This window comes from Fistularia commersonii, chromosome 5 (genome assembly GCF_037954325.1).
Source record: "Fistularia commersonii isolate RoL2024-O1a breed Wild chromosome 5, RoL_Fcom_v1.0, whole genome shotgun sequence".
NCBI lineage: Eukaryota > Metazoa > Chordata > Actinopteri > Syngnathiformes > Fistulariidae > Fistularia > Fistularia commersonii.
Genome location: NC_141288.1, coordinates 13,635,796 through 13,707,884, shown reverse-complemented (window position 1 = coordinate 13,707,884; position 72,089 = coordinate 13,635,796). Strand labels below are relative to the sequence as shown.

The 72,089-nt window shown below is 39.6% G+C and overlaps 1 protein-coding gene across 1 annotated transcript; it reads left to right on the top strand.

The window, feature by feature from the left end:
• The first annotated feature begins 16,445 nt into the window (after positions 1–16,445).
• On the top strand, positions 16,446–49,831 carry ntf3 (neurotrophin 3). Its single transcript, XM_086146914.1, has 2 exons — positions 16,446–16,616; positions 47,690–49,831. Exons 1-2 carry the CDS (start codon positions 16,599–16,601, stop codon positions 48,557–48,559), a joined length of 888 nt encoding a protein of 295 aa, XP_086003040.1. The 5' UTR covers positions 16,446–16,598; the 3' UTR covers positions 48,560–49,831.
• The last annotated feature ends 22,258 nt before the right edge of the window (positions 49,832–72,089 follow it).

Here is a 72,089-nt window from a genome sequence, read left to right as displayed (position 1 = left end):
TTTGGAACCAAACATTCCTGGTTCAATTCATGGCTCCTAGTGTGTCGAAGTGTTCTTGAGCAAGACACTGAACCCCTAACTGCACCGCTAGTCATGGTTCATCCATGATGGGTTAATAGCAGAGAACAAATTTCCCCATGGGGATTAATAAAGCATAAAATATTATTATATATTGTTTAAAACTGAGATTTAATAACATATTAGACGCTCCTTTACTTGGATCGCTTGGCCTCGCACGCCAAGCTTCACTCTAGAGATCTATTGGGCTCCTCTCCCATTCAATGTAATTTTCTCCACTTTGTCAAATGCCTGGTCTCTCACAGCCATTTATCTCGTGAGGGGGAAGGGTTGATACAAGGGCTGGCGGAGCGAAGCAGACACCCAATACCAGCTGATATCACACTATTACAGGATGACTTGGATATTACATTGACTTTAAAATCCACAACACAAAGTATGGAAATCAATGAAAGCCAGATGAACAACACATTTAGTCTCGTTTTAGATGAACAAAGAAGCACTGTTCTACAGAATTCTCTTTTTGGAAAGAATGCGTGGGTACAGTTGTCATTTGGGCTTTTTTGTTAAATAAACATATATGTCAATTAATCAAGTTTACGTGGTTCTACTGGGAAAATTCTTGATTCCTTACCAATGGCCTCCACAGTGCATCACCTCAACTTTGCAAATATTTCAATTGCGTTCCCTTTTCATTGAAAAAAAAAAAGCCTTTACTTATTCCAGGAGGACCACTTATTCTAGTGTTACTTTCACTTTCCCATATGGGAACTGCAGACCTATCAAACCAGGCAATCTAACCCAACAACTCTGTTGTCCGCTTGTACGCTCTCTCAGACAGACTCTGTCTCAAAAACACACACCAGGAACACACTCTCTTTTTTTTCTTGCTTCTCCCTCTGGCCCTATCTGGCAGAACGATCTAATGCAGCAACTCTCCTACCGTCTAGCTGCCATGAAAGGTAAACTAAACCTGCGGCCCTGAATTAACCTCCCCCTATTCTGTTCCTCCCCTCTTTCCCTGCTTTGCCACCATCTCTCTCCTCCCCTTACATCCTTGCATTCCCCACTTTATATCCTCTCATCTTCCTGACTTTCATGATACATGACCTTATGTTTAAATTAGTGACGCATTATATTGAACTTTTGTTGTAAAAAGCATCCAAAGTGTGTGTATGGGAATGACAGAGGGAGTAAGGGTAGAAGGTAATGGAAATCTTTCACAAAGGAATCTAGTTCCGTAAAACTCAATTTATCAACACATCTGTTGCAGTTGATACACCCATGACTGCTGCACTTACTATGAGGAGTGTGGCAAGGAATACCAGGAGGAGCCACAGTGGATGCCATGAACACACCCTTGGGTCCAACAAAGGAGGAAGTGGAGCAATCCCTGTTTGCTACTGTGACTTTTACGTTTGGCATTCTGGTCGGTACTTTTTCTTTTAACATTCTCACGATCTTAAGGAACTCATTTAAAAAGATATCCCTGAAGCTAAATGGGCATTCGCTACATTTATTATAGCCCGAGTGATACATACGTCGATTTTACAGATACTGACTGATACTGGATACTTGGATTAGTGCATATGATTATCTATTTACCATATACACACTTGTATATAATTCATAGATCTAAATCAGATATCTCATTACATCTCATCATTGGTATTTGCTTCAATTTAACTCTTGACATCAACATCGGGAAATCTAATGGCAACCCTTTGTTTCAGATTTGATGAACAAACTGCAGTAGTTTCAAAGAATGTTGTTTTTGAGACGTGTTTTAAAGTGCGGCAGCAGCCGAAGCGATCGAGGCAGGAGAAAACACGGCGACATGCAGACCGGGAAACCCTTCCAAGGCCTAAAGGCATGGAAAATCCCACCGAGATCATATGAGTTGGTATGGATGACTGTGTTCATGGGCAATTTTTTTTTACAAGATAAATACACATTATTTATCTGTCTGGGTGTCAACACGTTGTCCTGTCCAGGACAGTTTTTTTGTAAGGGTGTATGTATGTTTGTGTTTGTGTGTGTGTGTGTTTGTGCATGTGCAAGCTTGTTTTTGTGTAATTGCTAATTTTTGTTACCGCTTAAAGAATTGTTTCTGGAATATCACTGACCTTTTATCACTGACCAAGACCGCCTCATGTGGAGGTTCATGCCAAACTATCCCGGTGAATGGATTGTACAAGTTAAGTTGTTGACAATGAATGGAAGTTTACACCATGCTCCGAAACTTTACACACCTCTAAATGTCTTCTTGTTCATTTCAGTGTCACATATATAAACAAAGCAGTTCAACATTATTTCAGTGTAAAAATGGCCTCAATCACTTGCATATTTTTACATTCTATGAGTGAGAACATATGTGCATTAGCAAGGGAAACAGAAATAGGTAAACATACACATGTGCTCATAAGTGCCAGACAAGTCTGAATATGAGACAAAGCCAACAACTGGGCCAAGGCAGAGGAGCTCAGGGGGAAAAGCCACAAACTTATCACTGGGAAAAGTGCGATTTAGTGGAAGTGTCTATGTTTTTTTTTTTTTCTTTTTTAAAGCTTTATTTTTCTTTTAATTCATTATTAGTAGGATTTATTTGTTGCTCTTGCTTGTGTGTGAATTCAGTTTTATCTTCACGTTAGACTGCCCTTTAGATGAGCGAGCATGAACGTGTGTCTTTGTGTGTTGTGAGTGTGTGTGCGTGCATGTGTTACAAGGGGAAAGCTAAGCGATGACCCATGAAACTGGGTAGAAATCCAATCCAAGTAAATGTTGGTTCTCATCCTTCTGCCTAATCTCAGTTTTCCTTCTTTCATGTCTATTGTATACCTTATTTTATTTTTCTACGTATCTCTTAATCTCTTCTCTTCCCTGTAATTCCTTTTTCCCACACAAACACCCTTCTTCATTTATCCTGTCATGTTCTGCTCAAGGCGGATGATCATATACAGCTACAGTCGTTTTGGCTGTGTAAATAAAAAGCATGCTCTGTAAAGTCACCCTCCAGGAAAAAAATTCTGTCTTGCGCCTATACTTGAATAGCTGAGCTTTACTTTGAAGATGTGCCGAGTTTGCCCTATGGAGGTACTTTCTTCCTTATATCAATAAAAGTGTATATCTACATTTTGCTCATCAAAAATCTTTTGTTAATAGGTCGGTCTTCGTGAGACAATTTACCACAAATAATTCAAAGCAAATCTCTTAGCCAGTAGTGAGTGACGACATCCTCACCATCAGGATGACACGGCTGGAGGGCATGAAAGAGAACAAGATTGGGAAATGAAGGTGAAAAAGTCTTGATGCAAGCAAGTAGCTTTGGGTGTCAACAGAGCCCCATGTTGTCCTCTTAGCCATGGAGACTTGGATGAGGACCAATCCTGTGACGCTTGAAAACACTCAACCATGGCGACCAAGGAAAAAAGCCCCAAGGACACTGACTGAAATACTTTGACTCGGAGGACACACTGAGATGGAGACCTTGCGCTAAGAGACCAAAAGATTATCTGATAAAGATTGTCTGATATTGAACAGATTATTCTAGAAAACACTATCGGGGTGGAACAATGCTCTGAAGCCTGATGACATTTTTTTAAAGTCTGGCTGCCTAGTATACTTTAAGCAAAATGCCTGATCAGCAACAAACGAGGGGTCAGACTTATTCATAGATTTATGTGTCATCTGATGATTTTTCACTTCATATATTCTGTGGATAGAAAGTACTGATGCTCACATAACACCAGCGTCATGTAATGTTCTACCTTTAGTTCAAAGACTATCTATATTCTGAGCTATTTGAAATACATTAGTGAAGAATATTAAGTGACCACATAGAGAAAAATCCAGATTCTTATGTGATGGCCTTTTTTTGGAAAAAGCCATTATTATTTTATCTTATTTTATTATATTTTTAATTATTATTAAATGTTGATTGTATAACTGATGCCAGGGTTCAGCTGGGCCAATGACCAACAATTAAACATTGTTCAAATTTAAATTGTGTGACATCCGGTTTATTATAACTGCTAAACTCGCACTCAGATTGACAGTTAGTAACTATTCATCAGCCTTGTTAGGCACAGGTAAAGTAATCAATTTCAGAGAGGAAATGTGCATTGTATAGGATTTGAACCAAGGCTGACAATTAGATAGAGACAGATGTCTGATGTGCACCTCATTTTCGATCACAAAAAAAAAGTGAATTATATTATCAGTAAAAACACATGTTGTTTAAGCAGTTTTGTGAGCTCTGTTTCGATGAGAATCCATTCCCTGAAGTCTGATTGTAATGGATCAAAACATTATTCTTCACCACGGGAGTACAAAGTTGCAAAGGCACAAGTGTTTTCAATAGTGTAGGGGAGAAAACAGAGATTGGAGTCTGGTCTGGTCTTATTTAGTGACCCTGGATCCAGGTGTGGTTTCCCTGAGAAAAGGTTTAACCACAGCAGCCTTGTCGCAAAGGAAACAATGCAAGTCATAAGAGATAAGCTTACAACAGTCAACATTGTGAGTGAAAGAAGGAGACCCTTACTAAGTTTCACTGGCTGGAGATCCAAGAGGCAGGTGGTTGGCTTCGAGGCAGACACCAGGTCTGAGCATGTCACCAGCAATACTCAAAATTTCTGAGAATTTAAAATGGTCAAAAGCATTAAAAAGAATATCATTACCTAAATTATGGCCAGTTTCCTGAGCTTTGGAGTTTTGCATTTAAGACGACCAGATTCATTAATAAGTCAATCCCAACATCAAAATCATGGATACGGCCATCATCAATACTTTCACCATTTGCTATTTGGAGAATTGTGAAGGAGTCTAGTCCTTGGTAGCGTCTGCTCTGGCAACCCTGTAAGAAAATCACCCCATATCCATCATCACACACACCCTGCACGCAGGCACACACTCGCATACAAAGTGTTGGACTTTTTTATATTCTTCCTGGTTTTCTTCTTGTGTCATGCGTGCCAGATTTTATATGAGGAATGTCTTTCCTGTGATTATGTCCTGTTTTATTTTGGTAATCCTGCTCTTCAAGAGTGCCGGCTTCTTTCACTTCCCATTTGTTCGCTATCTCCATCTGCCAACTAATTAGTTCTCATCGTTACTACATGATCTTTATGTTTTTAATCCACTTAGATCTCTTTGATGGCGTAATCACATCAGCCTATACTTTATGTTCTGTCTTTGTCAGGGGGCCTCTCGGTTTCATTCCACCTAGGGTTTTGGTCCCTGCTCACCCTATTGCATTAGGGTTTTCATCCCATTTGCAAACCGCTTACTTCTGTTGAAATAGAAATTAGAAACTGCAGTAGTTTGTTTATTATACAGTCAGATCACCTTAAAAAGTATGATAATTTAAAGTGTTTTCAAGAGGTTACAACATGATTAAAGGACGGCTATACTCAATGGGAAAGTAGTTATAAGTAGATAATCTAAAGCATAAACAAACACAACACCTCAGCTGAAAAAAGTAAGGTACTAAAAGTGAGGCAATGTCTTACTTTCTTTTTCCTCTTTGGAGTTCAAACTCCCAGAAACCCACTGATTGATGGTTCTTGATCAATGCAATAGAGGCTGGTGAATTTATCTTCGTATCGAGAAAGACTTCTTCTATACCCCAACGAAAACACCCACACAAACTGGAATGGTGTTTGCCAGCAAAACGTCTGTTTTATGGCTTGTTAAAAATTCCATAAACATGCACAAGGATGCTCACTCACACATAACAAAACACAGACTGCTCAGTACATTATTAAACCCTGTATTCATGTTTGACAAGGTCTCATCTGGGAGACATTTGAAAACTGTTCTATTATATTACTCCACTGAGTACATTATTCTGATTGACAGTTACGGTAATCTCCTTAATTTCATTGCACATTTAAAACTTATTGAATGAAAATATAGCAAAGATCCTGAAATGATACTTCATGATAGATATTTAAAGGTATGACCATTCCAAGTTTTGGGGGATACTGGGGAAGACCTGGTGCAGACTGGCAGGGTCCCCCTTTTTATCTTTCAGATGGCAGCTGTAGCTGAGTACAAGTGTACATTCAAATAACACTGAACTAACAAACATGCTCATTCCTAGGGCTTTGGGATTAGAGGAATACCAGGAAACAGAAAGGCGGGAGTTTAATATTAAGCAAAGCCATAACATATGTCGCCTGATAAACCTGATAACCTGATAAAAAGCAGCGGCTCTCAAATCATTTAAGTTCTAACATATAACAAAAAGGTATAACATCTATTTTCTGTTCTTGATTTTTGGATGAATTTTGAGGAGCTATCCTGCAGCTTATTTGTTGTAAAGGTTTTTTTCTCACTGATCTGTGAATTATCGCTATATTTTTGCAAGTTCTGGGTCATTTATTTCTAATTTTCAGTGATATAATTATCCCATAATACTTGATGAGCATGATAATTTCATCTTATGTAAGTCAGATCATGTAAGAGATTACTTTTTTCTCATCTGTAAGGTTCTCTCCAATCGCACACCTAAGCAGTCAACCAGGATTTAACATGCCCAAACATAAGCATTGATTGGAAAAGTACATAAACAGATGGTGAGACGTCTAAGATACGTATTTAACATGAATATTAAAAGCTCTTTGGTTGTCATCTGAGGAAACAAGCAGTACACAAATATGCATTATTATAGATGGGAATTTTCCCTCAAGGCACTGTAAATTAACTAAACTATCAAAAAAACAGGATCATACTGCTTTCCCACTCCTAACAAATTACCACATGACTGCAATATGACAGTTACTCACATCAGATACAGGACTGAATTGAAATTTGCGTGCGAAAACTGAGAAGGGAGGTTGCTGTATGGCATAAACAAAAAAATCAATCTAAAATTACACTTCCTTTTGACAGTTTATTTATAAAATCTGCAATCGACTTTATTTCTGCATTTGTGCGACAGCATTGAAGAAATCAGGTTATGAAAGAATATTCAATTTTATTCCAGGATTGCTTCCCCAATCACATTTGTGCCAAGGGTACTGTAACACACCTTGTTCCATGCTTCTAAATGCACATTTGAACGGTTGAACAGCAGGAGATGTGCTGAAAAACATTTCTCGATGATGTAATAGTTGATATTCAATCAATTCCAACTCTCTATCCTCACTTGAATCCAGCCCAATATAAACACGCTTAAAAACAAATACCTGCATGAGGATCTAATCTACTGTCTGCAGCGCATTTGCAATGTGTATCATAAGAATGATCCACATGAAACACACATAATCCACAACATGCAAGTTTGCACTTGTAGGACACACTGCTTTCCACATTGTGGTTAGGAAGCAAACCGATCTTGCTTTTTAGCCAACATCCCTCTTTTGATCTTTCAGTTAGCCTTTATTTAGTCAGGAAAAGCTTGCTCAACACAAATACACCAAAAGCCTTCATGTTCGCACTCTCTCTCTCTCTCTCTCACACACACTCACACACACAAACATGTCTGTGACACAACTGGTTACTTCACAGCAGCTGGCGGTGCGGTTTTGCTCATTCACTTTCACAAATGTGATTATTAGTAATCTATAACAGTGGATGAAGCATTTATTTTTGTACTAGTCTGATAGTTAGAACAAAATCTTAAAATGAAATAATGCTAAAAGGTTTGACCAACAACCCTAGATATAGACAGAAAGGGGGAAAAATGAGACAGACATAAAGACTATAAAATATACCTGTTGATCAGTGCTTCATGATTTTGAACATGGAAATGCTACCAAAACTGATACAGCAGTGATGCATTTTAGTGAATCACCACTGTGATTCACAAATGCATCTGTGAATGCCTTGGAAATCTGGTTGATACTTGTAAGAAACAATACGCTGTATAACTATTATGTTGGCTTGAAAAGGTCTGTGAGCTGACAAGCAGTTATTTTCCATTCAAGCCTGACAAGGTGAGACAGTAAAATACAAAGTTCTTCATTTTCAATAGTGCAAAATAATTTCTCTCCATTCTGGAAATACTGGGAGAAATGAGTGGAACTTAAGTTCATGTATCCAACATCAATGGTATACTAAAATAACTTAATTATCCACCCATCCATCCATCTTCCCCGCTTACAGGGAGTCAGGTTGCAGGGGCAGCAGCTGGAGCAGTAAGGCCTAGACCTCCCTCTCCCCATCACATTGTCCAGCTCTTCTGGGGGGATCCCAAGGCGTTCCCAGGCCAGCCTAGAGACATAGTTTCTCTTGCGTGTCCTTGGTCTTCCCCGCGGCCTCCTTTCAGATGGACATGCCCGGAATACCTCCCCCCGGGGGGCGTCTTTGAGGCATCCTGACCAGATGCCTGACCCACCTCATCTGACCCCTCTATGCGGAGGAGCAGAGACTCTACTCCGACCTTCTCCTGGATGACCGAACTTCTCACCCTATCCCCAAAGGCGAGTCTGGCCACCCTGCGGAGAAAACTAATTTCGGCCTCTTGTATTTGCGATCTCATTCTTTTGACCCACGGCTTGTGATCATAGGTGAGGGTGAGGGTGGGAATGTAGATTGACCGGTAAATTGAGAGCTTCAACTTCTGGCTCTGCTCTCTCTTTACCACAACAGACCAGTACAGAGTCCGCATCACTGCAGACGCTGCACCGATCACCCAGTTGATCACCCCTTCCATCGTTCCCTCACTCGTGACCAATATTCTGAGATACTTTGACTCCTCTACTTGGGGCAGAACCTCTTCCCTGACCTGGAGTGGGCACTCTACCTGTTTCTGGTTGCGCATCATAGTCTCGGATTTGGAGTTGCTGATCCTCATCCCGGCTACTTCCCACTCGGGTGTGAACCGCTTCAGTGAGAGCTGGAGATGGCCTGATGAAGCCAACAGAACTACATCATCTGCAAAAAGCAGAGACTCGATCTTGTGGCCACCAAACCGGATCCCTTCGATGCCCTTGCTGCGCTTAGAAATTCTGTCCATAGAAGTTATGAACAGAATCAGTGACAAAGACCAGCCCTGGCGGAGTCCAACTCTCACCGGAAATGGATCTGACTAACAACTGGCAATGTGGACAAAGCTCCGACAACAATCAACCAGGGACCAAACAGCCTGTATAACAGTGTTCGGTACCCCATACTCCCAGAGCACCCCCCCCATAGGATTGCCTGCGGGACATGGTCAAAAAACTTCTCCAGGGCCACAAAACACATCTAGACTGGTTGGGCAAACTCCTATGCCCCCTCGAGGACCCTGCTGGTCCACTGTTCCCAGACCAGGATGAAAACCACAGTGTTCCTGGAGCCGACGTTCAATGACCTGGCGGAATCTCGGACTCTCCTCCCTAGCAACGCTGAATAGACCTTACCAGGGAGGCTGAAGAGTGTGATCCCCCTGTAGTTGGTGCAAACCCTACAATCTCCCTTTTAATAAAAGGGCGACTACTACCATGGTCTGCCAGTCAAGTGACACTTTCCCCGACATCTATGCAATGTGGCCCTACAGCATCCAAAGCCTTGAGGAAATCAGGGAGGACCTCATCCAAGAATAGAATAGAGGATGTTTACTTTTCTTTTAAATTGCTTTCTATAAAGACTTTTATATAAAACAAAGAAATTCACAGCAGAAGGAGAGATAGAATGTGACTTCAAATAAATATTTCACAAATGAATGGACAACTCAGTCTTCCATGGTTTATTACTTTAGTAGTTTTCCTCTGTCATCCTGCAAGCTCCGCCGTCAACTCCGGGTTCTCCCCTGCCTTTCAGTTAAACTCTCTTTTCAAGTGTTCCCTCCCTCTTTTATTTGCATGCTTTACCTTGTCTTCGTGCGCTTTGCTTGTTTCTTCTCATCTTCCCTCACCTACTTTTTTTTCACCTTTCCTTACTCCATCACTCCTCGTGCTTCTGTCTTTCTCCCCAGAGAACAGGAGATGAATAATGCAATGTTCTGCTCTGATAATCATCATCGTTGCTCTTCCCTTTCATTTCTTCTTTTTCATTGCCAGAATTTTTTCCTTTCTTGATTTCATTCTTTCAGAAACACACACACGCACACACACGCACACACACGCACACTGTGCGCAGTACCTGGCTGAAAAACTTTTATTCATTGTCTCATCACAGTCGTACACATCATACAATCACAGATATTCACCTATATTTACAGAAAAATGTTTTTTGCTTATGTGCAGCTGGCACACAGTCATGCACTATTTCCGCTCACGACACCTTTTTGATTGTTCCTATTTTTTTGTTGATATTTTTTCTATTTTACTTATGATGGTTGGAACTGTTTACTGGGTGGCAGGCTGGTGATTGGTGTATGTTGATAGTTCAACCAAAAGGATGTTTCGGCTTGAACAAATTTTGATGACTTAAGAAATTTTGAAAACTGAGGTCATGGGAATATATTCCAACAGAAAAAAAAGCCTCATTACCCTGTTTAAGGTTATCTGAGGTAGTTGTGTGGAATCATGTTACATGGTAGAAATCTGGAATCCAGATAGGCTGTGATTATTTTATTAATGATAATGTTTTAACAACCATATGAATAGATAAAACAAATATTAAAAGAGACAAGACTAAACAAAAGCAGAGAGGGCACATAAATCCCACAGAACTGTCTCTTTCTTGCCACACAGACACCAGCTTAAGTTCCAACAATTCAATTCAATTAGACTTACAATTAGGCGTGAAAGTTATTTAAACTGCTTATACCAACTTATCTTCATGCACACCACCTTGCATCCAACATGCAACACAATTACTCTTTCAAATATAGTTTCTGACTTCATCAAGCTCTTCCATTGATGTTGTCCAAAACATGATCTCACTGGGGAAAATAGATGCTATTAGTTGAATGGTAGATATGGCACTCAAATCATTTAAATGACTGGAGGGTATCTAGACTGCAACGCCTTGCAGCACAACCTGCCAATTTGCTTCTCATAGAAGAGTCACTGAGGATTACATGAAATTAAATGCAATCCAGCCTTACTGCTTATGTTGCTACATGCACATGTAAAGTATTTTACATAAAAACTACAGGTTTGATTGGGTTTGTCAATAGAAATTACCATCAAACTTTCACTAGTAACAGATGACAACATTCTTTCATCTGTTCGTTATTGTTGACTTGTATGGTCACGAAAAGGGCGCTGAGGTAATTCTCCATAGAAATATGGTGGAAAGGATCATAAAATTGCAACTGAACATCAGCGGAGCAAATTCAGCTGGTACGCAGCCTTCCATGTTTCAGTCATAAATCACTCAGGCCTTTAATCAAGTACTGTGACCCAATTTGAACTGCACCATTGTAGCAGACATGTAATGGCCTGGTTCAAAAATCAGACAGGGAATTCTGAAGCTTGTATAAACTCATGTTAAAGGTCAAGGATTGTTGAATGTTGGTGTAAAGCCCTCCACTGAAGCAGTAATTATTATTTTGGAGGCTTCAATTACATCTGTAAGTTCTATGAGCAGAGGGAATATGTTCCTTCAAATATGCTTTGACAGTGTGCAATATGTCTGAAAAATTTTCTAAAATTTCTATCAGAAAAGTTCTGCTTGAGAATTTTTACACCTTCAGGAGAACTAAAAGTATGCATTCAGCAGTAAGATATTTCTCACATGATCCCCTGAAACGTGTTTATTACCTCCTTACAACACATAGTTAAAGGATAGTTTAAGTGCTTTTGCTTGGGCCTTTACTCCATTAGTTAGTTAGTTAGTTCTCACTAACCCAAGCTTACTGTTCTGCATATTTCCTGTGTATCTTGTATTTGCAAGTGTTATTTGCAGTCCCTATGTCCTCTATTGTAAGTCGCTTTGGATAAAAGCGTCTGCCAAATGTAATGTAATGTAATAATGTAATGTAGTTCAACCAGAAGACAGATATTGGTTTTGTGAACTCTCTAGACATTTCAAATAATCACCATTTAGGGTATCTATCTTTCTCCTAAAATCGTCCGATCTCATCTTCTCTCTGCCGGGTCTTTGTCAACTTCTTCTTGATCAACTCTGTTTGTTTTCCCCTCCATCATTTTGGAGTCTCTCATTGTCTTCATCCCTGTTTTTTTTTTTTTTTTTTTTTTTGCTCTTTGCTTCTTCACATTCCCCCTCTCCCTCATGCTTTACATATTTGATGATTTCGCAGTGGTCCAAGAAAATAATTACTAAGTTTCACGTCATGTGGGGAGCCCGAGGGACCTGCCAGAGATGTGCGTTGCCATTGTGCGCATTAAATATGTACCAAATCCTTTACAGTGATGATGGTGAATGAAAGGCTGGTGTTGAGGGACATCTTGTGATGTCCCTTTATGACTAAGCATTAGTCATAAAGGGGAAAGCAATAGGAAGTAAGGTCTTCCTTTTGTAATATTAAGTGAAACGAGATAAGAAACATGCAGCAAAGGTATTTTATTGATTACAATTTTGTTTTGGAAATTCACATTCATTTTAGCAGCACATTCACTGTATTAATTGAGTTAATCTCCAAGACACTGTTTAAAATGACTGGAGAGATTAAAAAGCAAAGACTGTCCACTACATGAGGACAGAGTCTGTGGGCACATCAGAACAAAATCAGAAAAAAACAAAGCATATTTAATACTTGTAGAATTATTCTTTATGTTAAAAAAGGGAAGCCCATCTGTTGGAAATGAAAATGCTTGTAGGTTTATTTTTGGCAAGCACCTGTTCGTGGGCTGTGAATTGTAAAAACATGATCCGGCATATATTTCTAAAATGATCTCTCACCTAAACACACAACTATACCACACTTGTGGATATTCTACAGTCTTTAGAAACTTGTGGATTTCCCATCAACCTGAAATTGCCCACAATGATCCTTTGGTTTTTCCTCTTGTGTGGTCGCCATGATGACCAAGTTAGGCCCAATGAGCGAGTATGTATGTTAAAAGGTAGAGAAGAAATAATGTCTTGTTTTGCTGTACAGTACTGGTATGATGATAAATAACAATAGATTAAACAACCTAAGCAGAATTTTAAAGGGCCTGATTTTCCTTGTGACACAGCCTGGGATCATAAGACCAACTTACCATCATTTCACTTCTGATTTCCAAGAAGTTTTCAACAGCGGTTTTAAGCCAAAAACTCAATGCAAATAGCTTTTCCAATCACAAACAGAGAACACAACATGACGACAGAAAAATGTGATGGATAGCTTCACACTTCTTACACATAGCACTACAGCAGAGTGCAAAAGGATCAGCAGAGTGCAACATGAGAAGGTTGCAGATTTTTGTGGCTGCCGGTTAAATTTTCCGACACAATCCAACAACTTGGATTACGCAGACTAAGTGACAGACATTGAACTATTCAAGAAGACCACAGCCATCTGATGCTCAAATACAAAAAATGTAGGAGAAAAGGAGAGATGTAAGGGGGAAAGCAATGCTATTCTTCTCTGTTCCCAGTTTCTTCCAGAGGGTTGATGCTGAACTTCTGTATTTTTGCCACTGCCACTTATCATAGCTGCTACTGGCTGAAGCCAAGTATGGTACTTCTTGTCTTTTGAAGAAACAGTGATGATTCTTGGTCCATATGCTTTCTGTTAGTAATTTCTCTTCTGTAATTCTTGACTGAGGGAACCTGTCCCTTTCCCTCTAGGACTTTTTATTTTCAGACTAGATTGAAGCCAGCTTGCTTTATATGTTTCTCATGGGGCAATGTTGTATATCATTGTATACGTTGATAATTGCGTGACCATTTAAAGAAGTCCTGAGATTCAAGGCTGTGATTGGTAGGTCCATGAGTGCTATGGTTATATCGTTTCCATGTTTTTTTTTGTCACTTTATCGCTATGTCATTCTGATTTCCGAAGTACCGCCCTTAACTAGGCTTGGAGTTGTTTGTTCTGTTGTCAATATTTCTGTTACGTAGGGTTTTAATCAAACTGAGATGTGTGTTGTGGACCAGATATTCCATTGTTTCTCGCTTATTCTATGTTTCAAAGTGTATTTTTCTAATGTTCTATTTTCTTCCCGGTAATGGATCACAAAATCATACCAATACAGTTGGAATACAATCCAGCCAAAATGGCCCAAATACAATGTTGATTTCTTATATTTAAGCCAAGCTGAGGCATTTTGAACATCTGTAAGGCATCAGAGCAAAAAAACTAAAGCAGCTTACGCAGTTTTAAAATGTAAAGCGCATACACACACACACCCAAACACACACACACACACACATATATGTATGTATGTAGATATATATATGTATATAAATTGTCTTTTTTTGTCTTCCCTATGACAAAAGGGATCAAACCAGAGTATCAATGCTGATTCACCCAAAGAACTTCTGCTTTTCTTTTCCTTTTGGCTTTCCCCTTCGGGGGTCACCACAGTGATCAAGCTTCTCCATCTAACCCTATTCTCTGTATCCTCCCGTCTCACACCAACTACCTTCATATCCTCTCTCACTACGTCCATGAATCTCCTCTTTGGTCTTCCTCTAGACCTCCCGCCTGGCAGCTCCAATTCCAGCATCCGTCTACCAATATATTCGCTATCCCTCCTCTGTACATGACCAAACCATCTCAGTTGGCTTTTCTGACCCTCCCTCCAAAACATCTAACATGTGCTGTTCTTCCGATAGACTCATTCCTGATCCTATCCACCCTCGTTACTCTCAAAGAGAACCTCAACATCTTCATCTCTGTGACCTCCAGCTCTGCCTCCTGTCTTATCATCATTGTCACTGTTTCTGGACCATACAGCATCGCTGGTCTCACCACTGTCTTGTACACTTTTCCGTTTATTCTGGGAGATAGTCTTCCATCGCAAAGTAACCTTGACACTTTTTTCCAAAACCGGAAAAAAAAAGAAGAAATAAAAAAGCTTCCTAGTATTGTAATAAGAGCATGGCTGCACCAAACACAGACTGCTACTGATTGCCAGCATAAGACAGACTTTGAAACACTGACTTCATTATGAATTTTCTTTTTTTGGCATGAATTAAAAATGAATAGCTTTTAATTTCATAATCAAATAATCAAACGTGAGATCATGTCCCAGTCAGAAACAGGATATTGTTTAGTATTTGTTACAAATCATCCGGCTGTTAGAGGGTTATGTTGATCCTCCTGAAAAGCCTGAAGACAATCGCCACTTAACACATAGATGCAGTAAGAGCCGCATTAAAAGAGCCCCGTGTTTTCGTGAGGACTTATTCGGGGTTAAATGATGAAGGGCTGTGTGTGGTGAGATAGCAAGCTGGCTTCAGAACCGTCTTTACTTATTTATGCATTTCATGGCTGACAACTTCGTACCCTGTTCTCTGAGGCACTTTGTTTAAAAACATGCTATATAAGTAAAATGTGGCGATAAAGGGCAACTTGGGAGAGAGATATGAGGAGGTTGTGTGATTCTGAGCCTGCTGGGTAAAAGCACCGGTTGTGAGGTTAGTGTAAAACATTGAAATCCACCTGATAATTGTATTTATTTGACTTATATCAGAATCTCATCAGGAATGTTTTGATTCTGTTTATGTGGCATTGTGTATCTGTTGGTACAGGGAGAGATATCCCGCCTTGGATTTTCCTCAGGGTTGTCCCTGCCTCTTAAAGACTGTGCTTTCCTTAGGGGGTGCATTTGCAATTTTGGCTATATAAATAATTTGCATTGACTTGCATCAGGCTTGTATTGGTGTAAGAAAAAAGTGCCTTCTCACTGAAACTCAGCACGACTGCTGCCACCTCAGCTCTCACTATAATCCATCAGCGGACACTGGTTTCTGTTAAAATGTGAATAAAGAAAAATATAGATATAAATATATGGACTCTGCTCTGAAAAATGGAACTGAGATTAATAAACATCTTGCAATTTTGACCCTTAATTTCATAACATATTACAATTAGTTGTGTATGCATATGTAATTCTTTATATTGTAGGCTACCAGTAAATTTGAGTGCACTACTTTGGGGATCTGACAAATATGATTGCATGTTTGAGATTAATTTTTTTTTCACGTTAACCTGGTTTTAAAGTTGACTGTCCCTATGTTGAGCTTTTTATGTTGTTTTTTTTTTTTTTATTGATTTGCATCCTAGCCACTCACTAATTTTGACTTTGCGAACGTGACAACTCGATGACAAGGTAACGCAAAAGTTTGTGTTCGTCAACACACCCACAGAAAATAAAAAAACAACTAACAAAGCACACACCCTTCCGCAGAGGCAGGCACACACACGCACTTAATTCATCGTCCTAATTCATGTCAGGAGGAACCGCCGCGCTGCCAGTGTCTCTGCAGCGCGCAAGTCTGCAACAACGCGCGCCAAGTGCCATCTGTCTTGCAGCAGAGCTGCAATGCTGTGCATTAAGTTGGTGAGAGGGAGTGAGAGAAGGAGAGAGAAAGAGAGAAAGAGAGTGAGCGAGATAGAGAGAGAGAGAGAGGGAGGGAGAGAGAAGGGGTGAGGGAGGGAGGGAGAGAGAGAGAGAGAGTATTACGCACACTCTGATCCTCTTCACACAGACAGGCGGCAGCCCTCAGTAAGAAGAGAAGTTTTCGCCAAAGGATTCTGTCTAAGAATTAGTCACCTTCATGTCGACTCTGTTGGATACTAACCGGCCAATGCTATGGTTACCTTTATTACGGTAGGAAAAACTTTATCTGGACCTTTTGGGGGTGGGGGGGGAGGGTCGGGTGGGGGTTAAGATGAAGCACCAATGAGCGAGCGTTTTTTATATCTGAAAAACAAAAACAAGAAGGGAGGATAAATCTTCGGAGAATTATTTAAATGACACTCAGGGCGTTCAAATTGGTAATAAAGTGTTCTTCTGAGCGGCCGGGTGGTGAACTTGAAGGTTTTGTTTTTTGATTATGTGAATTTAGCAGGGAGGTCGTTGTTCCGAAGTGTTTCAGATTAAAAAAATTACTTTTTTGTCGGACGTTTGTATGTGTGTGTGGGATGGGGGTGGGGGGTGTTCTGGAACGGCAGCGTGCGGGGACGCGCGGCGCTCAGCCCGAAAGGCAGAGCCTTTGCTACACAGCCTGTGCGTCTCATCGCACAGGTAGATTGAATGCCCTGGCGTCTTCCACGCTTAAAAAAAACAAACAAACAGAAAACCCCCTGCTGCCTCACTGAAGTTCTCTAGACGCCATCCTTACGTGCGTGTGGGCGAGCGCGAAGGAGCGAAGTTGGTTCTTTGCGCGCCGAACGGTGTCATACGCGGTCTAGTTTGTCTCCCAACACAGTGATGGTGAAGAGAGTCCGCGAATAACCCCCCCCCCACTCACTCATAGACCCCTAACCCCTCATCACGACCGTGCGCGTAATTATCTGTGTGCGCGCTTGACGTGTAGGTAAGGTAAAAAGTTACATTGAACAAGGAGACTTAAATAAAAAATTAGACTATAATAACGAGGGATATAAAAAGTAATCCTGTCTTCAACTTCATCCGGTGTATTTTAATATACGAAAAGTTAAACAAGTAAGCGTATTATTTATTTGATATTTATTTAATATTTCTATTTTATTTGCGGGCATCAATATCGGTACTCATTTTCGGACCTGAAGTTTTCTCCGGGTAACGCGCATAAACTCGGCCTCAAGTGCACCTACATGTTGATGGATACAAGCCCCTGAAAATGTCCCTTGGTGACGGGGGTCCTTCCTTACTCGCCTCGGAGATTAGTTAGTAAGGAAGTTGTGATGGGATTCGGGATGAAACAGTGTAGTGGTCAAAAATGTTTTGTGTTTTCGGCGTGCAATGCCTTTTCTGAATGCCGTAGTGGCGCACTGGGATGATCTTTGTGGAACATGCGGTTTGGGCAGCTTTGCGTAATGGCGCGTATCGGCAGGCATCTTGTGTCGTTGCTCCTCTGCATCCCTGGGAGTCTACTTCTTCTGTGTACGTGTGCGTGTGTGTGTGTGCGCGTGCGCACAGAGGTCGCCGGAACAGCTGTTGCAGCGGCGGATTTGAAGCGGAACCCCTCCTGAGATACAGGCAGAGAGCAGCGCAAGGATTTAGGATGTGAAGGAAGCGAGCGAGAACGCATTCTGTGTCTGTTTTATTACCATGCAAGCTAAAAATCAAACAAAACAAAACAAAACAAAAAACAGTTAAGGGGCCTGGAGATAAAATTGCTTCAACAACTCAGGCCTTTTGCAGTGGGGTTGGGTGGATGGGGTGGCAGTACAGCTGCAATTCACTTTTACTGCGTTCATTTAATGTTTCATTGCAGAAGAAGAGAAAAACGAGAAGCAAGGGGTGTGAACCGAACATAAAGGAGCCAGGGTTGAGAAAGGGATAAAAAGACTCCTAAACATCACTTTAGTAGTAAATTACTCGGCAGCCTGCAGCAGTGTCACAATGGACAGTTCCTGTGTTTTTTGAAACTGCATTCCAGCCATTTTGTGCTTTTGTGTGCGTCCAACTCTCCAGACTCCTGGGCCAATTTTATAAATGTTTCCTAATTTCTAATCTCTGCGTGCATGTTGCTTGACATGTGCAGAGATCCGAAAACCATGTGAGGACTCATCAAAGTGTTAAGTTTACAGTCCCTTTACTTAATGACAAAAATGTGTCAGGAAATACAAATAAGTAACTTGAACATGAGTGATGATGTCAGTAGCAATGGAATCGCCTTATGACTGAGGATTAAAGGATCTTTTTGGGTGGAAAGCATTTTTGTTTATATTAAGCGCGGGTGGCGTTCACTCCTTTAATGCCCCTGGGCACTTGACAATATGCGCATATGATTGTTTTCCTGGAGGTCGCCATTAGTAAGTGTGGACTTGTTAAAAGGAGGAGGAGGCTTAGAGTGGGAGTGGTGTAACAAATGTCATTTCTCATCTGCAGGAAGATTTGGTATGGTGATGCAGCTGTTTAGAATACATTTTATATTCTTTATTATGAATGTATGAATGAGGTCATTCCAAAATCTTACGTCAGCCCTGAGGCCCAGCTTCATCGTGATGTCTGACTGACTGCAAGTTTCCTGAACAAGCCTTTTCTGCGCTCGATATAGCCTTTCTGAATATGTATTAACTGCAGATAATCCAGCGTGATCCTGGCGTAATATGGGATAATATTAAGGTTGAACCACTGGCTTGAAAATAACGCATTGTTGGTACTGAAGAATCTGATTTTTTTAAATTGGTTTTAGATTGATAAGCTGAAAGGTGCACTCAAAGACAACAGCATTATTGTCATTGTCATAGACTTATCAAGTCAGACAGCCAGTCCCAACCTCCTTTTAGGATTTAAGGGACATATTCAAGGCAGTGGCAGTTAAATAAGGGGTTCAACATGAACCCTGATCTGTATTTGATGCAGGGTGTGTGGGGATTCAAAGTCTTTGCTGTGTATTGTGTGTTTCAGGGGACAATGACAGCAGTAGCATAATAACTGCTTTCCCAGAAATTCATACTGTTTCAATGACATACTTCAAAAATTTCTATAAGGTTGTCAAACATTAAGCGGCATTTTGTTTTGGAGCCTAAGCAACTTCTTCTTCTTCTTCTTTCGGCTTTTCCCGTCAGGGGTCGCCACAGCAAGTCAACTTTCTCCATCTAACTTTGGAGCCTAAGCAACTACATTTCGGAAATTACACTGATTTGAAATCACTGAGATTCTCCTCTTGTGTGGCCTCTGACGGGATCTGATTATCTGATCAAGCAGAGATGTTCAATTTTGCATAATTCATTGACAGATTTGATATACTTTGAGATTTAAAAAAATAAAATAAAACTCTAGCTCACGTGTTTGCAGTAAAGAATTTTCTCGGATATATTTTGTATTTTTTGACAGATGGTCATTTTTAGACAATACTGTGTTTCTGTGCATGTGTACAGTGATGTGTTTATGTAGGAAATAAGGGCAACATGCGTTTAACAGCTTAAATAAACAAACTAAAAGGCCCATGGAGCACAATCACACATGCAAACTATTAGACAATCAAATGGAAAGACATGCAGTATGAAGATGAAAGCAGACCAGCCTGTTTTGAAGATAAAACAAATAAAAAAAGTTGCCGTAAAATACTACATCCTTTGTTTCTGGATGTTACACTCGATCAAGAATGTTTTATTGCTTTCAAACCATCCTCACAAACCTTCTATTCCAGGTTTTGTGATGTTTCCTATCACGCAGATCCAAATGTTGGTGAGTTGAGGTGCTGTTTCAATTTGTAGCCCCCCCCTCCCCTTCTGCCTCTGATCAAGCTCCTTCTCTCATCCTATATGGTTGCACTTTCACAGCCTCGTTGGCTCCACAACGGTTTACACATTTAGCGGTGTGTTTATATACTGCACATTCTTACAGCTTGTTAGAGAGAAACACAGAGTAAGACATCGGCAGATATAGCTTTCAGTCCTCTGTTCCACAGAGGAGTTCACCGCGGGCGCGCATGCACTCATTCGAGCCCAGATGTTAATGTAGGAAGTTCATTCTTTAACCTGTGACCTGACTCTTCAGTCTGTACAACAACGATGTAACCGAAATCCAGCTAAAATAATCTCTGGCTCTGTTCATCGGTTGTAACGCCTTTCCTCAGAGTGTGTGGTTCTCAAGGTGGGGCCCTGCCTTCCCAGCATTTCAGTCATATGACAGTTCAGCCTTTTTATCTCTGTCCGTTCTGACCTGCTAATCTGCATCTCTGCCTCAACGATTTCCATGATCTCCATCACACTCACCTTCAGGATCCTTATGGTTCCCCCCCCCCTTCAATTTCTTTACTTACACACTCTTTTTATCTTTGACTTTCCCTCCTATCTTGTCTTTTATTCCCGCTCTCTTGCTTTCAACGTTAAAAGCATACTCACTGCCCCCTGATAACAGTGCGTCATTTCAAACAGGATACCGATACGTCTTCATGCCATTTATCTGTCATTTACTTATTTATATGATGCATATCACAGCCCAGGTACTTGTATGTGTGTGGATGCTTATGCTCATCTGTGGGCTTCCTCTCAGACAAATCTGTGACTCAGATGTTGTCTAGATCCAATCTTTTCTGTAGTATCTTTGAATCTTCCATTAAAATGGAGACTGTGCCCGAAAAAAAATCAGATCGTTTCTAGTCTGACCTTTCTTCATAGCTATAATCTTATTCGACTGATGGTAAATGTCTAGCGTCACGTCATCTCTGTTAACCAGCTGACTGTAAACCCTTAGGTTTCTTGGCCTACTTGAACTGTAAGCTCTTAGCAAATGTATTTGTTTGTCTCTCTGTCTTTCCCATTTACAGTCTAGAAAAAAAAAAAAACACTTCAATGAGAATGTATAAATGTCGATTGCATTTACATTCACTTCCACACCAGTTACTTTATAGATATATCAGTATTGGGGGCTGAAAAATAAAAATTCAATCCAATATTAAATTGCAACATTGTAATAAAAAAAAACGTCCCTTGCAAACAGAATGAAAAGTATTATCTACTTTAGGCACAAAAAAGGAAACTTCAGTCAAAATGATATGGAACCCAAAGGAAGCCAGCTGTCTCTAAATATGACCAATATAACAATGATTTTAAACACATGACTTGATTCAGTGTGTCAAATACACGTTCAGTCACATTTTTGACAAATGGACTACAAAGTCCCCCTTTGACGGTTTCCAAGGTGCACCTTTAAACAAAACCTGGAATCTCTCCTGGATTGTTTGTTATTCTGTTGTATGTTTCTGAAATACCACTCACTCAGTCCTTGTTCAGCTTACTGGGCATTTGAGACTGTGTCTAATGTGATGTTGGCCAGTCTGGAGGACCGGCCTCCCTGAGAAAACTTGAGTGAAGTTAACAAGATGATTCTGTGTTTAACCACAAGTTTGGCGATACTGACTGCTATACTCCAAGTGTTTATCGCCACACAACTCCTTCAGTGTCACAACCCCGTGTAGATACTTCAGAGTAACTCTGCGAGGCCAGTTGTAATTATTTCCACCAAGAAAAGCTTAGAGAAAATGATCCATCCCTAAGGAGTAAAACATGTAGAGATAGATTTATGAGCCTTGTTGCTTTTTAATGTTCACAAGTACTATTAAAGAATAGCTTCAAAGACAAGTGTTTTTCTAATCATGACAAATGTGTATGGCTTGTTTTGCAAGAAAAACAGCAACTTGCAGTTAAATACCAAGACCATGTTCACTTGAAATGTTTCTGATTGTGTCATTGCAGCCAGACAAGCACAAACCAAAGACAACAATGCTGACTTTTGAGATCGACAGTCTCTCAACAAAGACATTTGGTGTGACTAGATTATGAACAAGCCCTCTTAAAAACTCTGCCTTTGGCTGCTTTATGATGTTTGAACGTGAGAAACGGTGAAGTAGATCACAAGTGTCATGAACTTCAGATACATGACACACAGGTATTCTCTTCTCATAGTAGTACTTAAACTACTCCGCTATTGAACTCTTACTTGTCTAATATCAGGTTGGAGTGAAAGCTCAGTGTCCAAAAAAAAGGTCCTGAAGATTTAATTATGTAGAAAATTCATCCTTATTACATTTGTAACTTGATAACATTATATCTAACTAGGACTTTGGACTTAGGCCATTTAAATGATTATGTTAAGTACAGTATGAAACTAAAGCCAAAATCAGAAAAATTAGTGATCAGTGCATATTAGAGGGGGTTTAAACTCTCTTTCAGGCTCTCTGACTGTCCATGTATTTCTCATCTGTCTTCATGTCCTGATGGATCATGATTGAAATGATTAATAATTAAAAATACTAGTGAATTATTTGTTCAAACACCACATTGAGTACTGTCCGCTAAGAAACACCTGCTTTTTTGATGACCGACTGACGCGTGTTCTGCATTATCATATTGTTACCCACGTCCATTATTCCTTTATTTCGAAACAGATGAGTTGTATTTCGATCACCTTGTAGTTCGACGGTGCACGCATCTATCTTTTTTATGAGATTGGGCAAACACAGACCGCCATTCATGGTGTCAAGCTAACCTGCCGGGGGCGCGTCTCTTACACTCGTACAGCCGCAAGGGTGGACCCTTGCCACAAAATCGGTTAAAAAGAAGGTATTTTTATCCAGCTTTGTTTAAATCTTTTCTTATAAAAATAGCAAGACCACAAATTCTTCTGTGAGAATACTTTAGACTGGTTCTGAAGAAAAGTTTTTTTTTCTCGGTAACTCCGATATTGTCTGCGCTTACTCAAGTAACTTAATCTGCAGGTAATATATGCCATCTCTGGTTGAGTGAAACAACTAAACATGTATTTCAAGACAGGAAAAGTGGCAAATGAGCTTCAAAGTGATGGTAGTCTGTCAAGTGTGATGCTGGTGAAGCAGTTGAGTGGACCAAACACATTGTAATGAAACACAAGTATTTTTACAGCATTGGATCTGATTTTATAAGCGAAGCTCTGCTGTGACTTTGTCCTGTCAGATAGCTTGACTGAAAATTCTCTTTTTATGATCACAGCTCAAATAGTTGGGAGTGGTCATCTTCATTTTCCCTCAAAGAATGAGATTCCCCCATAGGTGATGTGTGTAGCCACTTTGATATTTGAGCTGACAGAAGTACGAACGGCTGGAGGGTAAAACCTGCCGCCGACTATCTTGAAAACGTACACGAACACACACAAAACAGGTGTGACTCGATATTTTGGGCCACATCAAATTAAATCTCAACAAATACTAAAATCGTGTTTTAGTATGTTTTGAAGGTTCAGTCAGTTAGGCCAGTTACAGCTGGTTTCCCGATTTCTCCCCCTTGTTGGCATTCATAGTCACCCAACCACCCATACACACACACAGACAAACACACCAAATCCTTAACACTAACGCTAACATAAAACTGATCCTCACCATAATCTTTCCCCAGGGCAAAATTTCAAAATGTAAATGGAAAAATAAAAAAAGTTTGAGCCTTCATTTCCTTCCTCATTTCCAGGTCCTTAGACAGCTGATATTAGTTCAAATCTCATTACCAGCAATTAAAATACTTTTGACAGCTTCTTGAAACAAATTTAGCTTAGAATAACATGTGGTTTTACTCTCCTTATCATAAACTCAATGTACTGTATCTCTCTACAAAACATTCATGTGACACAAAAAACCAAAACCCCCTTTGTTTCTTAAAACTACTGGAGCCATCATGGATTACAAAATCAGAGGCGGTGTGTGTGAGGAAAGTCTCACAACAGCACGGTAATGTTGGCTTTTTTCATGATAATGATTCAGGCTAAAACTTCTTTAGTTGTGTGAAGCTATCGTTTTCTAGCACAGCGTTGCTGGAAATAACATTCATATTGGATCACTCTTAATGTAATCTTCAAATACCAGCATGTCAGTGGGTAGTGTCACATTTAGGTGATTGGACAAAATACAGCTGTGCAGGTCAGTGGGGAAGGGAATGTGTGTGTGTGTGTGTAGCCTTGGATTTTCGTCCTGAAGAATGTAAGTTTAGTCCCAGTAATTTGAATTGTGTGGGAGACAAAAAGGAAAGTGTTGAAATACAGCACATGTTAATAAACTATTGTGAACTGCGGCATGGGGTGAGGGGCTCTGAAAGATCTCATATCACCACATCAGACACATCAATAAGTACATAACTAAAAAGAAAATATCCCCTGGACTCCATATTATTGTTCTGCATTCATTTATATCCACTGTGCACTGCATCAGTTTCAATTGGGTTAGTCTTGCTTGTCTCTAACTTTTATTCTGATTTTGGCCACTGGATGGGCTTATGTTTTAATTCTATTTGCAACTACAGTTTTTATATTACAATTCAATTGATTTTATTAATGGCTTAAGAGTGCTTAATATTTTCCAAAACTCATGTATTCTCTTCTCAAAATAGATAGGATATAGACAAAAAGAAAGTAAAGCAGAAAGAAATACTTCAAAATATTGATAGAAAAAAAAACAAATATATATATCTGTATTTTTTTTTAATTTAATTTTTTTTAATTGTAATTTTTAATTTTTTTTTTTTTTTTTTTTTTTTTTAGAAGATGGCTTTCATTTTAGAGACAGCGAAAAGTGGAAACCCAGGGGGTCTCTCTCTCTCTCTCACCACCAACAGTTAGCCTGAGGGTGCACTCCCCCGTTATGGTAACTAACAGTGCAGGTTAGTGTCACACATTGAACAAAACATTTTACAATCATTCAACCATGGAGCTCTTTAACATAGAGCCAAGAGAAGCTCCCCACAGTCATCATCATTATCATTCGCAAAAGGATTCTGGGGTTCTGTTTTTTTTTTTTTTTTTTTTTCAGAAATTCTTCCTCTCTTTTTCGAATGTATTCCAGTTGGAGAGCTTTATTCAAAGTAATAGTTTTCCAGTAATTACTCAACAAAACATGACCATGACCTAAAGGTGAGAGATAAAGACAATTTACTTCACCCTACTACTAATTCTACCTCTGTTAAGCACTTCAGTATCTAACAGCTGTACAGCTGTCAACTCCTTTGTTGACGGTGGAAGAAAAAAAGAGGAAATCTAAAGGCAGTTAATACCTTTATTTAAAAAGGTGCAGTTAAACAAACGCACAAACATGGAGAATAATGTTGCATTGTTAATGATGATGGTTCTGGGCTGTGACACACCTTGACTTAAACTGGACGGACCCCTTATAATGAAAAGTATCAACTGTGACGGAGTGTTTGGTAGACATGGACTGGTGTCAGTGACTATGGACGTACATGGCTTGACAACGGATTATGCCGGGGAGCCCGATTTTTAGCCATGAACAGGTATGTTGTTGGGGAATAAAACATAAATTCATCTCTAAGTACTTCACTTATTCTGAAAATCTGTGGTTAGACAAGCAAAGAGATGCTTTCCCACCCAAAGGAAATGAAACATTTCAGGCTTCTTTTAGAGACTTTACACTTCAAACAAAAAGCTAGTGTCAATATTTAGATGCCCACTGGCCATTTCCGTGGCTAAAGATCAGAGAAAACAAAGAGGTTTTTGGCAAAATCCAATCGATAGACCACCGCCAAAATGAGAATTAAGTGGAGAGACGTGGTTGTCAGGACCAATATGTAGATGGATTGGATCTAGATAGATGCCAGTTAAGGTCTGATTTATACTTGACATGGTAAGTTAGTTAATGGATCTAACAGAAAAGTGAAAACTCAATACTATTTTGCAATTTTTATAAGGGTCAGATGAGGTCAACGTGCCGCTCTCTTGTTTAGCTAGCTATTTATGGTCACTGTGGAATACAAAGACATCCATCATCATAAATAACACTAAACTCTGACTTGTTTCTTACCATGGAATATGCATTGTGTTGGCTGAAAAAAGAGTCACATGCAAAACCATTGAATCTGAATTTACGTTTCATTGTGCTGAATTTCATTATAGGTTCATGACAACAGCAACAAAAAAAGAATTAAATTGTAACCGACTTCAAGACCTGCTGCATGTTTTGCTAATATTTTCTCAACATTTGTTTCTTGGTGTATGAATTACTTCTAAGAAAGATGCCAACATGTGCGTTAAATTTGAAAGAAAAATAGCTGTGGCTTCCTTTTGTTTTCACAGTCGATCCTTTCTAATCCCCATATACTGCAATTAATCATTGAAGAGTGAGTGGAGGCATAAAACGAGCTGGCATGGAGGGTGAAAGTCAAAACCATGTGTTTGTTTTTCAGGTCTTAAGTGCTGGTTTGGATGTTTCACACTATTTCATGCATAAAAAATAGTATAGTGCCATTTGAATGGAGGCCATATCCTCTTGGAAAGCCATCACTGCTTGGAGAATCAGATACAGTTGTATACATTTTTTCAATACAACAGACTTATCAGTATGCATATATAAATTTGTGAAGCTAAGGTGTGCAGCGAAGCCAGGAATCACTAATTAAGTCCAATGGCTTTAAAACGAAAAGTATTTCACTTTGAGAAATTTCCATGCATTAGTAATTTACCCTCTATGTCTTTGTACCCTTAAGTAACCTGTGTAACCCTAAATGTCTTTTAAACATGTCACAATGACACCTGGAATTCTTGAGGCCCAATGAAGAATTTTGTTCCCAATCCTCTAAACAGACTGCCAAGTCTCAGGATGAGATCACATTTAAAGCCAAGTATCTGACAGGTAACAATTAATCGTTATAGATATATAATGGGGTATAGATGTGGGATAGATATAGATAGGGTATAGATATAGATGGGGTAGGTAATTAACAAAGAAAATGAAACAAAACAATAGATCACCTTGAAAAGTTTGATGTAAAAGGCTTGCCACCAAATGGCGGATACTGTTGGCAGGCAATGCAAATGTGTGAAAAGTGAGTGTTCAGGCAAGGACACGTCTCTAAAAATTGAATGGTTACAGGTCAAAATTTTTTTGGCTGCTGCATGACGACTTTATGTTTCAATTTTAGATAGAAGCCAAAAAACAATATGAAAAGAGGTGGGGTTAGGTTTTATCGCAGCAGGTGAACTGATCCTTGATATTTTACACAGCAGGTGCTACTTTTTAAGGATGCTGGGTTTGAAAGATCCACACCCAAAACAATTGTTGTTTTGGAATCTTTGATATGATTTGTATCAGGAATTTTGAAGCAAAACTGCCTTTAGGCACACCCTGACATGAATACATCCCAGATGAGAGCACTTTAGAGTTTATAAAAAGGAAAAATGTTCAAAAGTGATTTCTGCTGGAAACACACAACACAATGACGTCTGTAAGCACAGAATCTACAGGGAATTAAACAAACACGAAGGTGAAATGATCAAATCCTTCTTCAGCCTTGTTGAGATGAAGGATCACTCCTGTAACAGTGAACTTTTATATAAATACACACTAATAAGACCTGTTATATGATAGTTCACGATGTTCCATTTGTTCGGTTCCATTGAAAAAAATCACAAGCAGCAACTTTAAAGGGTCATACATATTTGAAGTGATAACATCTATGATGAATGGGGATTTCGTATGGATCCTAATTGACAGTGCTGGTGCCCCTGGAGATATGTTTCCTCTACAGCAGCCTTCTCTTTACAGGAAAGCTACAACTTCAATCAGCAGTCAGGCGATTTTAGAGGATACCTTATCACATAGAGTAGGTTAGTTGCAAATATAGACGAGGAAAAATGCAAGTTGAATAACTAGAATTAAAAAAAAATGACAAACAACAAACAAGAATTATGAAAAATACCAAGTATAACGTAGTAACAGATAGATAACTTGTAATTAATCAAAGTACAAAGAGAATTGATTGTTGAGAAGTGAGTTCATACTTAAGTCCATTTAAAGTTTTATTTTACTTTTCCTGTGTCAGGACAGTGGTTAGCGCTACCTGCCTCACAGCAAGAGGGTCCCCGGTTTGATTCCAACCCCTCTATATGAAGTTTGCATTCTCTCTCTGTCTGCATGGGTTTCTCAGGTTTCCAACCATAGTCCAAAAACATGCTATAGGTTCTTTCGAGTCCCTAAATTACTAAGACAAGTGAATGAGATATTGAATGTCTCCATATGTGGCCCTGTGATTGACTGGTGAACAGGGGAAACCCCTGCTCTCACTCAATGGCAGCTGGGATAGACTCCAGGATAAGCAGTATAGATGATAAATGAATGGATGAATGCATTTACAACCAATGTTTTCATACCATTACCACATCATATAAAACAAATTGTAAATGGTTAAAAACATTATTGCCCCCAAAATTTTTCTAGGATGCTCAATGAAGGTAATCAGATCAAAGTATGACTAGACATTCATCCATTTTCTTTAAGTGGCATGTCAGTGGTATTGGCAGACCTGTGAGAATGGAGGGCTGTTCACCTCGAGGTCCATAGTTTCTCTCGATGAGTTATACTTTCAGGAAACCAGGAAAAGCATGAAGAGGATTCCATGATTCTAAACACCCCTTTAGATTTCAGCCTTTCTTTGGAATGGCAAATTGGACCCAATCGAAGGATCTGAGGCTACAAAGAGCTTCATATGGGATTACATTTCTGCTGTGTGAGCCACACATTAGAGGCAGACAGGCTTTGCAGCTCAATTACATGAAGTTCCTTGTCATGAATCCTTATGTGCAAATAAAATTTCACGGGGCCTCTAAAGTTCAGGGAACCCTTTTCAAACAAGAGCTGAGAATTAGTCTTAGCCTGTGAACTGTAAGCACAGGAAATACTATCATGATACAGAGACATAAGTAGTGAGGAAGGTCAAAGCCATCATTGAGCCTCCCAGTTCTATTCTTGTGTCGGTGATTCTATTAGGCTTGACACTGGATTAGCTCTCCTGATCTCTGTGGCTGATTTGCCTTGGTTATTATAACCTATTCTCTCACCTCCTTTATCCCCCCCTTCTTTCTCTATCTCTCTCCTGCCTCTCTCTCCCTTGCACACACACAAGGGTCATCCCTGGTGGCAGTTCATCAATCACAAATGGCGTTGAGTGTGCGGATCACAAGGTTCTCAGTGCCTAAGCTGGGACATCATGCTTGGAGGTGGTGGCATGGAGTCAAATGATGGTGTGATAAGCCAAAGAAAAGAGCTTTCAACAACTGGATGTGTCACAGAATACTCGAGACAAATGCAAATATGCAAAATATGGATTGGAAAGCAATGGGAAGAGGGCTTGAACTTATGCACAGCATGAGCCCGTTTCTGTGTTGTCTCAGCCAGGCTGACTGGTTTCAGATGTGGGGCACAATAACAATCACATCAGCGTAATAAGATTCCTGCAGCTTCTCAGTATACATTGGGAAAAGACTATACAACGTCCATTCCAATCCAGTTGTTGCTCTCCTAGTCTAGCCTCTCGTAGTAGAAGAAAAACTCAGATAATGACTCCCCTGTTCTCTCTCTCTATTTTGCAAACAGCCTTGAGATGCATGTGTACCCAGTGCAGCGCGTAATAGACCTGTGTTTACCAAACATGCACATTAGTCAACTCCGCACACTTTCCCTAAACACTGATCAAAACCGAGCTACCACTGAACATATTGGTCAGTCAATTTTTACTGGTTATGTCATCTTGGTGAGAGAGGAAAAAAAACACACTTGAGTCATTGTGTCTTCGGCCATCTTTTTGTGAATGGAAGTTCTTAAGACAATAGCTAACTTGTTATTGCAGGTACAATTTCACAAGAAGTGGAAGCTATCATAGGCTTTGATTTTGACAGAAATTGTAAAATTGATCTTTGTTCACAAGGGGAAAAAATCCAAATAAAATGTATTACTTGATGAAACATCTTTCAACTTCAAGCACACTTTGAGTGGCAACAAAGTTCTATGCTACTGTTATACTTTGCTGTAAACTCTTGGGTGTGGTTTATGTCCGTAGGGAGGTCTGTATTTACCAAGCTATCCAGCTTAGGTTTCTTTGCTCTTTTTGCCTGTGACAATTCATATTTAGAAAGTTGTTAAATGGAAAATAGGCACAAAAACAAATTTTTCTAAATGGCCCTGAGAAACATGAATAATAGCACCTTATGTGACACCTTATCATTGCATCTCTCTGCTCTTGGAGATAAAAAAATATCTATAAAAAGCTTTAAAGCTGGCTTTTTTGGTTTTACTGATGGTTAACTCATAATCACTACTTTATTGGGGAGTAAGGGGCAGGGTTTAGTTTCTCAAGTGATATTCAAACTATTTAAACTAATTTCACTGACCTATCTACCACCCGCGATTAGCTGGGTAATTTGAGACATCTTTGGGAAGAAACTTAATATGTCATCCAATAAATCCTGCAGGAAATTTTGCAGGAAGAAGAGTTTGTTTGTGCTTGTCTGTAGAATATGTTTGGTTGTTATACTTTATGGTGCTCAAGTTAATGGGTGGATTTTACTGTGGAGCTTTCTGGGGTGTTTTCATTTTTTGGATCACTGAACCACATGAAATTCCCCATATGGGATAATAAAGTTGATTTGAATCTGAATCTGGACACACTGACAGACAATAATAAACCATGAGAGCAGTGTCTGGCAAACACCTCCAGTCTGCTCACAGACTGTAAAGATCTGCATTATGGCTTTGCTTACTCATAAATTACTTGAGGGATGAAACACAAGTTGTCCTTCTTTTACTGCATCCACACAGAGGACCTAAAAAGTCCAAAATCTAATAACTACAAAGTATTTTGCTAAGCCAAAGTTAAGAAAACACATGATAGAGTTGTACAATAATTGATCATTTACTATAATTGGGTACTTTGGCCATCCAGCGCGAATAAGCTTTTTTTTCTTCTTCGTTTTAGGTCTTCAAGATTATTGGGCCTGGGCTTATAAGTGAATATGATTTGTATTTATAAACACATGCAAATGAACTGAATTGTTAATGAACAGTTATGAACTGAATTTCGAAATGTGACAGCCTTCTCTGGTCCTTGGAGGTTACATCCAATAGCCCCATTCACACTCGGCTGTGTAATAAATCCATTTCATTAACAAATTATAAGGTATGTTGAAAATTAGTATTCAGTTTAACCTTAACTAACATCACTTTCCCCTGGGCTGAGTGGGATCATGTGATTCATCATAATGCCTTTCCAGTCAAGCATAGACTCACCACTCAAAAATGATGACTAATGACCAATTCGGTCACCTGTTTTGATTTACAAAGTCAGTAATTAACCAAACACCCTTTTGGAGGTAAAGTTTGGATTTGGCCACAGAACAGAATGAATGTGCAAGTTCTAATTCAGCATAAAGGGATGTAAAATGAAGAGGCTTTTTCTTTGTGGTTCAGAGTCCTAGTCCTAAAATTTGAGGATCTATAAAATTTTATTTCGTAGTAATGACTGCCAGAATTGCGTATTAACAATCCTTCAGTTCGCTGGCAAAATGAACAGACATGAGAATCATCTGTTGGAGGGAGTGTAGCTTCTGCTTTGCAGCTCCACAATTACCACAAAAACTGCACCACTGTGGTCAGCATGGTCCCCCCAATGTACACTGCTGACACCACACACACATAAAAAAAGAAATCACAACCCTGAGTTATGACTTGGCAGGGAGACTTTATAAAGATTTTTTGTCCTTTCATTGAGTGAGTAGAGATTTTCAGCAGCAAGGCCTGAAAATAATTGCGTCTGGTAGCTCATGGTGGATCTGCTGCTTAACGCAAGTCGCCAATAAAGTCAGCTTTTTCCGTTCTAATTCCACTCCAATACATTCAGAGCAACTGTAAGTGTTTTTTTCTCCCCAAATTCCAATTCCACCTTGTAAAGTTCTCTTGAAATGTCCAAATTGGTTGTATACTTGCATTGCAGTACTTTGCTGGTGTGTATTTGCTCAGCCTCCAGCATTTTGAACTTCAACGTTGTTGTTGTTGTGGTGACACTCCTCCCTACTGCATGGCATCCACTTGTATAACATGAGGTAGATAATGCAACACCGTGGAGATACCAAATCGAATAATTTTAAACCAACAAATCTCTGGCCCAACCCACACTATTTCCAGATTACTTAAATTTCATCTGTTTTATTGTGCTCATGATTGTGCTACAGTACAATTTGTGAATATCCATATTGACATGACCTTGCCGTACTGTATGTCGCTTTCTATGCATGTGATGAAAAGTAATTCCAGAGAAAGTAGTCTCAGTTATATCTATGATGAAAGTGGATACAGAAGAAAAACAGCTTGAAACCCACTAAATACTCCAGACTGACCACCAATTTTGTAATTTATTGGCTCAATACTCAAACAGGATCATGTTTTCACAGACCTAACAAGGGCTCTCTAAATAATCTTTTCAAGGTGTGTGTTCCCATTACTTTTTTAGTATCCGGTGTAGTAATGTAACTGTATGTACACATGTCTCTTTATATTCTTACCACAAACTCACCGCATTCTTCTAAACACTTGCATTCTATACACCTTACCTGATCGTGTGATCCTAATCCACACTTAAACATAATCTTGGCCTGTTGATGTACACAAGACACTAAGGGAGCCTAGGTTTACTGCCAAACTCAGGCACAAACTCGTCTTAAGGATAATTGCTGTGAATGCAAACGACTCACCTGGCCTCGGGCAGAGATACATTCAATTGAAATCCCTACTATGCGTGGAATTTGGCCCTTCCCTTAACTCTGTCTGACACCCGGATGTGACATGAGATGTTGTCCGAGCAGGAATCAAATTGTGGGGCCTATATGGAGAAAATATAAAAAGCGTTAGAAATTTTACACACTCAAATCTGTCTTTAGGCTAAAATTTAGCTTGGAAATATATTCTGTGTAACAAGTTTGAACGTTGCTATTTTTTTTTTAACTTTTCTATAGTATAAAATTATATATTTGAAGTAATCTGTAGGAATCCCGCAAAACCTCAGTGCTTATTTTTCCACCCCCTCTGAAGAAAACAGATGTTAGAAAGACAGATAGATTGAAATGGGGAGCAAGTAGTTATTCTACCTGTCTCGTTTTCTCTTTGCCTTTGACATATTTCTCTCCCCTTTAATCTGTGAGTGGTGACAAGTGAATTTCATGCCAGCTCTGCAAACATATATCAAGGATCCTTACATTTCCATCACTTCAGACCACCAAAGAATAAGGATTTGACCTGTGAGGTATTTTCAGGCTTCTATAAATCTACTAGCTTTATAAGTTTTGATGAATTGTTATTTAAAAATCAGATATTTCACAGGAAACAGCCACAAATGGTATTGCGCGCTTTGTCATTTTATCCCCGCATGCTGTAACATCTGGAGTCAATTGGACAGTATTAGGGCTCAGACATTGCTGAGTGAAAATCCCTCTGGGGGATTTGCTGGTTTGGCACACTGTCCTCTAAGCTCCATCCCTAAGCACCCAGACCGCATCATCATGGGGGTCTCCAGGCTGCATGTACTGCAAAGGATGTAATCCTGATACGGCTGTGGCTCCACAAGTCAGGTTTCTTCCTCTCTGCCTGGAGCGCATGCAGAGTTCTCAAGGTGTTCTTAAAGTCTTTTTATGTTTGCTCTGGCAGACATGTCATTGTGTATGCCGTTACTTGAAAACCCGTTTTATTGAAAAGCCGCACATGTCAAGTAACTCATCCTGATTTTCTTATAGCAACTCACCCACTGAGTTAAGAGGGCAGTACTTGACCAGAGTCTATATTCCTCCGTAGTCAATTCCAAACTTAAAATCGTGTGGCTTTTCTCGTTTCATCTAGCTGAAGCACAATTTCTCCATCAAGGCAGGTCTGAGCCTCTCCTGCTGCTGCCTGCAAAGGTGGATCGCTAATTAGTTTACAGCATGTGGCCTCACCTTTTTAGCCTGGCAGCAAGAACAGAAGTTTAATCACTTGCTCTAACAGTCGGCGTCAATTCAGCCTAGACCTTATCTGTCCTTTCTACTGCAGATGGAGCACAATTAGCCCAATGGCCCAGTTGTTGCAGAGTCAACATGAAGCAAGACACGCAGAGCCACAATTGAATGATATACAGTATGTATTTACTACATACATGACTGCAAGGATTGGACTATGTGTGGGGATGTAGTGCGTGGGGATGGAGAAGCACACTTTTCTGGGATGCGGTCCCAGTATAGAAAAATTGAAAAAAAAAAAAAAAATCCCTCAAAGAAATCACTGTTTTTTTCCATGCTGACAATAAGAGCTTGGCATCTTTTAGAATAACAGACCGGGTCAAATATGCCATTGTTTATGTCTCCTTTTGTCTAACTGTACTTGTCTTGCCATGTTTAACATTCTGCTAGTAGATTACCGGGCGGGTGTTCCAGTTACGATCAGTTCAGAGGTTAAACAGTGATTTGCTAGTCACTCAATCGTCCCCTGGTTGTAGGTTCTTTTTTTGCTCTCCACCATCTCACTTTTACCAATTCTCCTCTCTACACAATACTAATGACTTTCTGTAAACTTAGAAGGACTTCCAAATGCTGCCACTTTATTACGAGCGACGTTATCTTCTTTTTCCTTATTGTATTGATTTCCTTTCATCAATATCCTTTCATTGGATGTCTCACAAAATCTTGCACATTATTACTGTATTAAAGCACATTTTTTTACGAGGTACCATATAGTAAATATATTTACTAGTAAAAGACAAAACTTGTGGTGCAATCAGCATTTTCAGCCAACCCCTCTGCGTGGATGTGCTGTATGCACTGGTGTTTACTGTGACTCACACCTTAATCTGAGGTTCTATTACATGAGAGAGTATATAATTACATGCAAGAGAAGAGAGAATGAAGAGGCAGATGTTGAATAGTGACAGCTGTTTTGGCACCAGAGATGATTATAAACAGTGTGAAAGTACTCGTGGGATTTTCTGAGAATTAAAAGTTCCCCTCAACTGACTTCAGAGGTTGCAGAACTATGTGCCAGGCAGTGAAAAAACAAAACAAAACAAACAAAAAAACATACTTCCACCTTGATTTATTCCTCCTCAAACCTCCTCTAAATATTTCAGTAATGTGTTTATACCCACATTCTACTGCAATGGAGAATTACGTTTATTTTTTAAATGATTAATTTTAATCAATTACTCTGATCAAGTAAGACACAAAACCCTTATCTCTGCTTCTTGTCCAGAAACAGTCACTTGCTGTTTCTGCTGCTACTGATACTGCTAGTACTGCCTTATGTTGATAAGAGTAGTGATTGTTGACTGAAAAAAAGGGGGGACGATTCAAATGTTTCCATTTTGTCTCTTTTCTCTGCCTTTGTCTCTCACTATCCATTGTGACATTTTTGGCAAAATGTTGTGATAATATCTCAATTATGCCATATGCATACATAGGAATAATGTTTGTTTAATCACCTTTTTTGAATAATCCAGGGGAAGAGAAACATAACAGAAGAAATTATATCAGATTATCCAGAGTCAGGTCGCAGTGGCAGCAGACGGAGCAGTGAGGCCCACACCTCCCTCTCCCATGCCACGTGGGCCAGCTCCTCTGGGGAGACCCCAAGACGTTCCCAGGCCAGCCTGGAGACAGTCTCTTCAGGGCGTCCTGGGTCTTCCCTGCGGTGTCCAGCAGGCATCCTGACCAGATGCCCAAGCCACCTCATCTGACTCCTCTCCATGCAGAGGAGCAGCGGCTCTACTCCGAGCTCTTCCTGGATGACCGAACTTCTCAACCTGTCTCTCAGGGAGAGTCTGGCCACCCTGTAGAGGAAACTTATTTTGGCCGCTTGTATCCGCAATCTTGTTCTTTCGGTCACAACCCACAGCTTGTGTCCATAGATGAGGGTGGGACCACGACAGACGGTAGAGGGTCCGCATCTTTGCAGACACCACGCCAATTCACCTGTCAATCTCCTGCTCCATCCTTCCCTCACTTGTAAACAAGTTACTTGAACTTCTCCACATGCCTCATTCAGACTCAATGTCCCCCGCCTCCCTCGGGACGTAGTTGTAGTTCTGCCAGAGGTGGGAGTTGAAACTCCTTCTGACAGGGGACTCTGCGAGATGTTCCAAGCAGGGTCTGCCAGGTCTGACTGGCATCCTCCCCCACCATCGGAGCCAGTTCACCACTAGTTGGGGATCAGTCGACAGCTCGGCCCATCTTTTCACCTGAGTGTCCGACGATACGACCACAAGGATGATCAAAGAAGTGTGGCCTTAGGTGTGTTGGTGCCAAGTGCACATACGGACACCTTTATGCCTGAACATGGTGTTTGTAATGGCCAATCTATGACAAGCACAGAATTCTGATAAAAAAGCACCGATTGGGTTCAGATTGGGGAGGGAGTTCCTCCAAGTCAGGCCCTTCCAAGTTCCACTGTCATTGCCCACTTGAGTGTTGAAGTCTCCCAGTAGAACAAGGGAGTCCCTGGTAGTAGTGCTCTCTAGGCGCCCCACTAGGGACCCCAAGAAGGGTGGGTAAACTGAGCTGTTGTTGAATTCATTTACACAAACAAAAGTCAGAACCCGTTCCCCCCAGCTGAGGCCGAAGGGAGGCTACCCTCTCGTCCACAGGCTTCAACCCCAACCTGCAGGCGCCAAGATGGGGGGTAATCAATATGCCTACACTGCCCGATCCTTCTCACTTGGGACAACTCCAGAATTAGAAAAAAAGAGTCCAGCCCCTCTCGGTGGGCCTGGTTCCAGACCCCACGCTGTGCGTCCAGGCGAGTACGACTATATCTGGTCGGACTCTCTTAGCCTCGCGCACCAGCTCAGGCTCCTTCCCCACCAGAGAGGTGATATTCAATGTTCCAAGAGCTAGCTTCTGCGGCCAAGGACTGGACTGCTAACGTCCCCTACTCCGGGCAGCTCATACTGGACCTGACCTCCTTAGCCCTTCCTGTGGGTGGTGAGTCCAGAGGAAGAGGGACCCAAGTCAATCCTTCGAGCTATGCCTGGCTGAGCCCTAGGGGTGAAGGCCTGGTCACCAGGTGCTCGCCATGGAGCCCCGCCCCCGGCCCTGGCTCCAGATGAGTGCCCCAGTGTCCTGTGTCCGGGAAAGGGAAAACTAGGTCCAATGTTTGTCATCCCCATCCATCCATCACTCCATTCTGTTAAATTCTCTTATGATTAATTGATTAATTTTAGTTACACACATATGTTGATGGGTATGTTCAAGAAACACACATTAAGCCTCAAGGAATGGTGATCAAATTTTCCTACTGTTTACGAGAGTTTGTTCTGTGTGGCTTTCTGTCATCTTGAGCCTGGACATATTAGGTCTATCATAGAAGTTACCATGGTGATAAAGTGAGCCTTTGTGATGAAGAAAATCCTTGGTTGAACTTGAAGTTACCTCACTAATCCATTAATTCTGTTTCGTGATACAGGCTGTGGGTTAAATAAACATTTGGCATCGATTCAGAGAGAAGATGCACCTACACCTTTTTTAGTCTCACTCAAAGTGTTACCTCAATGTGTTATAAGCTGCTACATTTGGAGTGAAACTATCAAATAAAAGAACAGTCAGAAGCCGTGTTGTTCATGTTGCAATTTCTTGACATCAAATCGGGCCACACAGATTGTTTTTACAGAGTTAAACTGTAGTGTTTTCAGAGGAGCTGTGCCAAGACCAACTTTAACATGTGAGTTCCTTTAAATGATTCACCTCCCACTGAACCTGTAACAGCAATGGAAGAATTCTAAGTAAACCTCAACAGATCCAGGAGCGCGTTGGCATTAATACTTGTGGATTTTAATTTTTAGGATATAACATTTCCGATAAATACATTTCAATAAACTTGTGGTTCTCTTTCCATCATATTAACCTGACATAAATAAAAAAGAAAGAGGATAATGACAGAGACCACAGATCTAACAAGAGGTGAGAGAGAAAACTGCAGGCAGAAGAGTAGTTTTATTTGTCCCATTGGAGGAAATTCAAAAACTCATTATGAAATAAAAAGATACTTTAGAACAAAATATCTGATGACAGTATTGGCATTTGTAATAATTGGTTGAGAAATTGTTGTTGAATATGTGTTATCTGACATCTACAATAAAGTTGCCTTTGTTGGAGACACAAAAAGACTTGGCTGAAAGTTCTTGGGTTGTTGAAGTTATATCTATAAAAATCCCATGTTCGTATCCTGCCATACCTTTGTCTGATTATATTTTATTCTGAATATCAAATGAAAACACTCTGGAGGCCCAGCTGTATAAAATTCAGCTTGCATGGTTTTAAAAAGGGAAATCCACCGCAGGAACCATAGGGAGCTAATGGCTCCCTATGGTCATGTCTGATAAAATAATGAAACTATAAAAATGACGAAATTGTATTTGTCTGACTGCATTGATGAAATACTGCAGTAATTATGGCCACTGTATGAACTGTCCAGACCAAAAGCGGCAAATGTCACCGACCTTTCTTCATTGAGAGATAAAGAAATTTTCAAATAGCATTAAAATTGAAACAAAAACTAATAAACAAAACAGTCATGTTTTGCCACTTCAGAAATTTTGAAGTTTGAGAAAAAAAAGACTGTCCTCCAATAGCGGTGAAAAATACAGAGCACTTCTATTTACTCCTGAATGTCCGTAAACGTTTATTGCTCAGCATTGATTCTTGCACATCATGCAGCTTTCAGCGTGTATTTAAAAGTTAAAGTAATAAGCCTGTAAAGTAATAAGTCTGTCAGTGGCATGAAGGTCCCCCGGGGACACATGCTTCATCATAAAGAAAGAAAGAAAAACTAATGCACATAAAACGCATCTGTTTTACCAGGGAGTCTGCAGGCCGTCCATGGTTCTGTAGGCACAGACAACATACCTAACCAGGAGACCTGTCTGCACTCCTACTAACATGATTGGAATCAATCAGAAGTTAAAAGGAAAAAGGCAATGAGCCCACAGCTCCCAGATCGATCTCCTCCAGATTGGAGCACTTTTTCAAGCTAATACCCGCTTGCCTGCTCCCACCATTTCATGCCCATTTTCATTTTCTGTCAGTCGGAGACAGCCAGTAAAAGAGGGTCTTTTATAGGGGAGTTATTGACGTATATGTCTTGGTCCCTGAGAATTAACTACCAGTAATAGCACTTCATTCTAACATCTCAGTGTGTCACATTCTGATAGGACCTTCGCTCCTGGACGCAAAATTGGGAGGAAAATTTTTTGAGAAGCATAAAATACTTCCAAAACATGGTAAATAAAATACATTTGAAAAAAGATGGGTTTTATTTTTTAGCCAGGGGGAACCATTTTTCTCTTTACTATTCTTTTACAGCAGACGCATCAGGCTAGCTGAAATGAATACTGTGAGGGAAGACAGAGAGTTCTTGTAGGTTGCCATGTGCATTTATTGACACCAAGGAGAAGAAAGAACTGAATGAAGGAAAAGAAAAACAGGTTGAAGGATGGCACTGACCCAACATCTCTTAAGCCTCCTTAAAAAGAACTGAAGGGTAAAAAAAGTGTGAGACACATCCTTACTTGTCTGCAAATTTTGACGTTGCTAAAAATAAAAATCCAATTTTCTCTGTGAACTTTTTGACTCCTTTTTGGACAACAAGGCTCTGTTTTCTTTTGGACATTTGGTCTGCACATACGCTTTCTGTTATCATTTAGATTTGACCTGAAAAGCTTCTGAGCCATCTGATTTATGTAACGCAGGTCTTGTGATGGTGACTCGGGTTTACTTTTGATTTATCTTTGCAGTTCTTCTCTGCAGCCTTTTCTGTTTGACGAGTTTAAAGTTGGGAAATATTAATCTGCATTAATACCATTTCACTTCTGTCTTTGGAGTAATTTGGAGAATTGATTAAAGTGACAGATATTGACTCAACTCTTATTTGTTGGAGGTTCCCATCCAAACATGCACAGAGAACAGTTACATCAGATCTTGTTAAATGTAGACCTTGTTACATAGTGCTGCAGCTACTGGAACTGATTGTCATCAGGAGCTTTTCTCTGTTTAAATCACTGTTTATTCATTTTCTAATGTCAAAAACTGATAACTTTTAGAATTTGCTGGTATACCAAAGGCTCATAAAGATATCCTTGAAACACACCTTACATGACTGAACAAGTGACAGTACCAAAGTTTATATTGGACAAGCCTCAATAAAATAAAAATGAAAACATGCTTTTGATTTTTCTCCTTTGAATAAGATATTAAGGGTTCATTTTCGAAAACAATGCGCAGGGACTTGACCATAAACCTAGGAAAGCTAAAAAGTATAAGTTTAGTAAAACTATTTTAAGTTCTACTTGTATTCACATTGATATGTCATGATTCTGCTGCCATTAAAGGTACATGAGACGTAATGTTTGAAGTCAAAGTCATAATGAAATATTTAATAGTTTTTTTTAAACCAGCAAACACACACATAGTCATAAAATAGAACAGTGCACTAAATTTGAAATCCGAGGAAAAAACACCTTTCATTGTCTTTTATCTTTGTTAGCTTGTCCTATTATTTGTCGAATCAAAATTCTATTTGAAAATAAGATTAGATCATTCCGCTGTTCTTGGTTGACTTCCTCTTTGACCGGTGGTCCCGGACCTTCGTTATTTTTATTTTATGAGTTGTGTTGGGGATGGGAGAAACCAAGGAAACCCTCCTGTGCCGGATTGTGTTGACCTGAAAAGGTAACTTTTTATTGTGGAAGCCGTTGTTTTGTTGCATTGTAATTTTTAGTTGAATTTTACTTGATTCTGCATGAAATCCAGAGTAAGCTGGATCTAAAGGAGGTTCCAGAAATGGATTACATTTAAAGATAAAACCAAAGTACTTTAACTATCCGGCAAACATAGTTACAGTAATTACACTCAGAACTAACTCAACTATGTTTGAATATTGTGGGATTAACCCATCTATGGCTTGATGCTTTGGTCAGTGTGTCAAGTTAAGGAAATCTTCTTCCTGACAGTGGAGGTATATTTGCTCCACTGAGTGACCTGTAACAGCCGTGTGCATCTCAAGACTTATTTTTTCAAAAGCTGTGCAAATTAAAACGTTGAAAAATTAGTGCCCATGATGCACTAAATAGTCACAAGGCACACCATAAACCAGCCATCCGACTAGGTTACAGGAAGCATTGCCGTTAATGTTGCGGAACAAATTGTTCACCGTTACAATGAAACAGCCTTCTGTTTATCCTCAGTAACCCCCCCATCTGACTCCTGTCCCAGTCCTCCCCTTCTTCCTCCACTGCAGCTGAAGGTGACAAGATTATCTAAATGAATCTGACATTTAAATAAATGGGGATTTACCTTTTATAAGTTGCCATGTTGAAGCTGATAACTCCCAGCACTGACCCGTCCTTAAACCTTTGACACTCAGTGAAGACGGATGAGCGCTTCATCCGTGTCATACGATTGTCAATTGGTTGCCCAAGGGTTTTTGGAGTGAGAATAAGAACTTTAACTTTTTACTTTGTTAACTTCAGTTTTATTTACCTTCATTTACACTTGTTTCTCAAAATGTGAAACAGATCCTTAAGAATTCCTACTATTGAAAAAATCCCTCTGAATGAAGGACAACATAATCAGAGTTTCCAATGTGTTTAATCCACTTTTTGTGGAAATATCCACTATGCTGAAGCTTCTTGGCTCTGAACCTGAAGTGCATTCAGAGATTTCTTTTAGAATTACTCATTGATAGAAATCAAATGGATGCACTTATTCACACTGGAATAACCGGTTTGAGGTGAGATATTGGACGCTTTTATTATTGCCTGGTCCTTTAAAGCTCCAGTAGAATATTGTTTTTTGCCAACATAGACACTTCATTAACTCCCATTGAGAGTAAAAAAAAGCAACATGTATGATCAATATCTCAAGAATCAGTAAGTCACATCAATATGATGTCGATGGATAAGGAGCCCCGAAGGCAAGACAAAAGATGTCTGTGATTATCGCCTCAACTGTCCCTTGAAGAGCTAGATCAACAAATAACTCTTGGTTTAGGTAAGTCATACTTCCAAAAATGATAATGCAGTACTGCAAGTACTTGGACATGCTCTCTGACTTCGAAGATAAAGAAACATTGTGGCTTAGGTTAACGTTGTGAAATGTGATGTTATGGAAGGGACTTGACACAGACTTTCTTGCATTTTAAAAACAGCTATCATGTGACATTGCCAAACCGGGGAATCAGTGTGCCAACCACAAAAAAAGATTGAAATTAATTTGACTTGGAAAAACCAGGGGATAACCAAAGTCTTATATGAAGGCTGATGAGAATCACAGAAATAAGCACCCCATCTAACAACTTAATAAGGGTAATTAATTCCAAAGAGAGAAGAGCAGATCAAAATTAAGAGTGGTTTAGCCAAATTTTACATGTTTGCTGAATCTGGATGTTCTATGTCATATATTGTAATTTTAATTACTACAGTTAATATAGCGACTTGACTGGCTAGCCAAACTAACAATAATAAGCTCAGTATATCCTATGTGTCACTTATTTAGGTGGATTATACATCTGATCAGTCGCGCAGATTTCGGATAACCGCAAAGTTTTCGACCAGGGTATTGGCTCTGGTTCAACTGCAACCAAAAACGCCAGAAAACTTTTAGACAATATTAACCATAAATAATTGAGAGTCACATGGGCCACTGTGGTGGTGCTGGATGACAGCCCCAAAACCCAGCATTCCAGTTTCACCCAGTTCTAGGACTACTTTCAGGCCACAACACCATCTGAATGTCACATGAAAAATATATTTTCCTTGAGCAAGTATCCATTTAAGTGTGAAGTACAGTGCTCAGAGGCACACGGTGAATTTCTTGTAAACATGCCTCTTGCTATGTAGGATCTCTTCTTTCATGAGAGAGAAAAAAAAGGCAGTTAAGAGTAAAAAAAGATTTCGGAAGTGGACACCGAACAGCAGGATAAGCAGGAACCCCAATCTCATCTCTGCCTAGTTTCAAAGAGGTGTTGATAACCTCTGTTTGAATCTGAGGAATCTTGTAACTATTCCCTGAGGCTTCACATGTTTCTTCTAGTCCAAACCTGCTGCTGTGTTACATTAAAACAAAATGCATTTACTCTACAAGATTGTCATCAAACTCTCAATCAGTGGAGACAAGAATTTGCGGGATCTCATGGTCTTCTTTGGATTGAGGAAATATGGATTTCACATTTCTGTTTTTTTTTTTTTTTTAAAAGCAGCTCGATTCTGATCAGATTCTTCAGAATGAGAAGACTTGTAACAAGCGACCAAGCCACTTCACACGTGTTAACACCTTGGGGAAACAAAGCTGATTCATTCACCTGATAAGAGTGTCAGTAATGCAGTGGCATGGAGGCCAGTGAAATTCTCCTTACTCATTCAAACAAAGTCCAGAGAAGTCCAAAGCAAAAAGTGTTTGTACTTGCCCAGAATGAAACATAAACACTGTTAGACAACGAGAGCTAAAAATGAACAGGGATGCATTTGGGGGAGCTGAGTGATATTGTCACCGCACTTAAAATTTGACGGATGATGCAATATGAAGAATTCAAAAAGAGCCTGCACTTTCTCATCACACATTTCTGAAATTCAGACTACATTTCACCTCAAATGTTTCATTTGGATTTCTTCTTCTTCCCTCACAAAATACAACCCAAGCTGCAGTCCAGTCTGTGGTTAAAACCTCAGACTTAATTTCAATATGAACATGTATAAAGTAGTGTCTGTTTCACACATTGTAAATATAATTGGTCCAACACTTCCTCTGAATTTTATCCCCCCAAATGTGGGGTTAATTTCTGGTCAGGCCTGACATTAATTGTCCATTCTGAGTGATGACATCACTGTAGGCCTTTTCTAAGGCAACGTACACCAACAGAAATGAAATCTGTTTTCATATGTGATTCATATCAATTTTCTTGAAAGAAACCATTTTATTTGAATTCGCAAAAACATTTTTTAAAAATAATGTATCATAAACACACAACAGGGCTGTTCTACTATAATCAAGACATAATGGAATTAATAACGTTCTTTCCACACTATTGTATTATAAGGCGCACATTCAATGAATGGCCTAAACTATTTTCATAAATAAGGCGCACGGCATTATAAGGTGCATAGAAGAGAAACTACTGTAGTGGCTGGGGTTGCGTTATGTATCCACTAGATGAAGCTGCGTCAAAGCGCATGTCAACAAAACTGTCAGATAAGTCAGTCAGTAAACCTTCATTGATAGAATACAAACCATCGTTCTGACAACTCCGTTCACTCCCAAAACAAGTTAGTGCATTCACAATATGGTACCGTACGTACTGGTAGCTCTTACCGGTATTTGCGTCGCCTTCGTTGAAAACAATGTTTTTCCAACTCCAACTCCAATTCAAAGCTTTTCAAAGAACGAAAGCGCCAAGAAGGACCGCCTCTAACTTCACTGATGTTTATGTCGCTAGCAAGCGCTGTTGCACTCATTCGAATAGTGACTGGAGACGCGTCTTCTTGATGCTCTCTGTTCAACAACCCACTGTTCGAGTTTGTCCTAAAACTGTGGCCATCTCGCTTTGTTTCCTCGGAAAGTGTTTGGTCTTCTTTACTTGGCGCGGGTCATCTTGTTGCTTCCCTCACTTCCGTACCATTGATTCATTAACGTTGAATTCTGTCGCTGCTGCTCCATTCCCGTGTTCTACTGCGTGACGGATCGCCTTGAGTTTTTACTCTACGTCGTAAGCGTGTCTCTTGAAAGCTGCCATTTTGGGGTCTTTACGCAAACACAAGTGGTGTGGGACTGGAATTACCCTTATCAGATTTTGAGCGCTGCTACTTCGGAAACGCCCCCTGACTACGGTGCCAATATTGACCAATATTGGTCCATATATAAGGCGCATCAGATTATAAGGCGCACGGTATCTGAGAAAATGAAAGGCTTTTAGGTGCGCCTTATTTGCTGAAAATCAAGATCATGTGTAGTGTGTGTGTGTGTGTGTGTGTGTGTGTGTGTGTGTGTGTGTGTGTGTAGAAGGTAAGCGGGTATAATATTTACTTGTGTTTTTTGGCCATCTTTAGGTTGTATAATGATTAAATAATTACATACTGTTCAAGTGAGTACATATGTGCCCTTTTAACCAGGGCGATTAGGCAGTCCTTCAGTGTGTGGCCACACATTCAGCCCAGATGGAGTGAGTGCAACCTACCTGATCAGATCACAAATCAGTCCAGTCAGCTCAATTCTGTTCACATACTTAAACAGAGAAGTCCAGACTCACATGGTAAGCAGAGGACAATATGTGGGCTCACATCGTGAAAATTTCAATAATCTTCTAGTGTCATCTCTGTCATCTCTGCCCTTTTAGGTAGCACTCACACATGGACTATCGATATAGTTCATAATCTTGATAATTAATACTGTCTTGGTACCAAGGGGGGGACCAGGCCACTACACCTCAGGGGGAAATGTTTTCCAACTCTTTGTCATTACACAGTGCATGTACTATTATTTGCCTGCTAGAGCTGTAATTCCCCACTCACCCACTGTGCCTCATTAGCCTACCAGCCCCTGAATGTTAACATTATAAACTGCACTGTGGGCTTTTATTGCAGCGGGTGTGTGGTTGCGGACAGGTCAGAGTGGGGTGGTAATCAATTTGTCTGACTAGATATGTAGTATCACTGCACCAATGCTCAAAATGATAACCAAAACAGAAGTATCAAAGTTGAGTGGAACTGTTATTTCAGTATCACAGTAGGAGGTCTGTGTATTGGCATTGCATGGATTTCTTGTCATATTCAAAGTAGAAGACTGCAAGTGTTCTTCTTTTGGATAGATAGTTTGGCGAGCCGTGATCCAGGAACCCAATGGAGAATAAAACCATTGTCAACTACTGGAAGGACAGTTTCAGCAGCCAAGCTCATATAAAAGTCAATCATTCACTTCCCTTTTCCACTTAGCAATTTTAGAAACAACTGCCGTGTTTCAGCAGGGAAATTTGTTGGAACAGGCCCGTGTCTTTTAATTTCATGTGACAACTAGAGCCCAAACGACACTGGATTTTCAGAATGGATAACAACACTTGGGAGTAATAAATCTGGAATATCAAAAAATCGAAAACATTTTTTAAACATGATCTAACTGTAACATATGATGATACTGGATGGTCTGTTGGAATCAGTGACATGGGGTCTTAAATTAACACCAGAAAGACGTCAGATTCATCTCAGAAAGGCCAGATGTTACAGCTTGGTTTGAAATAAAATTAGGTTGATGTTGGACATCAAAAAACAAACAAAAAGTCATTATTGGATACCAAAAGATTAAATACAGTCGCAGGAGGACTTAGAGATTTGGTAGGTGAGAAAATATCAGGATTTGGCGAGCTGTCAACAGTATCTAAATCGAATGATTTATCAGTAAAGGTTTCCTATTGACTAACATATACGAATACCAGTCTGTCAAAGACAGATTTATAAGTTTGTCTGCACTGATAACGAGATTATGTGTTTAAAGAGAATGGGACCATCCAATTGTGTCCCTAAATGGTTAGTCCTGTAACACTTTAGTTGGATTCCACTTCCTCCATTAGGTTTCCCCTGTCATTGCCTCTGTGCGAAAACAAAAATGTGGTCGTGCAAACATCTGCTCTTGAAAGACAATTAAAAAAAACAATATGCCCTGGATGATTTATACATTCCCCCCCAATCAATATAGTTTTAAAATATATCGTGCAATACATTGTCAATGCAGACACAAGTGATTGTTCTTTGAACTCTATAAACACTTCTTAAGTTTGCCAACACAAACCTGAGTAAGTGGCTCCATACTTGGCTGCTGAGATTGGATGAGAACCCAAAAAACGTCATGGTGTTGCAAAATATTAAGCTGTGCTTCAGGTCAAAACTAATTCCCTTTCATCTGAGACTTCTGCTTTGGCTGTGAGCAAAAGGAAAATAATGGCACCTTTGGCAAGGTGATGCAAGTGTGAACCTTACATCTCCTGGTGTCTTTTCAAGTCATTTGTTTTAGTTTCAGGGAGTAAAAACAATACATCTATCAGATATAAGTAAAGAAAAATAAAGAATTTGAAATTTAAATGTTCCACTTTTTGTCTTAATTGAAAGGATCAAAGCTTCAAGAATTAAATAGTTTATTGTCACATGCACTGTGATGAAATGTGTTTCCCTGTACAGTGAAATTCCTACTTTGCTGTCTGAAGTGCATTTAGACATGTATTGATAAGGAATAATGATAGTATGTAGTGGTATTCAGTGCTTTTGTACCAAGAGTTTCAATGTAATTCTTGGAACAGCTGCATGGTATTTAGTTCATGCAGGGGCAAGTTGATTCCGATAACATGTACATACCAAGACCCAGACATACTCTTCTGCAGCCAGAATTTGCCTCCTCACATGGAACTGGGCTCGCTGTTCAGAAATAATGACATCTTGTTTTTTTTTCTGTCTTGTCAGATTTTACAGGTGAATCTAGTGATGTCCATCCTGCTGTATGTGATGGTCCTCGTGTACCTCTATGGTATCCAGGCAACCAACATGGACAGCAGTCGTCATGGGCAGCAGCAGCCAAGTCAAGACCCATTGAACTCCCTTATCATCCAGCTGCTTCAAGCTGACCTGACAAGGGGAAAGAGCCGAGGGAATCAGAGCCAGCAGGGAAAGAGCAGAGACCCTGATCTGCAAGACTCACTTCCTCCACTGCTCAGTGCGAACTTTCCTCTGGAGGAGCAGGGCGATGTGGAGCAGTGGGGTGTTATGGGCCGCAGTGGTGAAAGCAGCGAGGGTTTGTTAGACCAGCAGGTGATGCTGTTGAATTCGGACCTGCTCAGGCAGCACAAGCGGTTTAATTCACCCCGCGTGTTGTTGAGCGACAGGCTGCCGCTGCAACCGCCTCCGCTGTACCTCGCGGACGATTTTGTAAGCAGTGGACCAGATGTGGCAGGAAACAAGACAAGGAAGAAGCGCTACGCTGAGCATAGGAGCTATCGTGGGGAATATTCCGTGTGTGACAGCGAGAGCCAGTGGGTAACAGATAAAACTCAGGCAGTGGACACCTGGGGGGACCAAGTCACTGTTTTGGCCAAAATTAAAACCAGTGCAACACAAGACATCAAGCAGTACTTTTACGAGACGCGCTGTCGGACCCCGAGGCCTTTCAAGGGTGGCTGCAGGGGCATTGATGACAAGAACTGGAACTCGCAGTGTAAGACGACACAGACCTATGTTCGAGCATTGACACAGAATCACAATTCAGTCGGCTGGAGGTGGATACGTATTGACACTTCCTGTGTCTGCGCCTTGTCTAGAAAACGTCACAGGACGTAAATAAACCAATCCTGTCCCTGTGAGGGATTGTTACTACCTGACTGGGATTTTATTTCCCACATAGGATTCTATTTCCTGTTCACCGCCCCCCACCACCACCACCACGAGTGTTGTGTCGTGGTGGCAAAGTGCAACATTTCATTGAAACAATCACACTTTTACTTATGAAACCTGGAGTTCATTTAAGTGATATTTTACAATTTGCTGCGAAACCTCAAGCTGTCGCAGCATCACTGCTACAGATGAACTTATTGGAATGGGGGGGGCAGAGTGACTGTGAGAAGGGGAAGGATACAATTAAATTATTTAAATTATTAGAAATGCATGTAGTTTATACATGTTTATCTATATACAATGTACTACTATATTTGTGTTATTTATTGAAAGAAGTCTTCAAAAGGAAAAAAAAAATCTATGAAAAGGAATGGAAAAAAAAGACATGAACTGAATTTAAGACTGTAATACAGAGCTGGGCTGCAAAGGTGCTTCACATTAAGACTTTTCATGTGCCTTGATCAGTGTGGCTGCAGACAAAAGTTGGGACATGGTAACTCTCAAATACCAGTTACTGCAAATATTATGTGGTTGAACTTTAAGAGTCATAAAGCAGCATGGATTGGCCCCCCTGATCCTTGGATGGTTATAAGGCAATTCTTGAAAGAGTGGGTATATATATATATATACACATACATATAATGATAAAAAGGCATCCAATATACAGATATGACATTTGAATAAACATACGTTACAGCTGCATTCAGAGTTTACACACTGTACGGTTATGTATTAACACAGCAGAAGCCTTCAGTCCTCTGACAAGTAGTACAAAAGTAAGAAAAAGTACAAACTTAAAAAAACAATATTTCGTAGATGGAGTTTGCAGGCAGAGAAGGGGTGGGGTTTTGTAATCCTATTCACAATTTTCACAACAACTTATACTGATTTCATGAGGTATATTTGTATTATTTTTATTTCTTCCTTTGAATAAAGAAATGTTTTCACAACTGGGAACACTACATTATGAACACACACACACACACACACACACAGTGCAAATGCTGAATGATTAAAAAAACAAGATGTCTTCAAAGATGACTGAGGTGGGCACAGTAAGTTTCTTGAACTATATTTGGTTTGTAAACAGCCATCTGATTTCGAGGTATTATACTAAACAAAACATGTTAGCAGCTGACTTCATGTTATTGGATTTGTCTTATTTTTGAGGAGCTGCAGTCAATATGTATGTGGTTAATGATTAAATATTGAGATATGCACATTGAGTTCACTTTGATATGTCCAATTCTCAGCAGATCTGCTGGTCCAATATGTGAAGCCAAAGCTGTCAAAAGTCATGTTTCACTGTGATCCAGTCCATTATAAGAACATGTTTGTAAACGTTTTCAGTTCATCTTTTTATTTTACTGTCATATAGTTTCATAAGAGTATGTTACACAGATTAATTTGCCATCCTCGGAAAAGAAATTGTATCTGGCTATGCAACTTTTCTCCATGCCACATAAACTACACGTTCTTCTTTTAAATTGTTAAATAACGCACAAGATATGTAAAGTATAAAAGTAAAGTATATTAGAATAACATTACATTTAATGATTTTGTCAGTGTGAACCTTTGACTGATTGGAATTACCAAAACAAATATCGTCTTGACCTGGTAGCCATAATGTTAGACTTTGATGGTAAACATTTAAATCAAACAATTAAGTAAACCAACTCATTTGAATGGGCTTTGGAAGTGAGGTTCAGAACTCCCTTGGAGGGCAGTGAAATGATTTACACACATAATGTAAAGTTTACAATGAATTAAAAGTACCCTGTTTAAACCATGATTGTTACAAAGGTGTGAAAACGACTGACATGTGAGATTAATTTGATTATGATTATTTGTCTTTGCTTTAGAGATTTGGGTGGATTGTTGCTGAAAAGTTTGGGAATCCCAGATGCAGTTTGTGCTGAATCAATTCATTTGTGAAACAAATTTATGTGGAGATCTGATAATAATCACAACAACAACAATAATAATAATAATAATAATTATAAGCATTTAGTGTGTAATATTTGGAAACAAACTGTAATCCAGTGAGATTTATCTGCAGACATTTTACGAGGTGCAATTATGACAGCTAGAATACTTGTGAATGTGAGATTTAATATTTTTTTGACTTTTTGACCTTAACAGGCATATACATAATACAAAGTAATAGATGGCGATTTTGCCCCTTCAAATAAATACTTGGATTCCCACAACAATCAGTCTGATTTCCATGCTCAGTATGCTCAGTGAGAGGGCAGGGTGTCTGGTGTATGGCCAGAGAGAAAATGCTACAGAGAAGGTTAATTGGGGTCCGATCAATATTCATTATTTTTGGTATCAGATCCGATTTTTTCCACTTCAGTTATCCCATCTGCTGCAACAGAGAGAGAGAAAAAGTCTGTGATGGTGATAGATCTATTTAACAGAGGCTCTGTGGTGGAAAGAGGGGACCTGGAAGGAGCGAAGTGTAGAACTGCGGAGGTTTGCCTGTCACACACATGCGTGGAAGGACCCTGTTTGCAGCCGCCTCCCAGCACCCACATTTGTATAGAAAGACTAACTTATTGCAAATGCACTAATGAGATGGAAAAATCAATCCGTAGCAGAACTAATGCTGAACAGAAGCAAGAAATACTAGCAATGGTTCCCATTGTTTGTGGCCCTTAAACAAAATGAACACAAAGTTGCACTTGTGGTTATTACAGTGGCACTCTTATTATCCCATTACAGCTATAATATTTATAGATTTCAACCCTAGAAGGGTATTTGGAAGAGCTAAAATGTAAGGGTAATTTGAAAACAAACGAGTCTGTTCAAGCCAGAAGAAAAAAAAAGAATCACTGTAGACTTTTTGTAAAGCAAAAAAAATGTCTTTGACTGTTTACCTCCGTGAAAAGTTCTCATATTTCTGATGAAATGTAACCATTTTAACTGGTAAGAGTTCAACCTCACAGTGACATTATTTCCATCACACAGCAAACAAAAGAAAACTGATCAGGGAAATCGAATTAAGTGAATTCAAAAGTCAAAACAAAAACAGGTTTGTGTTATAAGAGCAAAGGTATCCTGTCAATCACGATAGAACAACACAAGCTTCAGTCAACAAGAAGAGGCTTCCAATTAAAGAGTGATACATGACAGATGGCTGCTCTCGTGACGGCACAGACAACATGTGCCTGGTTACCAAGACAGTATTATCAGTCAGACAGATTTCTACATGTCTGAGAGACAGTAAGAATTCTCCTGAGTAAACCATGAATATTTTTTTTGAGAACAATCCTTTTCAGGATGCTGCAAGAGTCAACTGAAGACATGTTTTCCAAATCACTGTCTAGCTTTTACAAAACTTAGATTTTCTTGATAAATTTTCAGGGTTCAAGAGGAAAAATGTTTAAAAAGAAAATTCTATCTGTGGCGGTTTAATTTCTCGTTATGAATTTATCAAGCTGTTTGTTTGGTCATAGGTCAAAATGTCTCATATTTAAATAGTATAGGGGAAAATACAAGTGTAACTAAACAACAATTTTAAAGCAACACAATGGCTGATTTTTCAAAAAGTGAATACCTTTGCACTTATAGTCACCTGACAAGGAAAGAGCGCACAAAGAAAAAAAATCTCTCTCTTTCCACACACACACACGCACACACGCACACACACACACACACACACACACACACACACACACACACACACACACACACACACACACACACACACACACAAGATGGATGGATGGAGATACTGTGAGGCTAACCACTGCACCACCATGCTGCCCGGTATATGTATATATATATACATATATATATATATGTATATATATATGTATGTGTGTGTGTGTACACACACACACACACACACACACACACACACACACACACGCACACGCACACGCACACACACACACACACACACACACACACACACACACACACACACAAATATATATATATATATATATATATACACACATCTTATCCTGCACTCAGGGTCGCAGGGGATGCTGAAGCCTATCCCAGCTGTCAGGCAGGGTGCAGCCCGGACTAGTTGCCAGTCAATCCCAGGGCCACATATATAGACCAACAACCATTCAGTCACTCACTCATTTTTTCGGGGTAAAACACTGAACAAACACACATAATGTGTTAAAGCTATATTTAACATGACATCCCACTGGGTCCGTCTGTGAGAGTTGACATAGTTAACTATACTCACTCTGGACAATTATTGTGATTCCACCCGCAGCCCTGCAGCAAATTTCAGATGGAACCTCTGGATCAATTAACACGTGGCCAATCAAGCAAAGCAGATATGCTGAAAATAACAATTAAATAGTCACAATTTATAAAATGACTCTGATATCACACATAGATTTACCTGCAGAATACCCAGCTGTGTGTGTCAACCTAAAGCCAAGTTGTAGACGGAATTCAGAACAGCTATTTGGTTGGATTTTAGCATAAACATTCAAACACATAACACTGAGAAAAAGCAATATGTGATGAACTAACTTGGTCCTGTAGTGTCATTGTGTCTCATCGTAAATGTTGAATGCAATTTCTGAAACCGGAAACAACCAACTATAACGTGCTCTTCTTTCCCAAGAGTGTTGCAAATTTTGATTGGGAGAGGGGATCAAATACGCAACTGCAATAGCAACGTTCAGTCTCATGGTCAAGCTTAGTTTGAAAACCACAATAGATTCTTTAGTCCTATCATTGGCTACCACACACATGCTTTTTCAAACCCATGTTATTTGGTCACAGAGAGCAGCATATATTGAGGGGAAATCCTTCTGTGTAGTGACAAGTGTGTTACCTGTTACATTCACCCCTCGAAAAACATAGTCCGAAAAAATAACCAAGAAATAATTTCGCACCCAAATGACTGTAAAATTATGTGTCAAACTTGCCATTTTTGCATATTCTAAACATGTGAGCTTGGAGGCTTAACCCTTGATTTCTGAGGAAAATTACCACAGCAATCACACAGAATCATCTTCATTGTAATCTTTTGATTAAAACGAAAAATGGAAAAAAGCAACACAAAGATTAACTCAATAAACTTGGAAAGCAGAACCCCAAACTCAACTACTTACAGCCACCAGTATCAAGAGTGAGAGGGCAGAAGAACATATGAAAATTATAATATACATTAAAATATAATAGTATAGTTTACTTTAATATAAATTAAACACAATTTGGTAATCATGCATGAGGTTAAATTGACATATAAACGACTATTAGTTTAGTATTAGACTATTAGACTAAAGGCTAAGTGATTGCAGGTGAAACGGAAGAAAATAAAGAGGAGGAAATTACAATATTGACATAAGTAATGGCTTAAAATAGCTAAAAAAAAGGCATGTTACTCATAAAACTCTTGCCAGAGTTTCAAACTTTTCATGAGAGAACACTCAGACTCACGACAGTGATCTGGAAAATGCATTCAGATGTTTCAAAAGTGATCTGGAAAATGCATTTAGATGTTTCAAAAGTGACAGAAGCACTGTTGTGGGTATTGTCATCTTTTTCATAGGGGAATAAGGATTGGAGCACCTTTAATTGGGGCGGCATGGTGCGGGAGGAAGCGCAATTGTCTTTGGAATCAAACATTCCCGGTTTGATACACGGTTTCTCCAAGTGTGTCAAAGTGTTGTTTAGTAAGACATTGAACCTCTCACTGCTCCCCTGGCGCTGGTTGATGGCAGCCTACTGCTCAACGTTCCCCCATGATGGGATCAAATTTCCCCACAGTGATTAATAGAGATAAATTATTATTATTATTAATTCCATCCTGTGTTTACAGGTAGAATTTCATCAAACAACACCTAAGTTGGATTTGGTTGAATGGTCACCTGTTCCTGAATGCTGCGAATTGTTAACAGAATCAAATGTGCACTATTAATCGGACAATCAAATCAATTAGCATGGTGGGACAGGAAACCTTTCAATGGTGGAACTTGTATTATTAAACAAAGTTCAAAAAAAGCGTAAAAGACATTCAAGTTTGAGACAAATAATGTGAGGGCATCGAAAGAGTCCCTGTTTCTCACCCTGCTGAAGACTGGATGACAAGGAAGATGAGATGTTCGTTATGAGATGGTATTGAATCTATGATTTTTCTTCTGAGGACTGAACCGTCATGGGGTTACACATATTCCCTACTATATGTTACAAGATCACAGATTAATAATACTGCTTGTGTGAATACTTGGGATATAAAATATTACAATGTGACTTGTTCATATGTTCCTGTTTATTCACTTGACAGGCCAGTAGGAGGATTCAAGCACATATTTGTCCTTGACAGTTGACAGCTGCTTTCTTTGCTCAATCCGAAGATTTATACCAAACATTCGTGTTAAGGAATATACTCTTCCATTAACTGGAGCGGCCTTAAACATAGCTTTGTAAGTTTGCTACATTTTTTTCTCCAGTTTTAGTAAACCAGTAAGTATTTGGGAACAAAGAGCGTTAAAAGAGGAATCATCTCCATTTTCGTCTTCTGTCAGTTGCTCAATATTCTGAGATCTCTGTTATAGTGTTATATACTACGTCATGTGGCACAAAGTTATCATCACAACTGGAAAGAGGAGGGCCAGATGGACTGGCATCCTCAGGCAGAAACATTGGGAGGTCCCTGACAAAGGCACTGTCTGGATGGTGGACAAGTAAGTAACTTTCAGCACAAGTGTTAGTTTCATGATAAATGCAAGTTGCTTGGGCCACGGGCAGTTTTCACAGCATGGTAATCCTCCGCATCCGTGCTTGTGAATGAGGAGCTGCTCTCAAACTAAGGTCAACCTGTTACAGTTAAAGGTGAAATATAACAAACATTAGACATGGCGCAACGAAAACAACAAGTATATCATGTCTCTTGCTCAAGTCACCTTCTGCTGATTGCCCATCACCAAAGATTGTCATAAATGTATAGCATGACAATGTCAAAAAGAGCTCCTGTGATCGTGGATCACTCCTCATTTTCTCCTCGTAACGCTATTAATCTCAAGCAATTCTCCTTTTTGTCCCCGACAAACCTAAGGTGCGAGAAGACTGTGTGTTTTTTTAGTCTCACATCACGAACAGTGGTGTTTGTGTCATCAATAATATGAGACAGGTGAGGGAAGTCATAAGAGGGAGCAGCAGAATGTGCCATCTCTAATAACCAAGGGGTTTTACAGAAAAGTAAAGCTGACTTAAGTAGATGTATATACATGCAGAGCTGGGATTTGAGGCAGTAATCTCCTATTCTAAGAGGAGCTTACCACTTGTCAGGCTGCAGAAGAGAGAAGATCAGAAATGCCTTGAATGTGCTGATTGAATGTGTTTTTCTATTCAGAGTTGATTGTTAAGGGTATCTTTCACTGAAAGATGTGTTTTCTAGATTTTACTTCACACAGTGACTGAGAGCAATAAACACGTATGATTAATTACGTGTACACCAGAATCAAACATTCTGCAAACATTCAGCAAAACTGTCGGAAATTAACCACCAAACATTTAATGGACCAAGACCCAAAGACACATGGGTTGCATGAACATAATCAGGACGGACAACAGCTTCTTCTTCTCCTTTCAGCTTTTCTCTTCAAAGTTCGCCAAAGTGAATCAGCCTCCTCCATCTAACCCTATTCTCTGTATCCTCCTCTCTCACACTATCTGCCTTCATATCCTCTCTCACTACGTCCATAAATCTGGCAGCTGGCCTGGCAGCTCCAATTCCAGCATCCGTCTACCGATATATTCTCTATCCCTCCTCTGTACATGACCGAACCATCTCAGTCTGGTTTCTCTGACATTCTCTCAAAAACATCTAATGTGTGCTGTTCCTCTGATAGACTCATTCCTGATCCTATCCATCCTGGTCAGACAACAGCCAAATTATTTTTTTTTAAATAAAACTCCACCCCAAACATCCAAATTTGTGTTTTCTTACAGCCAGATCTATTCAGATGATCACCAGCGATGTCATTGTACGGGCCAAAGAACAGGGAAACATGGTGACGATGACACTGGATCAGGATTCTGGTGGAACTACATCTTCAGAGAAAAATAACCTGTAATTACGGAGAAACACATCCAAAAAGCATCTCTATGATCATCATAGAGATGCTTTTTGGACGTGCTGTGAGGTTCATGGCCGGTGAGGCACTGTGTCACCACAGTCAGATTTACAAACATATGGCCCCTACAGAGTAGCTTATTCACCATTTCATTGGCAGCAGTTGATGTGTTTTGTTTAAAATATAATATCAGCATTCTCTACATATACAAACTGTAGTATAGAAAAAAAAGCACATTTAAAAAAAATATTACTATCTCTTACCTTTACTTATAAAGGAAGTCCATGCGCCGCTCCCTCTGAAGAAAAGCATCGATAACTTGCTTGTAGAAGTCTTCCTTATGTTTCTTCAGTTTTAAAAGTCTCTCTGTCTCAATGGAAATCACTGCCAGTGAAGACAGTCGTCCTTGATCAGTCTTGTTCTGACCGTATGTTTTGAGTCTTTTCAGTGCTCAGAATGACAGCTCCACCAACGCCGTCGTAGCTGTAACGGTGACCACCAGCCGGAGCAACTTTGTCGCCTCAGGAACAGTTTGAATGAGATCCTTCTGGGCCAAAAAGTTGAGAAGCTGCCCAGGAGATTTACATTCATCCCTCACCGTTTGTGAGTTATACAGCCCAATGAGATTGGCAAAAAATAACTGGATGGCTGCACTTGACTTGCTAACTCTTTACTGTAGCTTGCTATCGCTAATTCTATTATTCTGAAGCCGAGTAGCAAGAAGGATCCCTGGGATCGGCGGTGCCCCCTACCATGAGGCACGGTCACTGCATGCCTCGCTTAATGTCTCTTCAGAGTCGTTTTATGATTACGAGAAACACGTTACAGTTGTTGACGAAAAACATTAGACACATCAGCTAAGCTATGAAAATGTAGTTAATATATCAAAAGTGTTTTTTCTATAGTGACATCCACAGAGACAGCAATACGGTCTCAGTGCAAAGGATGCAAGCACAGTTAGCAAAATCATTGCGCAATCCATAGCGGGCTCAGCTGGTTGCCGTGTCACCGAACATCTCATCTTCATATTTGAATGGTAAATGTGAATTGTTTTTTTAGCGAGTTTGAAAAAAATGTAACTAAAAATGTTGAAAGTAAGTGGAAATTAACTTTATAGAACAAATCACTGAATAAATATAACAATTTAACTTATTCCTTCATTTTGTATTTTTTTCTTTCCATGATGACAGGTGAGGCCCGGCCTCCCCTGCCTCCACTGACTGCACTTCACTGCTATGAGTTAAGACAGGGAGCTGCTTTTCCCATAAAAACCCTGCATCTTTAAAAAATGGTCAAGGATATAAGATATTATTGTTCACAAATGATTTAATATCAGCTGACCTGTTAAAAGATAAATATCTGACTACAGGTATTATACCTGGTCATCCTGGGGGATTAGTTACAGTCTTAACTTACATCCCCTTTGCATGCTCAACAAGCGCGAAAAGACTGGGGATTATATCAGGAAATAGGATTCTTGCAGTGTCGGACAACACTGCCTTAACAGACGTAGGTGTGTTCAAGAGGTTTTTTCCTGTCAAATCCTGTGATGCCTTGTGTGTGTGTGTGTGTGTGTGTGGGGGGGGGGGGGGGGGGGGGGGGGGGGATGTCACTTCTCTGTGCTAAGGAGAGGGCTTTTCATGCTGAGCAGTGCGTGAGATCCCGGTCTTGAACCAAGGCACTGAAAGCTATTTGGGATTTTCATATAGGCCTGGAGCCTGCTGAAAGCTTGAAGGTCACAGGTCACAAGTAGTTACAGATGGGAGGATAAGAGTAAGGATAAAGAGGAGTGGGCAAGTTTCATTGCAATGGTCTCCTCCTCATCCCATTTGATGCCTCAAATCAAGTGGTAGAAGGTACTGTAAAAGAGTATACTCCACTGAAGGTGTCTGAATGGATTGCATAAAAGGAATCCTCTCACCTTAGGTGGAAGTCTGTAGGAAAAATGAGGGCTCACTGGAGTAGAAACGGATGTAGCGTCTAAAGTAGTTTCAGTAGCAACAGATAATATCCAGAAGACAAATGCCCTAAAGTGAATCAGTCTTGATAGATCACATGTTAAAAAAGATTTTTTTTATATCCTAAATCATCTCTTTTCTCAATTTTGGCAACAAAGAAGTAAAAGCCCATTTCAATGCGTCTCATCCTTAGTGAAGACATAATGATTCTCAGTCCAGTATTTCTTTGTCAACAATTCAAAAGTAGCAAACTAGCTCTCGCTTGTAAGAAGGGACCATATTTTATCCACCAACACACACACAAAGAGAACAAACAATATGCTCTTAGTTAGAAATATTAGTACCATGTGTAAAGAAAAATTATCTTTTTGGAAAACTAAAAAAAAAAAACAACTTCACTGACAGAATTGGAGAGTGGATGCACTCTGTGGCATTACTCAGTGCCAGATGATGCTATCGAAGTTAAAACAATCCATATTTGTATATCTTTTGGTAAGTTAACGATGAATAAATAAAGACTATGGGCTGATATGATCATGTTCAGATTTTTTCTCTGTTTTATATATATATATATATACATATATATAAATAAATGATACATGAATAACATGCAGTTTTAAAACACTGCTCTGTTGGTCTCTGGTGGTCTGACACAAGCCTTTTAATGAACTCTTCTTCTGTTTGAATTGGCTGCTTTTTTGCCATGTTCACATAGGTCTATGTGAGCTACTCTCTTGTGGTATTCAAAACTTTTAAACAGGGGATTTAGAAAAAAAAATAAAGAAATATTACAAGAAGTGTGTCAATCCAAGACCTGGGTTCAATTGTAACAAAACACAACTTCTGCTTGTTGACATAGCTTTTGTTGAAAAAGAAAAAGCAATAAAAGGATGGCTTGATGGAATGGTGCATGATACATGAAAACAACCATTCAATTTTCCTAAAATAAACACGATCTGTAATTAGGGTTACCATAAGCTGTCAAAACGTAGAGATTGGGTTTTTGCTAGAAAGGTATTTTTTTAAAAATGCCTGCTGCAGAAGCTCTCAGGGGGGGCAGTATTGTTCTGATGAGATCTCTTTGTTGCTACGGTGCAGGACACAGTGGGAGTAATAATTTCAGAGCAAAGTATGTCCACTGGAGCTTGTGGTTGAAATTAAGACCAAACCTCCCGCGAAAGCAGAGAGGCTGCGGGTTGTGGATAAAGAACTGCCGGGCCGCTGCCAATTGTTCACAAGCTGCTCCCATGCTGTTTTTTGCCCCAGTAATTCAACATGTAAGATGCAGCAATTATATTTTGTAGGTATTTGGGGATGAGTGAGGTGTTACAGTTTAAAAAGATCCAAATCAAACAAACAAACAAACAAATAAAAAGAACATACCTTGTCCCATGTTGGAAAGAGATGTTGCTTCACTTGCAAACAGGCTGGATTGGTGGATGAGGGAAGGGATTAGGTTTTCAGCTCAGATGCCACAGTTTTTATGATGCTCAGTACTTGAAAATAAAAATGTATGACAAAAATACCTGCCTTTGCTTTCTTGGAATATGTGAAAAAAAGGCCAAACCACAGGGGGAGGGAAGCGAACCTGCTAATCCGTAATCAAGGGGTCATCCATGGTTGCTTGTTGCAAGCTCACATATATTGAGTTTTCCTTATTGTTTCCGACACCGTAAACCCTATAATTGTGGAGCCAGATAATGTATAACATCTAACAATTACAGTGGAACTTTGCCTATGTCTAGAACAATTAGTATGTTACTGCACAGCGGTTTTAGTTGTGTGGGCCTCTGACAAGGCTTGTGTGTGTGTGTGTGTGTGTGTGTGTGTGTGTGTGTGTGTGTGTGTGTGTGTGTACCAAAACCCTGATCATACTTCCAAGCATAAGTGCAGTCAGCAGCTATATTGTATATTACCCTCTGTGTTCAGTGCTAGATGTCCAGATATGTACAGACCAAATGCTGTAAGGTGTGGGCTGTATCAGGTGTGAAACAAAACCAGGTAATCGTGTCTGTTGTCCTTGTTGAGTCTTCTCCCTTGGTTCTCCGTAGGCATCCAGAAGATACAGTATCGCATCCCTACAAGACCCTGTTTCTGCAGCTGAAGCTAACACACACTACTGTAGACAAGGCCCTGAACTCTGCAACCAAAACAAATGTAGTGTCAGGACATTGCCCTTTCATTGAAACAGTTGTTTTAAACTGCGTACATCAGAAAAAGCACAATATTATGATTTAATTAAGCCTTGTTGAGAAGGTGATGGACATATTCGTGAACTTGGTTCCCAAATATTCAGGATTTCTGTTAATTTTCAGAAACATGTAATCCCCCCATTTTCTCAGAGATTTTATCAGCCAAGGATTTTCATGGCTTGTGGGAACTCTGGCAAATATATATCTTCTTCAGCTCTCATGCCAAAGTTCAGCCTTTCAGAGGATTAAACAGCGCTTTAGAGGGCCAGGTCGTAACCAGAGCAAGTGCTTCATTCAACACTAGACATTCCACATTACAGCTTTGAATGATCCTTTAATACCATGTTTCCAAGTTCTTGCATTTGAAAACACAATCCTAATATGGTTGTCATGGATGCCTGTGATCAGTATCTGGCCAAATATAGGCATTTATAGCATTTCATTTAAAATCTATGTATAAACTTCTAATTGAAAGCCATTTCTGTGCCATAAATAAGATTTATTGAATTTGGCCTTGGATCTATTTGACATTAAAAGTCCTAATGAAAGTTTATTCACAACATTTACAATTCACAAATCCTCAAAGAAGAATATTTACATTTAGACAATTAGACACTAAGAATTAAGAGAGAGCCCAATGGAATAAATGTAACTTTGACCTATTTTTGTTTACACAATGATTGATATTCATCTTGCTTTAGAAAACTGCGGTAAATGCATTATAGTCTCTATAGGTCAAACGACATGTGAACCAGATATCTGAGTTCAAATTTACTTGGACTGAGAGTGTTTAGCTTTATATTACTGTGTCACACGGAGTTACCACGGGCATAGGTTCTTGACACTTGAAGGCAAATGAATAACAGTGACATTGCCAAATACTTGGTCAGGAGGAAAACAAAATGCTCCAAGCCTGAAGACACAGCACATTCAGTATTGACATTGGCAGCTGTTGAGTGAAGCGGCCGACAAATAATTGGGTGACAAAGGGATGCCTGTGTAAACGGTGGAGGGTGAGCCCCTGCTGGTGTGCACACAAACACATGAGGGAATTAGAAAAGAGGAAAAAGAGGAAAGGAGAAGGTACTATACACAGGGCTGATTGGCAGGGGAAATTTTCTAAGCTGTGAGCTGGCCTGCCATGTTAACATCTGGAATTAGATGTAGCACTGACCACCCACTGCGCCTATGCATGCATGTGTGTGTGTTCATTGTATGTGTGTGTGTGTGTGTATGTGTGTGTATGTGAGTGTGAGCCAGAGAGAGAGAGAGAGAGAGAGAGAGAGTGAGTGAGAGAGAGAGAGAAAGAGATCATGAGGCTAAAAAACAATTGCTTATAGAGCTATACTTAATGCATATTGTCCAATGGGCGAGCCTTGTTTTGAATCCAAAAAGTCTGAATCATGAATTGTAAGTGAATTCTTGTCATATAAATATTGCCCTTCGTACGTTAAGTCTTAAATTTTGATTCGTCAACACATTCCCTTAAAATGTCTTATAGTGGCGGCAAAGCTTGAAAAAAAACGTACCAGTAAAGAACCGCGCTCATCGAAATGTGCTTGAAAAAGAAAACGTGTGACAGTAACAAAATAGACATGAATAGAATTTTCTTTTTTAGTTTCACAGACAATTATTCTCACTAACATGGTCAGTCCAAATATAAATTGTGTAAATCAGAGCAATTAACGCATGAACATGTATGAAATAATAAATATATGAAGACACACTAGCGAAACACTTATATATAATAAAACTTCAATCAAAAGCTGAGTCTCGATTAGCCAACGGGCCTTTTTATGTTGTTTGGACACTAAGCGTGAATAAAATAATCGCCTCACTTAATTTGCGCGTGTTGGACCGCAGGAGTAATTTTTTTTGACTCATATCACACACGTCTTGTGTACATTAATACATGAGTACATGCATCATGCGTCAACTATGGTTGACCCCAATAACGTCAGCCAATTGAACTGCAAGGATTTAAAGACAAAAAAAAAAAAATCTACCCCGATAAGATAACAGGTGAGACAATAAAGGAACAAAAACGTTTAATAGGTAGCGACAATGTCGCTCTTTCCGCAGCAACTATATGTGTGGCTTACAATCTGGGATTTAATGAATACACAAAGACAGAGTTTTCATATCAGATTTGATGATATAGGATCAAACTTCAATTAAAAGCTGAGTCCCAATTAGCCCTTTTATGTTGTTTTCACATGAAGCGTGAATAAAATAATCGCCTCACTTAATTTGCGCGTGTTCGACCGCCGGACTATTTTCTTTCGCCTCACTTCACACGCGTGAAGTCTCGTGTACTTGGAAACACGCATCGTGCATCAACAGTAGTTGAACTCGTTAACATCGAAAAGGGTTTGCCGCAAGTAACACGATGTCTGGGTTTATCGGATCCTGCGGAGGCACAGGGCCGGGGCTCCGGCTTTACAGTGGGCTGACTAAGGCCTGGTTTAACCCTCATATTATGTTAAGGGTCAATTTGACCCATTTCACCCATTGATGCAATGGGTCAAATTGACCCTTAACATAATATGAGGGTTAACTTCCTGTTGACTGGGGTCGCTGAAAAGGTTCCTCAAATGGAGTCTAACCAAAGACTCGAATGTTAAGTCTGAGACTGTCATGTACATTTTCCTCCCACAGTCCAAAAACATGAGAGTGAATAATTGTTTGTCTGTATGTGGCCCAGTGATGGACCGGGGACCGGTTGAGGGTGAACCCTCCCTTTCGCCAAATGACAGCTGCAATAAGCTCCAGCAGCCCGCGACCCTGAGTGTGCAGATAATAAATGAATAAAATGCATGTTTTACTAGAAGGTAATTGTGTGGTGATCTCAAACCAAAGTCTGATTAAGTCTTCTGTTACTTCCTTTACGCAAACGGTCTTGACTGTGCATACATGTTGGCCGGTACATGCCGGCCTCAGATTAGCCAAGGAAAAGTTAACTATGTTGTTTTTACCTCGCAGTCACACACTGCTCACGTTAATTGCTAGCAACTAAAGTAACAAGGAGAGAAAAGCCTGCCATTCATGAAGCCATTGGCTGAAAGGCCCAGCGCACAAAGGAACAGCAGCAGTATTATCTTAACATCTTCTCCTGCCATCTGACTACGAACTGAGGAGAGACAAGCATACACTTCATCTTCATCCATTTTTGGAGCAAGACAGGGATGGAAAGATGTTTCGTGAAAAGTCATGGAAGAAGGTAGATTATCTTCACGCCATCGTAAGTGAGAGCACTTGATTCCAGTACTGCCGGGGGAGTCAGTTCTAATATGAAATATTGGTAAACGTACGTTCAATGTGTTTCTCTGTGGAGTGAGCAAAAGCAATGAAAGGCCTGTTTCATTTACAGGCCTCTTCAGAATATAATCTGAATGAAAAGCATGTTTAAAGCATATAAAAGCTTGAGTGATTGATTCAAGTTTTCAATAAAAGCTAAAAACAACAAAGTTTTATTCAACCCTTATATTTTGCTACTTCTCTGTATTTTCATTAGCTCTTTTTCAATAAGTGGTAGAATCATCAGATGTCTCACCTCTTGTATGTATACAAATCAAAATAAACACTCATTACTTCCACTTTTTCATTTACCAGCCCTTTCTCTACCAGCATATTTGAGATGAAACAATGTGGATTTTGTCAAACAACACATCCTTTCATTTCCTCATAGCTTTTTAATAATTTTTTGGAAACACATCATGTTTTTCATGATTTGGCTGGATGAGCGCTGAGAAGAAGGAAGAGGGCAACTGTGGTAAATCTAATACTAGTTGGGTTATTATTGTTATTGTTATTATTATTATTATTATTATTATTATTATTATTAGTGAAAAGAAAGAGTGCATATGTTGACAAACCAAAATTTGCTTATCAAAATACACACACTCACATAAAAACTCACACAAACGGCACCTGTCTAGTGAGTCTTTCCTCGCCTGCGGACTCTCAGGGGAGTAGAGCAAAAGAAAAATGCAGACGGCATCCATTCATTCATATTTGTATGAATGCCTCTCTCTGAACTTTTCGGGAATTTCAGGTTGTGTAATAATAGCAGCCGTTGTTTGAATAAGTCAGAGTTAGTAAACAGCAGCCACATTTCTCTTCACCACCTGCTCAGGTCTTAACAGTCCAGCCTTTATTCCGTTGCTGCTTTAAATATCACTTGGAAAATCAACCATCCCTGAAGAGTTGAGGAAAATAGTCAGCTATCTTTGACAAAGTCTGCCACGATTAAGCATTCTCTTGTTTTCCATTTACATTTTAATTAAACATGTCATTAGGCCCCTCGGCCACACAGTAACCCCCCGCCTGGTTTTGCTCCGGAAAACAAGTGATCAGTCATGCCTCCATATCTGACTCCAGAGCGATGAATGGATGTCTACTGCACTCCACATCCAACTGGGGTCTAACAACAGTCAGAATAGGAGGAATGTGCCAAAAGTAAAAAAAACAAGTGAAATGAGCCTTTGTGCATTCTCTTCCTCACCCCTCTCTCACCTCCCCTGAGCCATTAACACTTTACTGGGATGAAATTAATGTGACAGGTCTCTATTTTTATAAAAAGACGTTTGTCTGTGGGATGTTTGTTGTGAAGTAAAACTTGAACCGGACGCTGATTCTGCATCCTGCTGGCTAGCGATTCACACCTATCCGAGACCTAAGGTTTGCAGGGGGTCTCAGCAAGAGCGCTGGGATGTATTCTGGTTTGGAATCCGTTTTTAGCATTGAGCTGACATGCTTTTGTTTTCTTCTGCTAAATTTGAACAGTTGTGCTGAACAGGATAAAATGTGCTACATTACAAAGTTGAAACTGACCTGTGTCTGTGTATACATGGCAGCCTTTTTAATAGCATTTTGATGATATCTAACACCTTCAAAATAAATCCAATATCTATCTATCTACAAAACCCGAAGAGGGAATTGGACAACGGCCATGCAAAGTGTATAATGGCAACCATTGTACAAAGTACACCATTCTCACCTTTCCAGTAAACTTCAGCAAAGCAGCCCCAAAGAACTCATGTCAGAAATGTGCCAATAAAAAAAAACAGACATCCCATTGATATCGGCACTGGTTTGAGTTTTTGTTGAAATAAATACTTTTCAGAAGTCTTTTCCGGAGTATTATATGTTATTATTGTTTATAAGAAAAAAAAGGGAGTAGATATTAAGTTGATTGAGCAATATTTATCCATATATTTATGTCTCTGAAATCAAAACAAGAGAAAGGAGAAAATACTGGACATGGAAATAAAGGGAATTGAGAGAGGCGCTGATTTCCAAAAGATTTATCTTTTTTTCATACAGGGCTCCACTGTAGTTTGTGATTTGGAGTAGGGGGTAAGTGGGTGATGCAGCAGGGCCCGGGGATCAGAGACACTTTTCATTTGATTTCTTTCGAAAGCATAAAGCAAGAAATACTTGTGAGAAACTTATCTTTATCAGAAATAAATGATTATAAAAACATATGCAAAATTTGCTGTTATGAATGAACGACCAGGGATTTTATGCAAATGATTGAAAAAGTGCCTCTGAATGATGGAAAAACTTTGAATTACTAGTATATATTCTAAAAGTCAGATCAAATTTCTCTGCTTTATTTGGTCTTTTGGAAAGTCTATTTTCACGAGTATTAAGATAAGACTGAAACTAAACTGCTGCTCATTTTGATGACAACCCCCTCAGACAAACCTCTGTTTCCCGGGGGACCCATTTAATAATTCAGTCCCATGACTTGGCATGGAAGTTGCACACGACAGATTTTATGCAGGCTTGGTCAGGCTTGGTCAATGTGGATGAGCGCTGACATGATGCAGAACAACATAAAAGTGGGAAAATGGTCTTAAACGGCATGATATCTAAATGATGAGCAAGTCTGTGTGTAGCAATAAAGAGAAGTGCGCTTCCCTGAGCAGCACAGATGCTGGATAATTCCAGAATGTTAATGTCAGAGGACGTCTGCTGTGGCTTCAGTCTACATTGGGTTTTCATTGGCACTCTCTTGTTATTGCAAGTTCTCTAAAAATAATAACTGTCATGACAAATGTTATTACATTCAGTAAATTCTTTTTACATGTCTTTATTCCTACTCTCAAATCTCATCATGTTACTATTTTAATGTCAGCGGAAGCCCTCATGTTTGCATAAATGTTGAAAAAAGAAAAATGATGTTTGCAATCTAACAAAGAAGGAAAACCCCTGTGATTTTTCCACTGAGTGTAATGTCCTGCATGATTTCTGTTTTGCACGTCTCACACGGAATGGGGTTGAAAGGAGGAAATCTGAGCTTCCACAACAGAGCGACAGCGATCCTCTCCACAGCACTCCTGTTCCCATAACTCTCTGACATAATGTTATTTTAGTCACTGCTGAAGTGGAGTCGTAACCCAGTCACTTTAAATAATACCTCGTCTGATTTTCTCACAAATTGACCACACCGGTTTTGGGCATAAAAACTCATGTTTACCTTTTTGCATGAAAAAAATAATAGCGGTTTCGGTCTCAGAGGTGGACAGATCATTTTGAGAAATATCATTAATATTCGTCTAGTTCATTTGGAGATCCTGTCATTAATCACTGAGGGAGGCTATAAGCAAACCCGACAAGAATGTGCCTTCTTTGGGCAGAGGATTTACTATCGTGTGTTTAATCCAGTTCTTGGAAATGACAGATATCCTTTGAGATAATGATGTTGTCAAAGAGGTTTTCTAACAATCTGATTTTACCCAATGACTGTATCTGCAAGGAAACCCGGGGAGAGCAAATTTAACGATGTCCACAGGATACATGCAAATCTTAGATTCTGTTTTGAGAAATGCTCTGAGTTGATAAGTAGACTTACCAAATAGACCTATCTGACGGTCGGTGGTTCAATTTCCTGCTCCTCTTGCCTGGATCCCGAGTGTCCTTGGGTATGGCATGGAATCCCACATTGCTCTCTTGCTGTATTAGTGATTCGCATGGCAGCTCTGCCGCCATCGATGTGAGTATGTGTGTGAATGGTTGAATACAATTTTTTGTAAAGCACTTTGAAACTGCAGTGAAAGGGCTCTATAAATGGAAACCAATTACCATTATTCAACATTTATACATACAAATTACACAGCCTTTTGTTTCCATCAGAAAGATTTCAAAATCCACTGAGTTGCTGCCACAACATCTCACATATTTGCATTCTTCAGGAGAAAGATGAAAATGTGAAAACTGTGGACAAGGGATCAACTAATTTTACTATGACTAAGACCAGTACTACTCATAAAAATAATTATGATATATATATTTATAGAACACCTTCACTGTGATATGAGCAGCTCAACATGTTTTCTCATCCTTTGATGTAATCTGATTACAGATGCTCTAGATGCTCACAACCATGGTGTTCATATTTTGGTTTTTGAGTTAAATATAATGAGAATGATGAGATGCAGCATAGATTGAAGAAGACTGTCTTCAGTTCTAATGACCCATTTGGGTTTTTCAAATGTAACTGCCAGGTTTTTGGGCGATTCTAGATTATGGTGGCTTGTTTTGTAAGTGGAAGAGTTGAGATTAGGTGTGTGTGTGTGTGTGGGGGGGGGGGGGTTATGCTAATGAGCATAGAGCAATTTAGTGGGATTATCTGGATAGGAAATCCAAATTGTGAAAAGGTAAAGCTAAACAAAATAGTGAAACCTGTCGGATCACATGAACTGATGTATATGTTGCCAGGGGCTGGTTCTGCTGGTGGGTCTTTCCTGGTTGTTTGGTGGGTGGAGATGTGGCTGGTCAATATGTGCAAATCTGTCTTGGTATTGATCCCAGTACAGCATTATATGTTTGTGAAAGGTTGTGCATGAGGCCCCCTCTCCTGTTCAGAGATGCTTTTTCTGTTTCGACGAGGACGGCTTCTTTGATTCCTCTCTGGAACCATCTGTCTTCTCTGGCCAGAATACGGACATTGCTGTCTTCAAACGAATGGCCCTTGTTCTTCAGGTGTAGGTGGACCTTGGAGTCCTATCCTGAAGTGGGGGTTCTAATGTGTTGGGCCATCTGTTTGTGCAGAGGTTGTTTGGTCTCCCAATGCAGACGTCATCACAATCCTCAGTGCAAGTGACAGCATACACCACATTCGATATCTTGTGCTTGGGTGTTTTGTCCTTGGGGAACACCTCAGTTCAGATTTCTGATTATAAGGATTGGGATTATTTTTATTATGTCTATACCTAATATTGTACTTTTGTTGAAAAATTGTCCAATTTGTATACAATTATTCAGTTTGAGGAAAGCATTGATGGGCATTCACAGTTTTTCCCCAAGGGTAGATTTTGATGTCAGATGTACAAAATGCAAAAGCATTTCCTTCACTGGTGTAGGGCTAAACCCACCCAGACAAGAAAGACTTGTGCTACAATTGGTGCCCCGCAGGAGGAGCCATTTTGACAATGAGTCCTGGGAAGGAATGAAGTCTCACGTGGCGCAGCACCTACTGGCCAAGAGAAGAGGCATTAGGTCGTGAGATGTTTAGATTCATTCATGACACAAGGACTTGAAGTCGAGCCAGTTCACAGCCCCAATGATATCTTCTTAAGTTGAAAAAAGATGGTTATAATGTCATTCATGCAATCTCTATGATACTCTGCATTATATATTTTAAAATTAGTTTGGAAGAAATTAGGAAATTACACCTAAACTTTGCTCCCCCTCATCTTTTTATGGAAAGGTTTTCCCTTGCAAAATACACGAAAAGACAATAAAATGTTTATAATTTATTAATTGTTATTATGAATTAAATATATATGTTTGTCCATCATCTTCTCTTCAAATGTTATCAAACCAAATTTGATGTGTTTTCTTTTTTTTTTTCAATCAGATAATCAATTGGTAAGGGTCTTTAAAAATACCCCAACTTCAAACATCACTAAATTCTAATTTTCATCGGCTTTTTACACAGTAAACTGTTATCACTGAAGAAAAAGATGGACAAATTAGAAAATATGATGCATCTGTTTGGAGATATGAAGTTTTTAAAAAAAAAATTTGACATTCCCAAATAATAAAATACGATAGCCCCAACAGTAGCAATTACACATGCTATGAGCACAACAAAACATCAATGGACTGCAAGCACATGTTATTCATTTTGTGAAGTCTTGGATTGGTGTCATACACAAGTATAATACACAAGTTTTGGGAAAGGCTAGCCTGGCACTACAAGACAAGGCTGGAAATGTATTATTTCCACTGGCGGGAAATGAGGTTGCCCAGGATAGGGCAGCCAAGGGTCTATAGAGTGGTACTGCTGCTGTAGGCAGCCATACTCACCATGAGTCACTGCTGTCATTCTGCGCCAAAATATGAGCCTTGGGAAAATTGAATTAAGAACAGATGTGCTCAATTTTCTGGCCAAACCGTGTTTCCTATTTTCAAACAATTCATTGACAAAACATATAATGTTGGACTGCATATACACATCTTCCTCATTAGCAAAACGTGTCAAGTGCACTTTTAAGCACCACAGTGTGTCAAATACATGCTTCTATCAATAACTATATCAAACGTGATTCATATGAATTCAATCCATGTGACAGGTCCATTCAAGTAAAGGTCAAGTGGAATTTAGAAGTGTGACAGATCCAGTTTAACGAACAAATAAAAATGACCCGATATCCTGGTGGGCAAAAGACAACAGGATGCACTCTATTATTACAGTGCTCATGAATCTTTTACACGTTAACACACAGCATCAACATAACATGTTTCATATAAATAATAAAGCTCAAATGACTTACTCCTAAGCTGAGACAAAACCAATAATGGCCAGGCTTTTTATTTTGTATTTATATCGGACCACTTGGAGGTCAGATCTGTTGGGAGGACGAAGATGATTTGAGACATCTGGGAATTACAGTTAAAGCTTGCCTTCTAGTTGTGCTGTGGATGTGAAATACAGTGGCTCTGTGAACTGATGCAGGATAGATTGTAAATCAGCATGTGTGAGCATTCGTGCTTTGTTTGGGTGCCTTAAGTATTGTTTTTACTTATAGTCAAATGCAGATAATCAGACATATTTGACAAGGAATATTACAGTGTTCACATTTAATTTCTCTTCCAATTTTCATCTCCTCTTGTCTCATTTGTTCAGAACTGTGATGGAAATTGCTCTCTAAATATATTCATTATCATTACAACTGTCACTGTCTGACTTTAATTGAGAAACTTCTGTGCGTGTGTGTTTGTGTTTGTCTGCGCCTGTGCTTCCAAAGAAGTCCTCATTTTGCTTACGAAAAAAACCCAAAATAAAGCAATACAATTAAAAATTAAAAGACAAAAGCACACGAAAGTGCAGTTTTCTATTACTTTTTTACCAAGGCATGCACATTCACAGACTCAGAAACGCCCTGAAGTCCCAGTCCCCTTGATAACAAGCCCAGTCGTTTACTTTAACCAGTGTTGTGTCTGGAGCGCCATATTAGCTCCATCCAAACTCAAAAATGGGCTTCATTTAAACATTCTGCAAAGGTGGTCAACACTAAGCCTGCAATCTGTGCATACTGACAACTTGCTATTGCTTCAATTTATGAAAAACATCAACTGATCAATTCACTGTTCTCCAGCAAGTATGCAAACACATGTTACTGAGAGAAAAAATAAAAATATTCTTTCCCAATTGTAGGCCAAAAATGAAATGCAATAGCATTTCTGTTTTTGCATAATTTTGTTTTGAGTCATAATCTAGCTGTGAAACACTTTCCTTCAAAGCATATTTGTTTTTGAAAATATAATATAGTGTGTGTGTGTGTGTATACGCGCTTGCGTGCATTTGTGAGTGGAGAATCTAACATGAATCCATAGCCAAAATAAATAACAGATTGCCAATATGTTGTTGAGAAGCAATGTCTTCCTCCAAAACGGTTTTCCCCCTTTGGATCCATGCAGTCACTCCAGCTGGGAACAGACTTTGCCCATCGTACAAGCCTTTTTGGCCGGAAAATGGAAATGCACCACATGCGCTAGGGCCAACGTCCATTTTCACAACATAAGCCCCACTGGTAAGAATGCCAATGAAAATAAATAATAAGACAGTCGGGGATGTCTAATTGAATTGCATGATTGAGCATTTTTAGCTTCCTGCATAACGCAAGTTAAACATATATCCCTGTAAAGGAATCTGATAAGTCCATGATATCCAAATTCAAGGTGCGCCCTTTAGAAGGAAACCAATTTGAAGTTCAGAGTACAAAATAGCCATCAGTTAAACAGATATGTTATG